The sequence below is a fragment of the Nycticebus coucang genome, chromosome 10, assembly GCF_027406575.1.
Source record: "Nycticebus coucang isolate mNycCou1 chromosome 10, mNycCou1.pri, whole genome shotgun sequence".
Taxonomy (NCBI): Eukaryota; Metazoa; Chordata; class Mammalia; order Primates; family Lorisidae; genus Nycticebus; species Nycticebus coucang.
This window is the reverse complement of record NC_069789.1, coordinates 107,315,530-107,375,831: the sequence shown is the minus strand read 5'-3', so window position 1 is coordinate 107,375,831 and position 60,302 is coordinate 107,315,530. Positions and strand designations below refer to the sequence as shown.

The following is a 60,302-nucleotide window of genomic DNA, read 5'->3' as shown; positions in this document are numbered from 1 at the left end:
CTACTTACCAGGACCACAAGGTTAATTCTGCAGGACTCTCCTCTAGAAGTTTTTGTAATTCTGGAATGTTGGATGTTTTGAATTCTGTCTACTCCTTTTCTCTGTTTTACTCCTAGGTTACTCTGTACTAGGCCTAGCTAGTTGCTCACCTTGAGCATAAGGGAAGATCCTGTGTGCTTGAGAGGGTGGAAATTACTACAGCAATGTTCAATAGGAAATGTCAGGAACATGATGAGTGGGAGCTGGGAAAGGATGTGATGTCGGGTCTTGGTTTAGATCACACTGGGAACCTGTCTAGTTTGACATCTCTACCAGCGGACACACTACACTTCTCCCTTTTCTTTTCTATTGTCATTTCTCCTTTAACTTCTGGCCCCAGGCTCCCCTTAACCTCAGCTCTCTTGCCTCACCTCTCACCTGTTCTCTTCATTGCTCCCTTTACAAGTGTCCTCCAACATGTGACCTATACTTTAGATGTCTAAGGCCTACTTGTGTCCCTCCGAAGTCCTTGAACACAAGCTTCTCTGTCACTGTCAGATTTCTCAAGGTCTGGATACCGCCTTCTTCACACTGCTCACCAGTCAACCAGCAGCCACAGCCATTCTCAGAGGAGAGAGAATGGCTCTCCTCCCCACACCGCACACCTCTCTGATGTCCTCACCCATGGTCAGGGCTTTCCCATCACAGGCGCTTGCCAGGCCCAGTTCTATACAGCTGATCTTCCTCTTACTGGCCTACTTGTCCATGCGTGTCAGCAATCCCATCATTTTATTTGTGGATGTGTCTGATAAACATTTGTGATGGGGCTGCTTCTTCCCTCCAAAGTTACCAGTATTTCTGTTTTTGCAGGTTGTTGTCTTGGAGCTGAGGGTGAGGAGGCACTTTGTGAACAAGATATTTCTGTCTGTGTGTCACAATTCAGGACTCAAAAACAGTGTGAGTCCACCCAGCTGTCTCAGCCCTGTGAGGCGTGTAGTTCACTTCTGAAAGGCATTCTGTATGAGGCTTAGCAGGACAGAGCACACCCTGAACGAGGGCTGTATATGTGTATGGCAGAGCACCCACACAAAAAGTGGCAGCTTCAAGAGAAACTCTCCAAAAGTGATGAGGGGAGTTCTTCATTTGCAAAGAGTTCATGTGCTGGAAAGGAGCTTCACATATATAGAGGGTGGCAAGGATTCTACTGCTGTACAGAACTTTTCCAGCAACTTTTCCCCTTCATGGTGGGTGGAAGCCACACAGGAACACCCAGGGCAAGAAGGCCTTTCAAGGTGGACAGAATGACCATAGCTGCAGTCAGTGTGGAAAAAACTTTTGCCACCAACATATGCTTCTTGAGCACCAAAACATCCATACTGGGGAAAGACTTTATGAGTGCAGTGAATGTGGGAAATTGTTTAGGTACAGCTCTAACCTTATTAAGCATCAGCGAAATCACACTGGAGAAAGGCTTTGTAAGTGTAGTGAATGTGGGAAAGCCTTTAGCCTCAAATATAATGTTCAGCACCAAAAAATTCACGCTGGAGAAAGGCCTTATGAGTGTGCTAAATGTAGGAAGATCTTCATTAGAAAGTCCCATCTAGTTCAGCACCAGAAGGTTTCTTTATAAAAACATCTGAGCTTGTTGAACACCAGAGGATTTACACCAGGCCAAGGCCTTATACGTGCAGCCAAAGTGGGAAGTCTTTCCTTACACAAGCTCACCTTGTTGGTCACCGGAAAATTCATACTGGAGAACGGCCTTACAAATGCAGTGAATGTGGGTAATTTTTTATGTATAGTTCTACACTCAATAGACATCAGAAAGTTCACACTGGAGAAAGGCCTTATGAATGCAGCAAATGCAAATACTGTTCCAAACTCATGAGACATCAGAAAGTTCACACTGGAGAAAGACCTTATGAGTGTAGTGAATATGGAAAATTCTTTTTCTTTTCTTTTTTTTTTTGTAGAGACAGAGTCTCACTTTATGGCCCTCGGTAGAGTGCTGTGGCGTCACACAGCTCACAGCAACCTCCAACTCCTGGGCTTAAGCGATTCTCTTGCCTCAGCCTCCCGAGTAGCTGGGACTACAGGCGCCCGCCACAATGCCCGGCTATTTTTGGTTGCAGTTTGGCCAGGGCAGGGTTTGAACCCACCACCCTCGGTATATGGGGCCGGTGCCTTACCGACTGAGCCACAGGCGCCACCCTCTTTTCTTTTCTTTTTTTTTTTTTTTGCATTTTTTTGGCCGGGGCTGGGTTTGAACCCACCACCTCTAGCATATAGGGCTGGCGCCTTACTCCTTTGAGCCACAGGCACTGCCTGAATGGAAAATTCTTTATGGACAGTTACAGACTCCTTATTCATCAGAGAGTTCACACTGGAGAAAAGCCGTATGAATGCAGTGAATAGGAAATTCTTTAGGTATTGCTTCACACTGAATAGACATCAGAGATTTCACTCTGGAGATAGGCCTTATGAGTGTAGTGAATGTGGAAAATTTTTTATGGACAGTTTCACACATAACAGTCACCAGAATTCACACTGGAGAAAGGCCTTTTGAGTGCAGTGAATGTGGCAGAGTCTTTAGATGCAACTCCAGCCTTGTTAAACATCAGAGAATTCATACTGGAAGGAGGCCTTATGAATGTAGTGAATGTGGGAGAGTCTTTAACCAAAACTCTTACCTTATTCAGCACCACAAAGTTCACACCAAATAAACAACCTACATATAAAGCAAAAGTAGAAAAATTCCATATAGAACTCTAATATAGCAGAGAACAGTTATTTTTTTTAATTGTAAAATATAGCTAACATCCAGCTTCTTAACCATATTTAAGTGTAAATTTCAGTAGTGTTAAGTCACTTCCATTGTTATGCAGTGAATATCCAGTCTTTTCAACTTTAGGGGAAACTAAAACTCCATCCCCTTTAAAGAAGTGCTCATTACCCACTCTAACCAACCCCTAATGGTGACCATTCTGTATGAATTTTACTAGTCCAGGTACCACATATGAGAAAACTTAAGTTTTGGTCTTGTGACTGACTGTGTGACTTATTTCACTTAACGTACTATCTTTAAGGTTCATCATGTTGTAGCATGAATTACAATTCCCATCTTTTTAAAGCCTAAATAAAATTCTGTTATATATTGCTCAACAATGGGGATATGTCATGAGAAATGCAAGGTTGGGTGATTTTGTGGTTGTACAAATGCTTAGGCTACAGAGTTGTATAGCATATTAATGTACTGAATACTGTAGGCAGTTAGAACACATGGCAAGTAATTATATGTAAATACATGTAAACAAGAGAATAGGCACAGTAAAAATGAAGTACAAAAGATAAGGAAAGGTACCCTATATAGAGTACTTGCCACAAATGGAGCTTTCAGGATTGGAAGTTGCTCTGGGTCAGTCAGTGCTTGACTAGTGAGTGAATGTAAATGCCTACAACATCACATTGCTGTAGACTTAGTAAACACTACATTTGGGCAACACTAAATTGCAAAAAAAAAAAAAAACCTTTAATAATATATTAACTTTAGCTTAATGCAACTCTTTATGAACTTTTAGGGGTTTTTTGGAGTATTTTGTAATAACATCTTAAAATATAGAGATACTATACAGCTGTACAAAAATATTTCCTTATTCTGTAAGTTTTTTTCTATTTGATTTTTTCTTTTTTTTCTATATAATTTTTAATTAGGTTTTAAACTTTTTTGTTAAAAACTATGGCACAGGGAGGTAGTGGCTCAAAGGAGTAGGGTGCTGGCCCCATATACTGGAGGTGGCAGTTTCAAACCTAGCCCCAGCCAAAAAACAAACAAAAAACTACGGCACAAACACACACATTAGTCTATGCCTACAGAGGGTTAAAGTAATGAGTATTGCTTGATATCCCTGTCTTCCACCTCCAAATCTTATTCCATTGGAAAGTCTTCAGGGTCAGTAACACATGAAGTTGTTTCCTATGGTAACAACGCCTACTACCTCCTGAGGGACCTGCCTGAGGCTGTTTTACAATTAACTTATACATACATATAAAGAAGAGTCTAAATGATAATAGTAAGTACATAAAAGTGTCACATAGTGGTTTATTATCATTAAGTCCGTACTCTACATTCTTGTATGTGCTATATTTTTGTGTGACTGGTAGCAAAAACAATAGGTTTTGCGACCAGCATCACCATAAACGTGATTAGTGCATTTGTTTTAACCACTGCTATGACATCACTAGGCAGTAAGAATTTTTCAGCTTTATTACAGTTTGTAATCCTAACACTTTGGGAGAGTGAAGCAGGTGGATTGCTTGAGCTCAGGAGTTCAAGACCAGCCTGAGAAAGTGAGATCCCATCTCTACTAAAAATAGAAAAGCTCGCCAGGTATTACGATGGGCACCCGTCATGCCAGCTACTTGGGAGGCTGAGGCAAGAGGACGCATGAGCCCAAGAGTTTGAGGTTCTGTGAGCTAAAATGCCAGGGCACTCTACCCAGGGTGATAGACTGAGACTCTTCTAAAAAAAAAAACAAAAACTCATAATCAAATATTATTGGGCGGCACCTGTGGCTCAGTGAGTAGGGCGCCAGCCCCATATGCCGAGGGTGGCGGGTTCAAACCCAGCCCCGGCCAAACTGCAACAAAAAAATAGCCAGGCATTGTGGCGGGCGCCTGTGGTCCCAGCTGCTTAGGAGGCTGAGGCAAGAGAATCGCGTAAGCCCAAGAGTTACAGGTTGCTGTGAGCCATGTGACGCCACGGCACTCTACCCGAGGGCGGTACAGTAAGACTCTGTCTCTACAAAAAAAAGAATATATATATATATATATATATATATATATTATCCTCAAGAAAGTTGGGTTTTTTTGTTTGTTTGCAATTTTTGGCCAGAGCCGAGTTTGAACCCACTACCTCCGGTATATGGGGCCAGCGCCCTACTCCTTTGAGCCACAGGTGCCACCCATCCTCAAGAAAGTTAACAAGCAAAGTGCTTTGAATATTCCAACAAAAGCTGCTGCCATGACTTTTGCTTTGACTGGACAACTTCCACCTCTTAATAGCCATTGCTTTGATTGTGCTTTGTCTTTAGGCTCATACTGGGAAAGCCATGTTTTATCTCCTGTTATAATTCTTTGAATAAATGGATCAGGATGTTGATCTTTCTTGTTTAAAAGCTTCCTTGAAAGCTCTGCTCTTGTCTACAGCTGATCTGAGCAGAATTATTTTGGCACCTGTTGAGTGGAAAGATTGCTCAACTTTGATTTTTAATTTTTCAGGCAGGATGGGGTGGCTCATACATGTAATCCTAGCACTCTTGTAGGCTGAGGTAGGTGGACTGCTTGAGCTCAGGAGTTCGAGACCAGCCTGAGCAAGAGGCAAGGCCCCATCTCTACTAAAAACAAACAAAAACTAACTGACCATTGTGGTGTGCACCTGTAGACCTAGCTACTTGGGAAGATGAGGCAAAAGGAACTCTTGAGCCCAAGATTTTGAGGTTGCTGTGAGCTATGATGCCACCATATTCTACCCAGGGCAAAAAGAGTGGAACTTTATCTCAATAAATAAATTTTCAGTCAAAAATGTGTAAGGTGAATCACTTGTGATGTCTATGATGTTGGCTATTGTTTCTGTTGTTTTTGTTGTTGTTTGTTGTTGCAGTTGTCATTGTGGCTTTAGCTGGCCTGGACTGGGTTTGAATCCACCCACCTCAGTGTATGTGGGCCGGCACCCTACCCACTGAGCTACGGGTGCCGCCTGTTTCTGCTATTAATTGTCCTCTTCAAGTAAGGTATGAAAATGATATGAGGTTTTTTTGTTTTGTTTTTGAAATTGATATGGATGGTCTACCATTGCTGGCTTCATATTCAACATCATCCCATCTCTTCTTAAACTGTGTACTCCATTTGTAAACTCTGGTTTCTTTGGGGCATTGTTCCCACAAACTTTTTGTAAGACATCAGTGATTTTATCATTCTTCCAACCAAGCTTCACCATGTGTTTGATATTTGTTCTTGTCTCAATTTTTGAAGAATTCCATGTTTCTCTGATAAGAGCTCTATTTCAAACTGATGTTTTATCCTTCTTAGTGCTCAAACTAGAGCCTGTTAAGATGTATCTTAAGAAGTTAGTATGAGTTAATTTTGGTGCAAAAATTATTTGAAATCCATCCATAGTGTTTTCCATAATATACATTTTCATGAACTTTTTGAAGACCCCTTATATTCTGGATATTAACCCATTATCAGATATGTGGTTTTAAAATACTTTCTCCTATTCACTCTGTTTCCTTATTACACTATTCATTATGTTGTTTCTTGCACTTGAGTTTTAATTGCAGTGGAATCTAGTATATATATTGTATGTTTGCTGCCTGTGCTTTTGGTGTTATGTCCAAGAAATTAAGCCTCCAATGATTTCTTCTAAGTATCTTATAGTTTTAGGTTGAACATTTAAGTCTTTGATCCATTTTTGTTAATTTAAGAGATCATTATTATTCTTTTGCAATGGATAGCCAGATTTTTGGACATCATTTGTTCAAAAGACCCCTTTCCCAGCATAAATGGGAGTGCGTATTTCTGGGGTCTTTATTAGTCTATCTGTATGTCTTTATGCTGGTATCAGTGTTTTGTTATAGAGTCCTTTTTCAAAATAATGTTTTGGGAAATAAACCAACCTAAGGATGCTATGAAGACTATTTGGGTGATGGGCACATCTATAGCCAGGACTGAAGCATTACAAAAATGATCTATATAACCTAAAACATTTGTACCCCCTTAATATTTCAAAATGAAAATAAAAGTCTATTGGGGAGAGCTGGTGGCTACTGCTAATATATAGATATATAGATATGGGTGGCACCTGTGGCTCAGTTAGTAGGGCGCCAGCCCCATATACCAAGGGTGGCCTGTTCAAACCCAGCCCCAGCCAAACTGCAACAAAAAATAGCCAGGCATTGTGGCGGGCACCTGTGGTCTCAGCTACTTGGGAAGCTGAGGCAAGAGAATAGCCTAAGCCCAAAAGCTGGAGGTTGCTGTGAGCTGTGATGCCACAGCACTCTACCAAGGGTGAAAAAGTGAGACTCTGTCTCTAAAAAAATATATAGATACAGTTATAATGTTTTGGTCCAGCTTTGAGTCCCTGACAAGAGGCTTGTCAGTTTCACTTGTGGAAGGGCTGTTTAAGTGCACACTCCCAACCACTTCCCTTACCAGGTTTTCAAACTCTGGGGCAGTATATATGAGCCCCAGTCACCTCAGGGCCAAATATCAGATGTCTAGTGGTAGCCTCTGCTCTCTGGAGCTTGTAAAATTACACAGATCAGCCAATCCATAGGGAGTTCAGAAAACCTAGCTAACCTCAATCCATTTGCTCCGTAGAAGTTGCCTTTTGAGGTCCAGTTTGCTATTAGCCTGTTTCTTTTCAACTCCTGTGCAGCCCTGTCCTGTGTCCTCTGGTTTTGAGCTGTAGAAAACAAAGTGCTCTCCCTTTCATCAATACGAGTGTCATTATCTTATGTCTTGACAGCAAAAGAACCAAACGATGCAAGATAATAATAACCCAGAAGGTTATAATGAGAACAGAGAATGTTGAAAAGTCTTCAACCATTAGCCTAAACTTACTGAGCACTAGTAATTTTATCCTAAAGAAACACCTTAGGAACGCAGGCAGTGTTGTTTCTTTTTTCCTTTGTCAACAGATCAGATAACAGAGCCAGTCTCTAGATGTTAAACTTGGTAAGGGCTGTCTCAACCAGGAATTGAATCTTGTATCCAAAAATCCACACAAGAAAGATTTGTTATAATTGTCAGGCACGCAGATAGATTCTTTGAATTACATTGGACTTTCGAAACTGCCTGGGGTCCTTGCCAGAGTTGTCGCTGAAAATGTGTATTGGCAAAAGACTTTCCTCCTCTATTAGCTGGCATGACGCGACGTACCCTTGGTCACCTTAAAATGCTTGGGGCAGATGGCTGTGCTTTCTACCCAGAATATCCACCAGTCATTTGATCCCTCTGGGGAGCCTCATTCTTATTTGCTGATTTGGGTGTGGACATCACCCAGCTTTGGACTGAGAACGTGAGCGGAGTTCAGTTGGCAACTCATAGAGATTTCCGTTCTTCAGGGGTATTATTAGTTGTCATATAAAATTTTTTCAGATTATTATGGGAGTACATGTGAGTTGGTTACACAGTTGCCCTGAGGTCAGAAGCAGCTCTGCGACAAAGTCAGTGACAAGAAGCCACCACACCGGGTGTTGGTAGCACTGGGCCAAAGAAAGCTCAGGAGAGGGGCTTTTCTGCTCCTTAGGAGGCCCTCTGGGCAGGACTTCCATCACGGTCCTTGGAGCCATGTTTGGTATAGTCTGGTGTGTTTACTGCTTAGGAGCTGCGGAACTCTGAGTTGGCTTGAGAATCGTGCGGAAAAACACTGTCCGCCCTGCCCTGAGGCTCTGCAACGGCACCCAGAGTGACCTGTGCCAGGGGTTTGCATCTAGTTGGGCACCTGAGAGCAACTCCCAGGCAGAGAGTAATAGATGGGGCATGTGAAAAAACATGGCACCAGCACCGGCAGCAGCATGGAGGAGTGAAACTTCTTAGGAAGTTTAGGAGGGACATGGACAAGTCCTCCTGGATGAAGAGTTGCAGTGTCTATCAAAGGAACCCTTCACATGGTAGGAGGCCAGGAAAGACTCAAACAGTTTTAGCCTTCTCCAGCACCAGCTCACTCATAGCAGAGGGAAGCCACAGGATGTGGACTATGTGGAGGCTTTTCATAACGCCACTGTAAGTGCAGCAAAAGTGGGAAAGCCTTCTGCTGAAAATATAGACTTGCTGAGCACCGGAGAGTTCACACTGGAGAAAGGCCTTATAAGTGCAGTGAATGTGCAAAAGCCATTAGCAGTAAACCCACACTTCCTTAGAAGCTGGCAATTCATACTGGAGCAGAGCCTTATAAATACAGGGAATGTGGGAATTTTTTTTTTGTAGAGACCAAGTCTCAGTTTATCGCCCTCAGTAGGTGCTGTGGCATCACACTGCTCACAGCAACCTCCAACTCCTGGGCTTAGGCGATTCTCCTGCCTCAGCCTCCCAAGTAGCTGTGACTATAGGCGCAAGCCACAACGTCCGCCTATTTATTTGTTGCAATTTGGCGGGGCTGGATTTGAACCCACCACCCTCGGTATATGGGCCGGCGCCCTAACGGCTGAGCCACAGGCACCGCCCACAATGTGGGAAATTTTTTAACCAAATCCCTAGCCTCATTAAACATCAGCGATTTCACACAGTGAAAAGCCAAATCACCTGTCTGGAAACTACCTGCCTTAGTTTGGTCTGGTTTGTGATAATAAAGATTGTGTTATTTATGCCACATTTTGTCTTGGTATTTCTGTTCCCTGGTTGGGGTGGTTTGAGAACAGCATTGGATTCTGCCAACATGAAGGAGTGAACACAAAGGGGTGTCCCAAACTTTGTGTACGTTAATGGGTTAGTATCATGGCAGAGTATATTTTTAATTCTAGTTTTGTCTTACTTTGCATTGTTCTCCAAGTTTACTGCCCAACTATACTCTACCCATGGCAGAGTATAGTTTTAACTCTAGTTTTGGCTTAATTTGCATTGTTGCCCAAATTCTCCTGGGAAAGACTACAGGGTTTTGTAGGACTAATCTTGTGATCTGTTTTTTTTTGTGGATCCAGAGATCACCAGAGATGGGGACAGTTGGAAGGACCACCAGTGCTTTTTTTTTTTTTTTTTTGGTAGCGACAGTCTCACTTTACCACCCTTGGTAGAGTACCATCATGTCACAGGACTCACAGCAACCTCCAGCTCTTGGGCTTCAGCGATTCTCCTGCTCAGCCTCCTAAGCAGCTGGGACTACAGGCGCCTGCCACAATGTCCAGCTATTTTTTGGCTGCAGTTTGGCCAGGGCTGGGTTATGAACCCGCCACCCTCTATATATGGGGCCGGCACCCCACTCACTGAGCCACAGGCACCACCCCACCAGTGCTTTTAAGAACAGCACAAAATGGGTGTGCTTTTTCACATGGGTGTGATATAATGCCCAGCACTATTAGGAAGCTGTTCTCTAGGTCCTGCAAAGGAGCCATGTGCCATAATGTCCAGAATTTAGTAGGTTGGTGTCACTAATATTCAGGCTGCATCAGATGAGAATCATACTTAGTACAGAAACACTGAATATTATAACTAGCAAACTGTTCTAAAGTTGCATCCACAAATATTTCAGGGACCTAGGATAAAGGTTTTACATAAGTTCCCAGGACCTAGAGAGTTGTCTGTCTCTTGTGGCCAACATCATTGCTAAGCCAAATAATGTCAATGTTTTCAGGATTCCTATAACATCTCTACATTGTTCATCTCAAGGCCATTACTGCACAAAGGGATTGGGCAAATGAGAGAATGAAATCCTATAGTTTAAGCATATGGTTTTTAATGACCCAAGCAGAATTCCTGGTGACTAAATTGGAAACATCCTTTGTTGCTTGCTAGTCTTTGCTGTTATTCATGCAAAAAGTGATTCCCACTTAAGGCAGCCACTGCAGATCCAAGTGGGTCCATGGCCTCATGCAAGAAGGAATTCAGGAGTGAGTCAACAATAGAAAAGCTGGTGCAGTGGCTCATCCCTGTAGTCCCAGCTACTTGGGAGGCTGAGGCAGGAGGATCACTTGATCCCAGGAGTTTGAGGTGGTTGTGAGCTATGATGCCATAGCACTCTACCCAGAGCAAATGAATAAGACTGTCTCAAACACAACAAAAACCAAAGAGTGAAAGTGAGATTTACTTAGAAAGTATAAAAATTCTACTCCATAGACAGGGCAGAAACAAGTGCTCCCTGTAGAAGAGAGTCAGCTCCCTCGTTCCTGTTGTCTCTCTATTTAAGCAATAGGCTAAACAAGGGAAGGACTATTTATGGAAGGGGCAGTGTTCTTCCACTGTCTTTGTTTTAACATGTTAGAACTTGCCTCCATCTTGTTTTGATCAGGGTAATTTGAAACTTTCTTTTAAGACTTCTGACTCAGGTACTGCTGCAGCAATGCCATACCCAAAACAGTACTTGTCATTTTCCTGTCTCACTACTCTCACTATTCTCCCCTTTCATAGAGAAAAGATGGTGTGATTACCATAGGGTGGCAAAAGGGGAGATTTAGATTTTCATGTGGAGGCATTTCTTTTAAAACTTGATTGAATTATAATTGATATTTGAAGTAAACTAAATGTACCTTAAACGTACATCTTGGTAAGTTTTAACGTGTATATAAAACCATGAAACCATCATAATCATGATACCACACATGTTTGTCATTCCCATATTTATCCTTCACTGTTCCTTGGACTGCCAGGCAACCACTGATATACTAACTTTCATATCTGATTAGTTTTCATTTTCTAGAATTTTATACAATTGGAATATTAAGCTGTTTAATGATATTTGGTTTCACAATTCATAATTGTTTTTAGTATCACCCAAGTTGCAGGTGTGTATAGCTCATTCTTTTTATTTCTGAATAATATTCTATTGTATGGATATAGCACTGTCTGTTTATCTATTCATCTGTTAATGCATGAGTGGGGTTTTTGGTTTTCCAGTTTTGTCCTTCCAAATAAGCTTGTTCATATATATGAACATACAAAGGTCTGACAGTTAAGTTTGTGAACTCATCCTAAAAAAAGTGCTACATACCTCATTGCTGAATATACTATGGTCACTTTTGAAGTACTTACCTTGGGAAGCTATGCACAATGTCAGCGCCTAGTCAACCCTTCAAAGCTATTGAAGAAAATCTAGAAATGGAAAAAAATAGAGTGAAAGAATGCACAAAGCATAGGAATCATTACAGGGTGCTGGGAATCTGTGTCATGATTATGTTGGTGGTCACAGGACATATACATTTGTCAATATTAAATGTTGACATTATTAAAATGTACACTATGAGTTAGTGAATTTTATTGCTTAGTAAGTATAATTTATTAATTAGAAATTATACCTTATTAATTTTGGTTAAAGAAACAAAATATCCACAGGTTCACAGAGATACAAATGAATGAATCAGTAAATCAATCATTGTGGGCGAAGGAGAATTCTATGTAACTGTAGAATGCCAAGTAAAATATAAACAAACTGATTGTTAGATAACCATCAATTGCTGGTCAACCAAGTAGAATGAAAAATTGCTGAGGAAATGAAATTTTATGTATTTTGTAAAAACTCCTCACTAATAACTTAGAGTTAAACAGGAAAAATGGCAACTTTTTTGTAGGGAGACCTGAGAGTTGTCACTGCATCAAAGCAACCGAAGTTGACAAAACCAAAAGTGTGCACGCAGACATAGAGTGCTTCCTGATCCATGGAGAGGGACACGGCATCATTTCTGCCAAATATATACATAAACTTTCCAATCACAAGGGCGCCTCACTACACACCATCTGAGGGAATTTTACAGAATAAGCAGACTGCAACTAAAAAATAAGCAAGAAAGAGGCAGTCTAAAAAGGTGAGAAACAATTTCATAGCATTAGAGACTAAAGTCACTTGAGAAGTAAATGCACTTCAGTGTATTTAGCACTGGACTGAAAAAGTGCTATAATCCATGTTAATGAGATAATTGATGAAATTTGAATATAGTCTGTGAATTACACAATACCATTGTGTCAATATTAAACTTCTACCCTGTTTTCCCGAAAATAAGACAGTGTCTTATTTTAAGGTGTGCTCCCAAAGATGTGCTAGGTCTTATTTTCAGGGGACGTCTTATCTTTCCTGTAAGTAGGTCTTATTTTCGGAGGATGTCTTATTTTCGAGAAAACAGGGTAGCTTTTTTTTTTTTGTAGAGACAAAGTCTTACTGTACTGCCCTCGGGTAGAGTGCCATGACATCACACGGCTCACAGCAACCTCTAACTCTTGTGCTTACGTGATTCTCTTGCCTCAGCCTCCCGAGCAGCTGGGACTACAGGCACCCGCCACCACGCCCGGCTATTTTTTTGTTGCAGTTTGGCCGAGGCTGGGTTTGAACCCGCCACTCTCAGCATATGGGGCTGGCACCCTTCTCCCTGAGCCACAGGTGCCACCTAAACTTATAGCTTTTGAGCACTGTGCTCTTATGTTAGGATAATATCCATTTATTTAAGAAATACATGCTACGGTGGGTGGCGCCTGTGGGTCAGTGGTTAGGGTGCTGGCCCCTTATACTGAGGGGGTTGGGTTCGAACCCAGCCATGGCCAAACTGCAACAAAAAAATAACTGGGTGTTATGGCAGACGCCTGTAGTCCCAGCTACTCAGGAGACTGAGGCAAGAGAATTGCATAAGCCCAGGAGTTGGAGGTTGCTGTGAGCTGTGATGTCACAGCACTCTACTGAGGACAATAAAGTGAGACTCTGTCTCTAAAAAAAAGAAAGAAAAGAAATACATGCTATGGGTTCAAACCCAGCCTGGGCCTGCTTAAAAAAAACATGCTAAAGTATTCATTAGTTGATGGGTACAGTGTTCCACACTCATGCTTCATGTATTCAAAAATTGATAGATGATAGATGGATAAATACAGATTTGTGAAAATGAGGCTACACTGGATCTTTATTAAGCTTACAAATAACAACTTCAAAAATCTATAGCAGGGCGGTGCCCATAGCTCAGTGGGTAGGGCACCAGCCTCATACACCGAGGCTGGTGGATTGGAACCTGGCCCAGGCCAGCTAAAACAACAATGTCAACTGCAACAACAACAACAACAAAAAAAAATAGCCGAACATTGTGGTAGGTGCTCATAGTCCTAGCTACTTGGGAGGCTGAGGCAAGAGAATCGCTTAAATCCAAGAGTTTGAGGTTGCTGTGAGCTGTGATGCTACAGCACTCTACCCAAGGTGACAGTTTGAGACTCTGTCTCAAAAAAAAAAAAAAAAAGAAAATCTATAGCAAATAGTACGTCTCACAGTCCCTTATTAAAATATTCTCATGAAGTTATGACAAAAAGAGGGTGGCTGACTTTGCATTCTTATTCAATATATACTGGAAGCCCTACTAATTGCAAGAAGGCAAGATAATGAATATGCAGTGTTAGAAAGTAAGAAATAAAAATGCACTTCCTCAGCAGTTTAAAATATTTCTTCAAATATCACCTTCACTGTGAATCCATACTTGAAGATCCAATTTCCTATTGCACCCAATCCATCATGGCTTCCCTACCTCATCACATGCAGAATCTGCTAATTACAAAACAGATGAGTTGCTCATTGGCTGTTTCCATCAACTACAATGTAAGTTTCATGAAGACAAATTACCTTTTATGTTTTGTACACTGATACATCTGTCCCATATACTTTGAAACATGCCTGAAACATGTAAGGCATACAAAAAAAATTGTTGAAATACCCAACAAATACAAGAACACAGATTTAATGTTCTTTTGCACCATCCTGAAAACTCTTTGCTACTCTATTGACTGTCTCCTCCTTCAATTTTGGCTATCCTTTGTGCTCACAGGAATAGAAAGGAATCAAATTTTGGAGATAAATTATTTAAATTCATTAAAAATTTTAGGTAGACATGTACTTAGTTTTCCTCTCTCACTTATTGTAATAGATCTCTGTGTTCTGTGCTTATCTTCCATCGGGATTTTGTTTATTTCAGAAGTTGGTTTTCTTACCTCTTTCTGCCACTCCTGTTTGTCTTTACTACTCACTTTTAATAGCTGTCAGAAGCTGACACCACCCAGACCTATTCTCAGAGGTAATCTCAACTCCCCATGCAGACACTGTTACTGCAATTACTGGTGAAAAGATAACTGCCTCCCACCGAGATGAGATCACAGAATCCCAAACTTTTATCTCAGACTGAGATGATCCTGACACACAGGCACAAATGATGTCCTGGTATCCACTGTCCACTAAGCAAGTCTACATTTGGTAAGTAGCTTTTCTCTTCAAATAGATATCCAATATTTAGAAAAAAAGTTATCTCAAGAAATTCAGAAGTAACCTTTTTTAAAAAATCGGACATCTGAGGTTGTTATTGAAAACAATTAAAACAATAATTAGGTGATAGCTAGCCAGATAGGTAGATAAGCAGACAGATTCTCAAATAGATGCAAACAAACACATATTAATGATGAAGGGGCTTCTGGAGTGTTCCACAGCCACATCACTGCTGTTGTCTATGTGCTGTACCTGTCTGGCATCTTTCTCCTCTTCCTCCAATTAAATTCTCTCTGAAACATCTAATTTATTTTTTTTTGACAATAAAAGGAGGTTTTTTTTTTTATTCAAAGGCCTAACTGTATAAGTAGATTTGTTTACAACCATTCTTGTGAAATACTTTTAAAAAAATACGAGCAACTTCTTTGCAAATAGCATACACATACCTCAACTATGATGACTTAATTTTTGGCAGTTAATGTACATGATTAGGCAGAAATAGGCAAGCTCACACTGGTAGATTAACTATCCAATACTCAATCAAACCTCCATTTGTGGCCCCTGCTTCTTGATGGATTTCTATTCCCACTTTGTCTTCTACCATCTTGTCGGCTTCTTGAGTGACTCCTCTGTCGACTCTGCATATCAGACCCCCACCAGATCGACCACCTGACTGACCTGACCTGCCCGACCAGCCACCTGACCAGCCACTCCTCTGTCTGGAATTAGAAGATGTGTTTCCATCATAATATTCTTCAATTTCAGGCAGTTTGGCTGGCACTGAGAGTATCCAGTCTGAATCATGCCACTCTGCCTGTAACCCTTCTGATTAGGCCGTGGGAACATCTAAGCAAACACCCATATTTCCTTTTAGAAGGCACATTCTGGTAATCTGGAACACAGCATTACTACTCAGCTTTCTGTTAAGTTCTTGCCAAGCACAGCTGACATCCTGTATTTCCTCTAGGCTTTCCAAAGTCATAATCACAAACCCCTTATCAGAGGTGACTAAAGATCATGGTTCAAAGTTTGATGCACCAGAAATGTGGGCTAATGCTGCATGCAGCCAATGCATCCACTGCCCCCTTCTATCAGTCTCGGAGTTGATGGTTGGAAAAAATCAACAGCAGCATAAGAAACTGAAGGCAGACACCTGATGGCATCCATGCTTTTAGATTTAACTAAATCCATTGTAGAAGGAACACCTACACATTTAAAAGTAATTCTTGTTTTTGTTCCACATATCTTATTTGACCCCTTTCTCTTAGTTGATAAAAACATATACAAATCTGTGTCCAGCCATCTCTACCTGCACATCCAGAGTGGTGATATAGGACTCAACATCCTGAGGAGGAGAACTTTGAATCACCAGGTCAACCTCAGGAATGTCCAAACCATGGGCAGCCACATTGGTTGCCACCAAAATTTTAAAACTACCTTCTTGGGGTTTGGCTCCTGTAACTCAAGCAGCTAAGGTGCCAGCCACATACACCAGAGCTGGTGGGTTCGAATCCAGCCCAGGCCTGCCAAACAACAAAAACAACTACAACCAAAAAATAGCAGGCGTTGTGGCAGACACCTATAGTTCCAGCTACTTGGGAGGCTGAGGCAAGAGAATTGCTTAAGCCCAAGAGTTGGAGGGTGCTGTTAGCTATGATGCCACGGCACTCTACCCAGGGTGACAGCTTGAGGCTCTGTCTCAAAACAAAAACAAAAACGAACAAAAAAAAAAACCTACCTTCGGGCGGCGCCTGTGGCTCAGCGGGTAGGGCGCCGGTCCCATATGCTGGAGGTGGCGGGTTCAAACCCAGCCCCAGCCAAAAAAAAAACAAAACCTACCTTCTCTGAAGCCTTTCAGCATAATTTCTCTTTGTGATTGCGCAGTGTCTTAAACACTGGGCATTCTGTTTTATATGTGGATTCATGGCCATTTCAGTTACATTCTTCTTGGTCTCACAGAAAATAATAGCCCTCCCTTCAGACCTACTGTAGACTTGAAGGGCATCTCCAATAACTGCTGGCCTCTGAGGCCAATGACACCGGATGGCCAAATGTTCCACAGCAGTTGCAGCCTTTTGAGTCATTTTTCCAACAAGGTCAACCTGTTCATATCTGGATTTCATGTACTTTTTTGCAAATTTGTATACCCACTGTGGGCAAGTTGCAGAAAAATGTAAAGTCTAAGGATTGTCTTCCAAATCAGTTTAGGATTCATGAATAATATCTTCACCTTGCTCAGCAAAATTTAAGTCTAACATCTGATCCACACTGTCAAGCACAACATGGCTCAGTTTAAAGATCCAATTGTCCACTCTGCAAATGGTCTTTGATACACCAGGGGTCCCAACCAAGATGTCAATACCATTTCAAATATGATTAATTTGGCTTTGACATGACGTTTCACGATGAAAACATGCCACACTGAGCTTCCTAGTTCTATCTTTGAAGTTTTTGGCTACTTGGTTTGCCAGTTCCCAGTTCCCTTGTTGGAGCCAAAACAAGTACCTTTGGTGAGTGGCTTTTTAAAATTGTTTCTTGATTTCTTTGGAGTCTTTCAATCAAGGGGATGGTAAAAAGAGAATGTCTTTCCTGTTCCTGTCTGTGCTTGAGCTATTAAATCTTTTTCCTTCATATACAGGACCAAAGGTCTTAACCTGAATAGGAAAGAGATATGTTACCCCTCGACCTTTCAGAAGCTTTATACTTTCTTCAGAAATAGGAAAATTTGAGAAGGTTCCTTCTTTCTGTTCACGTGTTATTGTCTCCTCCAGTTTATTGTCACTTGATTTATGAGTAGAACTATCTACGGATGATACTCGTTTTGATTTTTTTTCATATTCATCTATATCTCCATTTGGTATATCTTTTCATCTTGACTTACGAGATTTAGAGAATCCATCTGTAGGTCTATTAAATCCTTCAGCGTCTCCATTTTTAAGCTTCTCTTTCATTTTAGCTTTTTGGGGTTTAGGAGCATCCAAGTCATTCACAACACCATTTTCTCTTGTTTCTGATTTCTCATCTGAGTCATAATGGTGCCTTGACTTCCTAATATCACTCAGCATTGTGTAACGTGTTTTCATTTTATCTTGTTTAAATCTTCATAACAACCCTATAAGGGAAGTACAGGTCCATAATCCCTTATCTGAAATTCCGATATCCAAAAAGCTCTTTTGCCTCTCCTTCCTCTGGCTCTCGGGACTCCTCCTAAGGTGCTTCCTGCTCCATAATGTCCCCTCAGAGGAGTTTCCCAGGCATTCCTGGCCACCGCCGCCACCTCCGCCTCCCTCCAGGCACCTACCGGCAACGACTGTGAAAAGAAGCAGGGGCGGGGCGGCCTTGCGTCACTTCCAGGACAACATCTAATTTATTTTTAAACAGACAGATACAATTGTATGTACGTGTTTTTGTCATGTATAACATGATGTTTTGAAGTATACAGACATTAAGTGCCCCTTACTAAACATAGTGGTCCTTGGCAGGTAGAGGAGTCATAAGATAAATATGAGCTCCACTGTTGCAGGAAGGCGAATTGAAACCAAGGCACTCTCACACCAAGAGTACAGAGGAAGGAACTTCGTTAGTCGGTGGAGACTCAAGAGGCTATAAGCCTTAAAGCACTGAGCCTCCACGAGTTGTTTTCACAAAACTCATTTATACTATTCTAACAAGACATATATGTGCTTGGTTACAGTTACAGTTACAGGTATTAGGTCATGGGAAATTTTTTTAGCTAACATGCAAACAAATCATAAAAAGTTAATAGTTATATTTCTTAAGAAACTAAAATGATATTATTTTTTTTAAGTTATTGCTGTTTAGTATTCTCTTAAATTTATTTCTTATCTTTGGAGGCTGAGTTCCTCTGCAGCTGTTCTGCTGCATTCTCAGGACAACCAAGAAGTGTAAGATTTATTTCTCCTTCCTCACCACCACTGAGAAAACACTTAGTATGTGTGCGATAATCTCTGCTGCGTGTGGGCATGTTGTTGTTTTGTTCTGGAAAGGGCATGTGGTGTTACATGCAGCTTTTAATAGTATGTCTATGAATTTCTATCATCAAAGACTGTTAATTAACATCTCTGTCAGACAAGTGAGCGGTTCCTTTATCTCTCATTTACAGAAATGAAAATTTTTTGTAAAGATGCATATGGCAACATGATTGCAAGAGGGACTTTACCTAACAATTGCAATCAGTGTAACCTGGCTTATTGTACCCTCAATGAACCCCCAACAATAAAAAAAAAAAAAAAGAATATTTTGTATTTGAAAAAAAATAATTAAATAAATTAAAAAAAAAGATGCATATGGCAAACAAGATTATGAAGTGTGGAGAAATTAGGGCCTTTAGGGCAGCGCCTCTGCCTCGGTGTGTAGGGCACCGGCTCCATATACTGAGGGTGGCGGGTTCAAACCCAGCCCCGGCCAAACTGCAACAAAAAAATAGCCAGGCGTTGTAGCTGGCACCTGTGGTCCCAGCTATTTGGGAGGCTGAGGCAAAAGAATCGCCTAAGTCCAAAAGCTGGAGGTTTCTGTGAACTGTGATGCTACAGCACTCTACTGAGGGCAACAAAGTGAGACTGTCTCTAAAAATAAAATTAGGGCCTTTAATAGTCTAAACATAAAAGTGTTATGCTGAAATATAGCAGGATTTTAAAAAACCTTTATAGTCCTATTCTCACACTATTCTGATAATCTCTACCCCACAAAGGGCTAAGGCAGCAGCTCTGGAGTTATCCAGATAATATTAAATAATTATATCTATGATCAAATATCTATTAATATCTATTTCCTCTTTATCTGCCATAGTCCCTTGGCATTCATGGCTTCCTGGCTCCAGGATTTTGTGGATATTCAAATCAATCTGAGATGTGCAAGTCCCTTATATAAAATGGCATAGTGGCTCAGCGCTTGTAGCTCAGTGGCTAGGGCGCCAGCCATATACACCAGAGCTGGCGGGTTCCAATCCAGACCTGGCCTGCCAAACAATAATGACAACTACAACCAAAAAAAAAATAGCCGGGCGTTGTGGTCAGTGCCTGTAGTCCCAGCTACTTGGGAGGCAGAGGCAGGAGAGTCACTTGAGCCCAGGAGTTGGAGGTTGCTGTGAGCTGTGATGCAGCAGCACTCTACCTAGGGTAACAACTTGAGGCTCTGTCTCAAAAAAAAAGTAATAAAATAAATAAAATCAATGGCATAGTATTAGCATATAACTTATGTAGCTCCTTTTATATATTTTATTTATTTGCTTATTTAATATATGTTTAAGACATGGCATCAGCCTAGCTGTCAAACTCCTGGGCTCAAAAAGTCAAACTCCTGGGCTCAAAAAATCCTCTTGCCTCAGCCTCCTGAGTAGCTGGGATGACAGGCCTCGCTACCACACCTGGCTAATTTTTCTATGTTTTGTAAAGAACGGTTCTTGATTTTGCTAAGGTTGGTCTGGAATTTTGACCTCAAAGCAATCCTCCAGTCTCAGATGTGTATTTGGTATACCTGCATGTTCTTTCAACTTGGTCCAACCGGGTGCAGTTTTCTGTATTCAGCTAGTTCTTGTAAACAATATTACGCACAAACAAACAAAATTCTTCATGCTCCATGTGCATACTGATATGTTGATCACATTGGAACAAATTCACATCTTCAAAATTAGCATCATTGTAAAATTTACAGGATTTGAACAGGAGATCTCTATCTTTAATACACACAGCTGTGGGGGCCATTGTACAGTTGCGCCTTCATTCATTCACCCAGTTCCCTGCAGATGGACGCACAGGCAGATTCCCATGCAGGTTTCTGTAAATTGCCTTTGTACAAATAAGAAAAAACTTCCATTAGTTTCTATATAAAGTGAGAAAATATGGTTGGAATGAAAATTGAAAACTATTATGTTTGGTCATGATAAGACATTTCTTGGTGTTTCCTTTTCTACTGATTTATCTGGCATCACTTTTCATTTACATCCTCTACATATTGATAGAGTGAGTTCTGAAAAATTGGAAAATGCGATTACCTTTCTCACTCAAACTGGATTTGGGATACTGGGGAATTCCTTTCTCCTTTGTTTTTACAGCTTTACTTTGTTCACCAGATACAAGTTGAAACCCACAAACCTGATTTTCAACCAACTATCCTTAGCCAAAGGCATGCCACAGACGGTGGCAACATTTGGGTTGAAATATTTCCTGGGTAATACTGGATGTAAAGTTATTTTTTATACTTACTGAGTGGTCACAGGGGTTTCCTTTAGTACTATCTGTCTCCTCAGTGGATTCCAAGCCATTAAGCTCAACCCCAGTATGTATAGGTGGATGGAGCTCAAGATAAGATCCCTCAAGTTCATTGGGTTCTGCTGTTTTCTCTGCTGGATCCTGCATCTCTTGATAAATACAAGTGTTCTTTTAGTATTGAATGGTCTACTGCATAGCAGAAAACTTGGTGTGAAAACCACTTATGGAGACTGTTCCTGGAAAATGCCAGAACATTTTGTCATGTTATATACAGTCATATATTTTTCTTTTTTGGGGGGGGGCGGCAGTTTCTGGCTGGGGCTGGGTTTGAACCCGCCACCTCCAGCATATGGGGCCGGCGCCCTACTCCTTGAGCCACAGGCACCACCCAAGTCGTATATTTTTCTCTGACTTTGAGTTTGGGCTTCATGATTTGGACCAGGGGCTCCATGATCTTTGTCCTGCTCAGACATAGGCAGAGAGTCCAACACATTCATTATAATAAACTCTCCTCAAAAATTTCCTGTAAGGCAAGAGCCACACACACCATCTTGATCCTTGTGAGCTTCTTTTTCAGTTAATTTATTCTGATAGTTGCAAACCCAGGTCAGTGGATGGTGCTCAACACTGTGCTTTTGGCTTCATGTTTTCCAGCTGTCAGCCCCTTTGTGCTCATCTTCAATGACACATGTGTCTCTCAGTTCTGCTTTGCCTGCAGGACAAGGAGAACACTTTCTCCTAATCTTGTTGCTAAGCCATAAGCATGTTTCCTTCATGAAATTCATTGATGCATTTAAACATTTGCTGACATTTAGGCACTGGTAAGTGGGAGTGATTTGCAGTGGCAGCATGTACATGTCCTTGTCCAGGTGGGTCTTATAACAGAGCTAAAATAGGATATTGTGAATACTAACTTCCTTAGTTTTTTTCAGAGAATTCCAAAATAGGTTAATGGAGAAAAATCTTTGGGTGTAGAGATTTAGACAAATCTCTTATTTTGCACTCTGAAGAATCATGGAAGGTTAAAAACAATTTTTTTTTTTTTTTGAGACAGAGTCTCACTATGTCGCCCTAGGTAGAGTGCTATGGCGTCACAGATCACAGCAACCTCAAACTCCAGGGCTTAAGTGATTCTCTTGCCTCAGCCTCCTAAGTAGCTGGGACTACAGGCCACCTGCCACAACTCCCGGCTAATTATTGGTTGTAGTCATCATTGTTGTTTGGCAGGCCCAGGCTGGGTTCGAACCCGCCAGCTCCAGTGTATGTGGCTGACGCCCTAGCCGCTGAGCTATAGGCACCAAACCTAAAAAATATATTTTTGAGGATAGTTTAATTCAGGGGCTTCTTGCACTTAGCAAATCATCTGGAAAGTCCTCTTGTAAGAGAGACATGAAGCTTTATGAAACGTAGGGAAATCTCAAGTGTTGGTTGTGCAAAGAGGTAGAGGACATAAAGCTAAAAAGGAATCTGATGTGAATTTTGGGTGATCACTGAAATCAGAACTATCAACTGAAATCAGAAACCCCAACTTGTTTTTAATACAAATTAGAGGTAAATGAAATAGATGAATGAAAATGTTAATGTTCAATATGAAAATTAATCATAAAATATTTGACTAAAAGAAGCATGTATTTAAATCAATAAGGCTTAAATCTGTATTATTATAAAGTAAAAGTAGTTAATATTAGTATTCAAAGAAAATATATTGTTAATTACTAAATGGCCAGCATACCAGTATGTTAGTTATTTTCGAAATATTTTTGTCTGCTAATTTTATCTGTAAATGAAAATTTTGAAAGTACTTTAACTACCAGATCACCAAAGTTGTTTTTAGAAGTATAGTCTTTAGAAAATTGAACATAGGGCGGCACCTGTGGCTCAGTTGGTGAGGTGCGGGCCCCATATACCGAGGGTGACGTGGTTCAAACCCGGCCCCTGCCAAACTGCAACCAAAAAATAGCCAGGCGTTGTGGCGGGCGCCTGTAGTCCCAGCTACTTGGGAGGCTGAGGCAAGAGAATCGCTTAAGCCCAGGAGTTGGAGGTTGCTGTGAGCTGTGTGAGGCCACGGCACTCTACTGAGGGCCATAAAGTGAGACTCTGTCTCTACAAAAAAAAAAAAAAAAAATCTCATTTTGAAAAAAAGAAAAAAATCTTCATTTAAGGGCAGCACCGTTAGCTCAGTGGGTAGGGCACTAGCCACATGCACTGAGGCTGGCAGGTTTGAACTGGGCCGGGCCAGCTAAACAACAATGGCAAGAAAAAAATAGCCGGGTGTTTTGCCGGGTGCCTGTAGTCCCAGCTACTTGGGAGGCTAAGGCAAGAGAATCACTGAGCCCAAGAATTTGAGGTTGCTGTGAGCTCTGACGCCATAGCACTTTACTGAGGGTGCCATAGTGAGAGTCTGTCTCAAAAAAAAAAAAAAAATCTTCATTTGAGGCTTGGCGCCCATAGCTCAGTGGTGAGGGCGCCAGCCACATACATCAGGGCTGATGGGTTTGAACCCAGACCCATGCCTGGTAAACAACAATGACAACTGCAACAAAAACGTAGCTGGGCATTGTGGTGGGAGCCTGTAGTCCCAGCTAGTTGGGAAGCCAAGGCAAGAGAATCTCTTAAGCCCAAGAGTTTGAGGTTGCTGTAAGCTATGACACCATAGCACTCTACCAAGGATGACTAAATGAGACTCTATCTCAAATAAAAAAAAATCCTCATTTGATCTTTTATCTTCTGTTATCCCAGGTACTTATGCAAGTTATTTTTACTTATTTATATAAGCTCTCTAATCATAAACTGTGTCTTGAAATGTCAGTAGTGTCTATTTATTTTTCTACTCAAAATGAAGGTTTAAATGTTTCTGCATTCCACAGCTCCCATATTTACTTCTATTTCCTCTGTTTTTTTTTCTATGAAAAAATACATATTTGGCATGTACTTACTATTAAGACCATGTTTTCATCTTCATGTCATAATTGCAAGTATATATAGAAATATACATTAAATATTAATATGAGCTGGCCATGGTGGCTCGCGCCTGTAATCCTAACACTCTGGGAGGCTGAGGCGGTGGATTGCTTGAACTCAGGAGTTTGAGACCAAGCTGAGCAAGAACGAGACCCCCTCTCTACTAAGAACAGAAAAAAAACTAGCATTGTAGCAGGTGGCTATAGCCCCAGCTACTTGAGAGGCTGAGGCAAGGGGATCTCTTGAGCCCGAGTCTGAGGTTGCTACGACGCCATTGCACTCTACCCAAGGCAACAGAGTGAGACACTGTCTCTAATAATAATAATAATAGTAATAAATTAATATTAATATAGTAAGAAATCAATATTGAGTGGTCTTATAATTTTTTTCATTTGTAATGCAACTTTGAAGACCAGTTTAACAGAGAGAATCGCTTGAGCCCAAGAGTTGGAGGTTGCTCTGAGCTGTGGTGCCACAGCACTCTACCCAGGGTGACAGCTTGAGGCTCTGTCTCAAAAAAAAGAATTATCTCATGACATTCATATTATGGTTATCATTTTTTGCTTTTGTGTATGCAGTCATCAGAAAGTTTGAAAATTTCATACCCAACTTTACCCATGTAAAAGTATTTATACTGAGCCCTGAAACATTTTAAATAGTCCTCACCAATTCCCTTCATTTGGTCCTTACATGGATAGAACTAAAAGTAATTGTGTTAAGGGAAATAAGCCAGGCACAGAAAGACAAATATCACATATTCTCACCTATGTGTGGAAGCTAAAGAACTTGATGTCATGAACCTAGAGACTAGAACAATAATATCAGAGACGGGATGGTGGAGGTGGGGAGGAAAGGGTGTATGTAGAGATGTTGATTGTGGTTACAAACTTATAGGTTGATAGATGAAATAACTTCTGACACTATATAGCAGAGTAGAATGACTTTACACAGCAACAATATTTTGTATATTAGGATGGCCCCTGTGGCTCAAAGGAGTAGGGCACCGGCCCCATATACCAGAGGTGGTGGGTTCAAACCCGGCCCTGACCAAAAACTGCAAAAAAAAAAAATTTGTATATCTCAAAATAATGAGAGGAGAGGACTTGAATGGTACCAGAACATAGAAACAATGAACAACCAAGACAATGCATATCTCAGGGATGGAACTTGATCATCACACATTCTTTGCTTGTATAAAATGTTTACACATACCCCAAAAATATGTTTTGTTATGTATCCATCACAATTAAAACTTTTTAAAAAACAATTTAAAAATAGTAAATGTCACTGATGTTGTGCAACGAACACAGTGTTTCACCTGATTTGATGCACTGAGAAGAGCACAGCACCACTCCTGTGACACCCTTGATAAAATATACACACCGCTCATGTGATCATGGAGAAACCACAGCAGATATCATTGCAGGGAATTTTATACAGTAAGTGACTGTTATTTCATTTTATTATTTTATTATTTATTTATTTTTGAGACAGAGTCTTGCTTTGTTGCCCTTGGTAGAGTGCAGTGGCTTCATAAATATGCAACATCAAATTCTTGGGCTCAAGCGATTCTCTTGCCTCCGCCTCCCAAGTAGCTGGGACTACAACGCCTGGCTAATTTTAGGGACAAGGTCTTTCTCTGGCTCAGGCTGGTCTCAAACCTGTGTTCTGTACTCATCCTCAAACAGCAAGAAAAATATTGTTAAAGAAGAGATAGAAACTATTTCACCTTCCAAGATACATGAGAAATAAATGTACCTCATGATATTTAGGAGAAAAAGCTATATTGTATGTTCTCAGGAATAGGAAACAGTTGAATATGGTCTGTTAAATGTACAGAGTGACCATATCCATATAAAACTTCCTGATATTGATCATTGTGTTTAGATTATAAAGTAATCCCATGACATGAGGAGGAAAAGCAGAATGGCTGCTATTTACAAAATTATACAATCAACACAAGAGTTCCTTATAGTGCAAAAGGACAAGAGAAAGAATATGTAATTTTTATGCCCATCAACCCAGGAATGGAATAATAAACTGTGGTATATGTGTACCATGAAATACTATTCAACCATAAAAAGATAGAAACCTGGCTCGGTGCCTGTGGCTCAAGTGGCTAAGGCACCAGCCACATACACCTGAGGTTCAAATCCAACCCTGGCCCGCCAAACAACAATGATGGCTGCAACCAAAAAATAGCTGGGTGTTGTGGTAAGTGCCTGTAGTCCCAGCTACTTGGGAGGCTGAGGCAAGAGAATTGCTTAAGCCCAGGAGTTGGAGGTTGCTGTGAGCTGTGATGCCACGTCACTCTACCCAGGGAGACAGCTTGAGGCTCTGTCTCAAAAAAAAAAGACAGAGACCTTACATCTTTTATATAATCCTGGATGGAGTTAAAACACTTTCTTCTTAGTAAACTATCAGAAGAATGGATAAGTCTCCAATATATTCAATACTAATATGAAGCCAGTAGATGAACTAAAACATGCCCACACAAGAAAAAACTCAATTCAATTTAAGTTGGAGATGGGGGGAGGAGGGAGAGAGAAAAACAGAGGAAGGAGAGAGCATTGGTGTGCTACCACCTAATGGCATGATGTAAGGGTACATGGCACACCTCATGGGGGTGGGACATACCTATAAGAGGGACTCCACCTAACAAATGCAAACATTGTAACCTAAGCATTGGTACTCTCCTATTAATCTAAAATTAAAAACATAAAATAAAATACACAAAGAATATGTAACTTTTGGAAAACAGGCACAAAAGGTATCCTTCCTCATCAATTTCAAATTTCTCTTCGATCATCATTGTCACTATGAATGCAACCATGGATATCTAATTTACTATTTCAGCCTATCCAGCTCCATCCTCTTGTCATACACTGTGCTGTGGGACTCATGGAGATGAATCTCTTTGTCTGTTTCCATCACATACAGAGTAATTTCTATGTGGTCAACTTTCTTTCCTATGTGTTGACCATATACCTTGAAACAAGCTTACGAGACAGATAGTATCAAATAAATATTTCCTGAAATAACAAATGTGACAACTCCGTGTTAATGCTCCTTTGTACCACTCTGCCTATGCTTTCTCACTCTGCTGACATATTTTATCCTTCTGGAATTTCATTACCCTTAGTGCTCTCAGAAATGGAAAGGTATGTTTTGCTGACAAACTTTAAATTCATAAACATTCTGGCTAGATGTGTGCTTAGTTTTCATTATCAGTTGTTGGGTCTATGTTCTGTACTCATCCTCCATTGGAATTTTGTCTGTTTATGTCAAAAGTTGATTTCCCATTTCTTTCTACGACTCCTGTTGGATACATTATTACACACTTTTAATAGCTGTCAGGAACTTGCATCATTCATAAATATTCTCAGAGATAATGTCAACTCCCCAGGCAGAGACTGTCACTGAATTACAGGTGAAATGATAATCATGCCCAGGGAGAGATGAGATCATGGGATCACCAACCTTTATCTCAGGATGCCCCTGTACACATGGGCACACATGCTGGCCTGGCATACACTGTCCACTAAACACATCCAAATTTGGTAAGTAGCTTTTATTTTCATATGAGACTCAGATTAGGAAGATTTCACTGAGGAATTCAGAAATAATCTTTTCTTTCTTTCTTTCTCTCTCTCTTTCCTCCTTCTTGTTTTTTTTTTTTTGTTTTTTTTTTGAGACAGAGTCATACTCTATCACCCTGGGTAGACAACCATGGTGTCATAGCTCACCTTAAACTCCTGGGCTCACGTGGTCCTCTTGCTGGAGCCTCCCAAGTAGCTCAACTATAGGTGCCCACCACAAGCAATGCCTGGCTAATTTTTTTATTTTTAGTAGAGATGGGGTCTCACTATTGCTCAGGCTGGTATTGAACTCCTGAGTTCAAGCAATCCACCTGCATCCACCACCCAGAGTGCTGGGATTATAAGTGTGAGCCACCCCATCCACTACAAAAGCAATATATTTTTTCATCAGCCTTTTCGGGTAGGATTTGTTTTAAACTAGTAGATGACATAGATAGATAGACGTAAAAGTAAAAATAGATGATTAATAGATTGAAACAACACATTCCATCAAAATCCTGTTTGTGGGCGGCGCCTGTGGCTCAGAGGTTAGAGCACCAGCCCCATATACTGAGGGTGGTGGGTTCGAACCCAGCCCTGGCCAAATGGCAACAAAAAATAGCCAGGCGTTGTGGCGGGCACCTGTAGTCCCAGCTACTCAGGAGGCTGAGGCAAGAGAATCACCTAAGCCCAGGAGTTGGAGGTTGCTGTGAGCTGTGACACCAAAGCACTCTACCAAGGGCAATAAAGTGAGACTCTGTCTCTACAAAAAAAAAAAAAAAAATCCTGTATCCTGTTTGTGATCTTCAGCTACAACACCTTCACTGTCATTGTACTGCACCACTGCCTGACACCTCCCCTCTCTCACCCAGTTTTATTTTCTCTGAAACTTCTTAATTTCTCTGAAACTTAAATTCTCTAAAAATTTTTATTGACACAATGTGCAACACGAATTCCATGCTAACATCTTCAGGATACAGGCCTGTAGGGAGTCATAGATAATGAAAGTAGATTCTCCCCAGTGAGTAGACACTTCATACCTGTGTGCTTATCTCTGCTGCCTGCTATCATTCTGTCATTCTGTTTTGAGCAGGGGCATCTGGTGTTACAGACAGACTTTGATAAATGTCTCAAAATTGGTATCATCAGTGCAAACTATGTCTCATTTATAGAAATGAAAATCTATAACAATAAATACAGCAAATCACTTTGAGGGTTATGAACAAATCAGAGTCTTAAAATAGAATTGTTGTTTCGACACCTGTAGCATAGTAGTTACAACGCCAGCCACATACACCAAGGCTGGTGGGTTCGAACCTGACCCAGGCCAGCTAAACCACGACAACTGCAACAAAAAAGATAGCTGGGTGTTGTGGCGGGCGCCTGTAGTTCCAGCTACTTGGGAGGCTGAGGCAAGAGAATCGCTTAAGCCCAAGAGTTTGAGGTTGCTGTGAGCTTTGACACCACAGCACTCTACCAAGGGTGACACAGTGAGACTCTGTCTCAAAAAAAAAAAAAATACAATTGTCATGCTAGATTGTAGTGCGATCTTAAAATATCTCTTTATACTTGCATTATAACACTAATAGGATGCTCCATGTACTCTCCAACAGACAAAGCTGGGCCTCTGGATTGTCATATAATCAGATTTATAATCAAATATTCTATCTCTGTGCCTGTCTATCATCTATCTATGTTCCATCTTGTAACTACAGCGTGGTTTCACCTCATCCATTATTTTACAACAGTTGTTTTTCAAAGAAAAAAAATCACTGGGTAAACACCATGTGTCAGGCATTAGTACCTTTCATCTCTGGTGTCAGGAGACACCTAACTTACATCTTTTCTGTGTCTCCACAGAACTTCTACCTTCAGGGAAAATTAAGAGTCATTTTCACTGGTGAATGATAAATTTTAGAGCTAGACTTATCAATAATGCAGCAGCATCAAGATTTACAGACTAATGCTTTAGATTGCCACAAACACTTTCACAAATGTCTTTCTTTCTTTCTTTTTTTTTTTTTTGTAGAAACAGAGCCTCACTTTATCACCCTTGGTAGAGTGCCGTGGCGTCATACAGTTCACAGCAACCTCCAACTCCTGGGTTTAGGCAATGTTCTTACTTCAGCCTCCCAAGTAGCTGGGACTACAGGCGCCCGCCACAACGCCCGGCTATTTTTTTGGTTGCAGTTTGGCCGGGGCCGGGTTTGAACCCACCACCCTCGGTATATGACATTGGCGCCCTACCGACTGAGCCACAGGCTACTGTCCTGACAAATGTATTACATATTTAAATTCATCTGATTCAGTGGGCCTGGTAGCTCATGCCCATAATCCCAGCACTCTGGGATGCTGCGGCAGAAGGATCCCTTGAGCTCGGGAGTTCAAGACCAGCCCGAGCAAGGCGGAGACCCCCATCTCTACTACAAATAAAAAATGACCCTGGCATTGTGGGTGCCTGCAGTCCCAGCTACTCAGGAGGCTGAGGCAGGAGGATTGCTTCAACCCAGGAATTTAAGATTGCTGTGACCTATGATAATGCCAAGGAACTCTACCCAGGGTGACAAAGTGAGATTCTGTCTCAAAAAAAAAAAAAAAAGGTCAGGGGTGGTGCCTGTGGCTCAGTGGGTAGGGTGCTGGTCCCATATACCAAGGGTGGTGGATTCGAACCCAGTCCCGGCCAAACTGAAACAAGAAAATAGCTAGGCATTGTGGCGGGCACTTTTAATCCCAACTATTTGGGAGGCTGAGACAAGAGAATCGCCTAAGCCCAGGAGCTGGAGGTTGCTGTGAGCTGTGTGATGCCACAGCACTCTACCAAGGGTGATAAAATGAGACTCTGTCTCTACAAAATAAAAATAAAAATCATGTGAGTCATCTTCGAGATGATTTCTAGTTGAACTGATTTCTCAGTTCTCTTATTTTGCTTTATTGCCCCTGTTCTCTCATACATTACTCAGGTCAGAATACATTCATATTTTCAAACTAGCATAATTGTGGAATTATGATATTTATGCACAAGATCTGTCACTCTTTTCTACAGTCGTGAAGATATGTTGTTCAGTTGTGCCTCACCAATTCACCTGCTTCCTTGCATATGGACACATAGGTTGGATTTGTGAATTGCCTTTGCACAAATAAAACAAAACTTTAGGGCAGCACCTGTGGCTCAGTCGGTAAGGTGCTGGCCCCATATACTGAGGGTGGCGGGTTCAAACCCGGCCCTGGCCAAACTGCAACCAAAAAATGGCTAGGCATTGTGGCGGGCGCCTGTAGTCCCAGCTACTCGGGAGGCTGAGGCAAGTGAATCGCTTAAGCCCAGGAGTTGGCGGTTGCTGTGAGCTGTATGAGTCCACGGCACTCTACTGAGGGCCATAAAGTGAGACTCTGTCTCTACAAAAAAAAAAAAAAAACTTTAATTCCTATTTAAAGTGAGAAAATGATGTTTGGATAAGCACCGAAAACTCTTGTCTCCAGTGATAGTGAGACATTTGTTTCTCTTTTTTTTCCCTTACTGATTCCTCTGACTTTAATCAAAATCAAATTATGGTTTCCAGATATTTATGGAATGTCTTCTGGAATACTGAAAACCCAAACTATCTTCTTCACTCAAACTGTACTTGGTATTCTGGGAAATTCCTTTCTCCTATATTTTTACAACTTCACTTTGCTCTCCAGACACCAGTTGAGACCCACAGACTTGATTCTCAACCAACTGACACTGGCCAATTCCATGGTCCTTTTCTTTAAAGGGATACTTCAGACAATGACAGCTTTTGGACTGAAATATTTCCTGGGTAATACTGGATTTAAAGTTATTTTTTATATTTACAGAGTGGCCACATGAGTTTCCTTTAGCACCATCTGTCTCCTTAATGGATTCCAAGCCATTAAGCACAACCCCAGTATGTATAGGTGGATGGAGCTCAAGATTAGATCCCTCAAGTTCATTGGCTTCTGCTGTTTTCTCTGCTGGTTCCTGCATCTCTTTATAAATGCATACATTGCTATCGTAGTGAATGGCCCATTGAATAGCAGAAACTTTAGTGTGAAAGACACTTATGGAGAGTCTTCCTGGAAAATGCCAGAACATTTTGCCACATTATATGCACTCATACAATTTTCCCCTGACTTTATGAGTTTGGGCTTTATGGTTTGGGCCAGCAGCTCTGTGATCTTTGTCTTGCACAGACATAGGCAACGAGTCCGACACATTCATAGTAACAAACTCTCCTCATAATCTTCCCATGAGGCCAGAGCCACATGCACCATCTTGACCCTTGTAAGCTCCTTTTTCACTTTCTATTCAGTTTATGCTATTCTGACAGTTTGGATGACTCTAGTTGCAAACCCAGGTCAGTGGATGGTGAGCGACACTGTGTTTGTGGCCTCGTGTTTTCCAACTTTCAGCACCTTCATACTCATCTTCAGTGACAAGTGTATCTTTCAGTTCTGCTTTGCCTGTAGGACAAGGAGAACTCTTTCTTCTGCTCTGATTGTAACAGTGAGTATATTCCCTTCATGGAAGTCAGTGATGCATTTCCACATTCGCTGGTCTTTAGGAACTATTAAGAGCTGCTAATATGTGATGTCAGGAAAGAAGAGGGCAGCAATGTGCCCATTCAAAGGGATTTTAAATTAGGGCTCAAAATAAATACCTTATCTATAACTGGTGTAATCTTAGAGCCAGTTTAAATTGGTTCGATTTTGTCAGTAAAATATGATGAGTTGTTTTTCAGTTACTATGATCCCCAAGTCGCAAGTCAAGTTGCCAAAATGTGCAGGTGACACAGGTATGCCTAACTAGTTAACCCAGAGCCAGCCAGAATGGGAAAAGCCATCTGCATACACAACCAAGAACTAGGATCTAGCAATCTTTACCAAATTAAGAAACAAGCTGCGCCTCGTTTTCCTGCACTAGGAACATAAGAACCAAAAGCCCAACATCAGCTCTCTGCATAGACCAATTGGATCATGCCTCATTGCATCTTACTGGCTCCCTCATTGTAACTTTCTTCATAGAAAACCTGTCTCAACACCCCCGTTTGGAGACACAGCTTTGAGTGTTTGTTTTTGCATCCTAGCTAATTAACCTTGCGATGAAGACTTTTCTTTCCTTGAAAGGCAGTGCCAATAGCATTGGCTTCTGTGTGTGGACAGGCTGTGAGCTGGCATCTCAGTGGTAATTTTAGCTAACACAATGTGAAGAACCCGGCCCGCCTCACTGTGGCTCACAGGTATGTGCAGAGCCCAGTCACAGACCCTAAGTGGCACCACTCACACTGACTGTGTGGAGGCTCAGCTATGGTACCCTGCTTCATAAGGCTCTTTAACTCCACCTGCTTTTGTGAGGGAAGAAACTGCTTCCTGATCCCACATCTTTAGGGTGAGCGCTACACTAATAGGAAGAGCTCTTTACACTCCTTGTTCTTATCATAAGGATTCTGGATTAGAATCCCACCCTTGCCTAAGATTGTGGGTTCCAGCTCCACACTAGAAGGATCCTGAGTAGGAAGGTTAACATCCCAGATCAGAATTGAGTTAGTCCCAAGGAATAAGGACAATACTAAAAAGTTCTAACCAGTGGGGTACTCGGTTTGGTTTAGTCCTGGTTTGTGTTTGTCTGCACGTTTGTGTCTTTTACCTATGAAACAGTATTTGATGTAAGTGCAGGTTAAGCTTTGATGTTTGCAACAAGAAACTTATTAAGTGGGCAGCACCTGTGGCTCAGTGAGTAGGGGGCCGGTCCCATATACCAAGGGTGGTGGGTTCAAACCTGGCCCTGGCCAAGCTGCAACAAAAATAGCCAGGTGTTGTGGTGGGCACCTATAGTCCCAGCTACTCGGGAGGCTGAGGCAAGAGAATCAATCGCCTAAGCCTAAGAGCTGGAGGTTCCTGTGAGCTGTGATGCCACAGCACTCTACTGAAAGTGACAAAGTGAGACTCTAAAAAAAGAAAATCTTAGTATTTATTTTTATTTTATCACTATTACTTTTTTTGGAGACAGAGTCTCACTTTGTTGCCCTCAGTAGAGTGCTGTGGCCTCATAGCTCACAGCAACCTCAAACTCTTGGGTTCAAGCAATCTTCTTGCCTCAGCCTTCCAAGTAGCTGAGACTACAGGACCCTGCCATATGCTCAGCTAGTTTTTAGAGAAGGGGATCTCTCTCTTGCTCAGGCTGGTCTTAAACTCATGAGCTCAAGTGATCTGCCTGTCTTAGCCTCCCAGAGTGTTAGGATTACAAGGTAATAATTTTTTTCTTTTTTTTTGAGACAGTTTTACTTTGTCACCCTAGGTAGAGTGCTGTGGTGTCATAGCTCACAGCAACCTTAAACTCCTGGGCTCAAGAGATTCACTTGCCTCAGCCTCCCAAGTAGCTGGGACTACAGGTACCCCCAACAATGCCCAGCTATTTTTAGAGACGGGGTCTCACTCTGGCTCAGGCTTGTTCTCGAACTTGTGAGCTCAGGCAATCCACCCACCTGGGCCTCCCAGAGTGCTAGGATTACAAGTGTGAGCCACTGCACCCAGCCTGTAACAATTTATTCAAATGAGGGTCCTCTGACTCCAAAGATAAGAACACCCTTCTTACCCCTTGGGGTATTTCTAGGTGACTGGGAGCCCAGTGGATGTGTTGCACTTTCATTACCTGTGATGTGAAGTGTCATGGGAAAAGGGAATGTCAACAGCTCATCCAGGAGATGCATATCAGGGGCCATGGCACCCCGTGCTTTGAGCAACCAACCACTGGCCAGTGTTTTGAACTCTGTAAGATATGTAAGAGGGGATATTCCTTCTACTGGTGCATCTCCGGGAAGGAATCTCTGTGAGCACCATGCCACCACACCACAGACCCAAAACACCTCCCTGGTGCAGGATCTCCCTCCAGCCCTTCCAACTGAGCCTCCATACAAAATAGGGAGTGTTGACAGCATTCATCACTACAGTCCTCTAGGTTGCATTCTTTGGAATTGGGGGACGTTTAGATACAAGTCAATGAAAAAGAAGAAAATTATTTTCTTTTGGAATACTGCATTGACCCAGTATTCCTTAGGATCAATGGGAAAGTGGTCCAAGAAAGGGTCTGTAAATTATAACATTATTTTGCAGTTAGACCTGTTGTGTAAGGGAGAGGAAAAATGGGATGAGATACCATACGTATAATCTTGTATGTCTCTATATCAAAATAAAAATTTACAAAGGAGGTATCAGATTATGCTCAAAGGGAGGATTCACAGCGGGGAAAGCTGTTCTTCCATAATCGAACTCAGGTGATGATCTTGTCCTCCCTCATTTGCAGCCACCTACAGCACTTGCGCCCTATCCCATGGGTGTTACTGAATGTGACCAGGAAGGGCACAAGAATTCACCCAAAGAATAGACACTTGGCTCTGTAACTCCTTTACTCACCAGTCAGGAAGGAAAGGTCGCCCCTCCCTACATCCCTCAGTTTACCCGAGTTCAACTAGAGCCTCTCCCCAAAGTCATAGCAATTCTGAGACAAGTTCCTGGGGGTCTTGACGAACAAGACCAGCACAGAGTATTTTTATATGTGCATTCCCCCTTTTGTACTTCAGACTTATACAATTAGAAAAATACCATGCCTGCTTTCCAAGAGTACTCGGCAAAATAAAGTTTATTTGTATGCTGGGCTCTGTGGCTCATTCCTGTAATCCCAGCACTCTGGAAAGCTGAGGTGAGCAGATCCCTTGAGCTCAGGATTTTGAGACCAGCCTGGGAAAGAGCAAAACCCTGTCTCTACTAAAAATAGAGAAACCTGCGTGGTGGAAGGCGCTTGTAGTCCCAGCTCAAGTAAGCAATCACCTGAGCCCAGGAGTTTGAGGTTGCTGTGAGCTATGATCCCATCACACTCTACCCAGGGCGACAGAGTGAGACTATGTTTCAAAAAAAAAAGTTTATGGGCAGTGCCCGTAGCTCAGTGGGTAGGGCACCGGCCACATACACCGAGGCTGGCAGGTTTGAACCCAGCCAGGCCTGCTAAAACAATGACAACCGCAACAAAAAATAGCTGGGTGTTGTGGCGGGCATCTGTAGTCCCAGCTACTTGGGAGGCTGAGGCAAGAGAAACACTTAAGCCCAAGCGTTTGAGGTTGCTGCGAGCTGTGGCACTCTACCCAGAGCAAGTTTGAGACTCTGTCTCAAAAAAAAAAAAAAGGGGAGGGCAGCACCTGTGGTTCAAAGGAGTAGGGCGCCGACCCCCATATACTGAGGTGGTGGTTCAAACCCGGCCCCGGCCAAAAAAAAAAGTTTATTTGTATCCTTCTTTACTACAACATAACACCAAATCAGCAGACTATTAGGCAATTATGACACCTTCCTTACTCAGGGGAAATATAGGATGGTGGTGGAAGAGGCTCATCTGAAAACCAAGGTTCTACATGAGTTACAACCTAACACTAAAGTCAGATCTCCCTGGGCAAAGGCTGTCCCACAGGCTGGGCCAGGCTTGGAGCCTATGGACCTTTATACTGGGCAAAGTTAAACAATACCAAGAATGTTAAATAACTGGAGTGCAGAACAGTGTCTCAAAGCCAGAAAGCCTAAATAAACTCAAGAGGTACAATGAGGGAGGCGCCTCTGGCTCAGTGAGTAGGGCGCTGGCCCCATATACCGAGGGTGGCGGGTTCAAACCCAGCTCCGGCCAAACTGCAACAAAAAATAGCCGGGCGGGAGGCTGAGGCAAGAGAATCGCCTAAGCTCAAGAGCTGGAGGTTGCTGTGAGCTGTGACGCCACAACACTCTACCAAGGGCAACAAAATGAGACTGTCTCAAAAAAGAAAAAGAAAAAGAAGCTATCCATCGATGCCAGCGCCTAGTCCATCCTTCAAAGCAATTTTGAAACTGTCTGTAATGACAATCCGCTGTTGTCTATGAGGTCTGACAATTAAGTGTATGAACTTGGCCACCATACCCTTACATTGACAGCACTATACAAATAGTTTAATAAGGCTTCATAACCTTGATATTATCAGTGTCTCATAGCTGTGTTCATATCAATACGTAGCAGTGTCTTGCTGAATGGCACTCATTGTTATTGTGCATTTTTGTGTGCTTTACCACAGCTGCAATGGTCATTCCAGAAAGAATTTCAAAATGCTTTGAAGGGTGGACTTGGCAGTGGCATGGGTCTATAGCTTCCTAAGGGGAATATCAATACTTTGAAGGTGACCTCAGTGATATTCAGCAATAAGGTATATAGCACTTTTTCTAGGATGAATTCATGAACGTAACTGTCCAATCTCATATAAAAATACAGACACAAATACATATTTTTAAAAAAAAGACATTCCTCTCAAGAATTTCAAAATTTTTCACACTGTGTGACAGGAGCTTAGGAAAAAAGATCCAGATATATTCTTTATTATACTATGCCTTCTACTTAACAGAATAGATTTTCATTTGTTGAACCAACCTTATGTCCTTAATCTCACTAGGATATAACTTCTCTCTCTATATGTATGTCAGATTTAATTTGCTAAAATTTTATTAAAGTTTTCTTTGTATCTATGTTCACGAATATTGATCTATTGTTTTCTTTTAGCATCACTACCTGGTTTTGTTAGCAGGGCAATAATGGCTTTACAAAATTAGCTGAGAAGTGTTCATTACTATTTTGGAAGAATATTAATTATCTCTTCATTATGTATTCAGTAGAAATCATCAGTGAATCCATCCTGGTCTAAAGTTTTCAGTATAAAGGGTGTTACCTTTATACAGATTTGAACTATGAGAAGTCTGGTAATATGAATTAAGTATCCTTGAATACTTAGGATACTTACTTTGGATACTAAAATATCAGAGGATTTTTCAGACTGTCTATTTTGAGTAAGCCTCATTGGTTGGTATCTTCCAGGAAATGTTTGCTCTCTAAATTTCAATTTATTGAGAAAGAGCTATTTAAAATAATCACACATTATCCATTATGTTTCAGAGGTTATCTAGTACTAAACCATCTTTCCTTGCTCATGTTTAATATGTGGTTTGTCTTTTTCTTTGCTACGGCTGGAGGTATATCAATTTTACTAATTTATTCAAGATATCTGCTTTGGAGGTTCATAAATTTTCTTGAGAATAAAACTAAATGAAATAACAAAGTATATGAGATTAATTGTTAATACTCTGATCATCGGAGAAATAGTGAACTATAAAAATAAACAAATGATATGACAAATGAAAGGACCTGGCTTTCATATTTAAAAGTAGGGTGGTGCCTGTGGCTCAGTCAGTTAGTTAGGTGCCGGCCCCATATACTGAGGGTGGCAGGTTCAAACCTGGCTGTGCACTAATCCAACCAAAAGTACAAATGAAAATAAATGAACCGGAACACAGAACAAGATCAATCATAAAATAATTATACAGAGTTAAAAAATCAAATACATTAGGTACATATTAAATTACTCTATATATAAAACTCTAGGAAATGTAAACAAATCTAGTGACAGAAGATGATCAGTAGCTGTCTGGGGATGGGTGAGAGGGAGGGAGAGATTATAAAGGAAATCAGGAAATTTTTGGTTTTACATATACAAATGTCTCTCAAAACTTATCAAACTATATACTACAAATATGTACAGCTTATTGCAGAAAATATTAACTGCTCTGACAGTGATCCTAGCTGTAAGAGACACAGGTATAGGAGTCCTAAGAATTTACGTAAATCCTTATAACCATAGTAATGGCAAGGTGCAGATGTACCTTTAGAAGAGTCAGTTCCCCAGAGTTTGCTGTAGTTTCCCAACTTCCTATAAATCAGTGTCTCTATAACAATTATAATTCCTTTCTGGACCTTTGGAGGACAACAGGCAGTATCTCCCTATTTTATAATAAACTTCAGGGATCTTGGCAGGTCCCAAGGAAATCAAAGTCTCCTCAAGAGCCTGGGGAATATGAAATACCCTCTGGGAACAAGGGACCCAATTTATATTGCTCCCAGATACACTAGAGATTGTCACAACACACACCCATTGCTTAAGGTGACTTCAGTCACTCAAATAACCTTGGTGTATAGACCACAAGATTGGGCGCATGAAGATTGGTATTCTTCTTCTTCTTAAACTCCTCAAGAGTTTAAGCAGCAGTGCAAGTTATGCTGACACCAGAACAAGAGCTGTTCTCTGCCATCCTCCTCTCACCCCTGAAACACAAATTGTTGCAGCTTTCACAAAAGCTGGTCATCCTTTCCTACTGGTTTAGTTTAATTCTGTTTTCAATCCAAACCATAAAGTGAACCCCAAGATTAAAGGTCTAAAAATTAAGGCATTTGTTGCAAAACCAGAACAGTAAGAGGCAGGTAATTTCAGATTAAATATCCTAGAGGCTGGATAAATTTATCACAAGTGCCATGTGAGACCAACAATGACCATGAAGAAGGGGAACTTTTTCTACAAGTGGCCAGCAGAACAAAGATCCCATCCTCCTAGCCAAAACCAAGTCATGTTCATCGTATTTATGCTTAAAACAGGGGAAGGAGGGAGTGAGAATTTTCAATGGGCTCAGACTACTGATGATCCCTCTAGGGCAGTTCTCAACCTGTGGGTCACAAACCACAGGAACTGTATTAAAGGGCTGTGACATTAGGAAGATTGACTGCTCTAAGGTGAGGAGGAGGAGTACAAAGGTCTGCCTTGTGAAGCACGTTGGTGTGAATTTGCACTGGCAGAGTCCGTCCAAAGATAGATGACTACTGTCAGAGGCACTGGCAGTGATGCGTAAATTTCAGCAAGCGTCCTATCCAGGTCAGAAAATGCAACATAGCTCCAGAATACTTCCCACATAGCTGACATTCTGAAGAATCTTGCCCAAGTTCATATTCCAAAGTCAGAAGTTTAACTTCTGGCTGATGGCTACACACAAAGGCTACTCTGGATGCTTCTCTGTGGGGTCAGTCATGCTGAACAAGAGATGGCATATTTCCTGTACTAAGGCCTTTCTCCAGTGTGAATTTTCCAATGGCGGATGAGGGAAGCCCTTTGCCTAAAGGCCTTCCCACATTCACTGCACTTATACGGCCTTTCTCCAGTGTGAATTCTATGATGCTGAATAAGTACATGTTTGTGGCTAAAGGCTTTTCCACATTCACTGCACACATAAGGCTTTTCACCATTATGCACCCTTTGGTGTGCAATAAGGTCAGAGCTTTGACTAAAGAACTTTCCACATGCAATGCACTCATAAGGCCTTGCTCCAGTGTGAACACTCCAGTGTTTAATGAGTCTGTATTTGTGACCAAAGTATTTCCCACATTCACTGCACTCATATGGTCTCTCTCCAGTGTGAATACTCTCGTGCTGAACAAGTGTAGATTTGTGGCTATAGGCTTTCCCACATTCATTGCACTTGTAAGGTCTTGCTCCAGTATGTACTCTCTGGTGTACAATAAGGTTAGAGCTGTGATTAAAAACTTTCCCACATATGCCACACTCATAAGGCATTTCTCCAGTGTGGATTCTCTGATGCTGAGCAAGTATTGGTTTGCGGCTAAAGGTTTTCCCACACTCGCCACATTCATAAGGCCTTTCTCCAGTGTGAACTCTCCTGTGCTGAACAAGTGAGTCTTTGCGGTTGAAGGCTTTCCCACATTCACTGCACCTGTAATGCCTCTGTCCACTGTGAAAGGCCTCCTCGCCCTTGGTATTACTGTGTGGTTTCCATTCACTGTGAGGGGCATGGTGCTGGAAAATGCTCGAGCTGGTCGACAAATCCTGACAGCTATCCCTGGCCATAAAAGGTATCTCTGATGGTTGGACAGGGCAGCTGCTCACAACAAAGGCCCCACCCTCACCTCTTCTGAAGGGTCTCTCTCCACTGTGCTGTTTCTGGTGCTGGTAAAGGTTTGCACTGAACCAGAATTGTTTCCCACATGCCACACACATGTATGGTTTCTGTCCAGGATATGTTTCCTGATGCTTAGATAAGTGCAAAATGTCTTTTAAGAACAGACCACATGTTTCGCAGGAGTGAACCTTCCCAGAAGGGTCTTCCTTGGGAGTCCTCATCTGTGACAATCCTTCTATAGAAACACTCTGCTCAAAAGGTATCTCCTCATGCTCCATTCCTTGATAACCTGAAAGCAGACAAATCCTGTGAAAAGTTGACACAGGTGGGAGGCAGGAAGCCTCATTGCAAATGTGTGTATAATACAACTAAGATCAAGGCCATAGCACTACTGTCAGGACAAGGAGCCCCAGCTCAAGTGGAGTACAGGTCTGCTGTGCAACAGCTGGTTTCTGAAGGTCATAGACTGGAGGAGGCCTTGACTGGGAGAGGATACAAATGTGGGATACAGAACAGGAAAAAGAGGCAGGGTCTTCAATAAAATCATTCACAATTGGATTTCCTTGCTGCTGGGAACAGGTAAAAGTTGTACAGAAGGTATATCCATGCCCCAAAACATTAAATTGCTGCTGAGTAGCTGGTGTTTAAGAGCTACTTGGGTTATGTGCACATCACATGATAAAGTAAAGTATAGACCCATGTTGAAGAGCACCACAGAGGGAGCAGTGGAGAGCAATGGGTGAGATATGGAGGCAGAGGTATAGAGTAGCCAGAGGCCAAAGGTCGGAGTATAAAGGCAAGTACGTAAATGGAAAATGGACAAAAAATGTGGCCAGTAGCCTTGGCACTAAAACTGTGTGCACAGAGGGGTTATGGAATGATTTGAATACAACCCCAACAGTACTCCTTTTCCCAGTTCTCACTCACCAGGGCCACTCCAACCTAAAGTCTCTCTGGGAATGGCTGGAGTCACATCCACCCAGTCTGGTACCCAGGGCTCACTGCCCAGCTCCAGTGAGGCAATTACATGAGACATGGAAGATGCATGTCCTAAGGGAAAGACAAGATGTGAATGGCCAGTACTGATATGGGTGACCCACTCCACAGAGAAGAAAACAAAATATTATAAAAATAATCTCAAAGTACAGTCTTGCAAAAATGACCCAGTGGTCTCAGCAAGCAGTAACCATGATGGTTCTTACACAATTCCTGGCACAGGAAGGCCACAGGAAATGTCAGCTAAAGGAAGGGCAAAACTAAGTCACAAAAGTGCCATGAATGTAGACAGAGGCATCCAGTCAGGGAAAAGACAAAATGACTAGGATCTACTATGCCAACTGTAGGACACTTAACTCCTGGATCCATCTGTGTAAGCCCTTGGGACAGCAGGTGTTCAGAGTGCTCAGGAATAGAAGAGAGCAGTGCACACAGCTCAGGGATCTAGGTCCCATATCCAGAGCACCTACTCCAGGAACGGGGAAAGGAGGTAATGCCCACAGTTCTTAAGTCAGAAAGACAAGTCTACCCTGGGAAAAGGGGGAAGGGCAGAGCCCAGTTCAGGACACTGGGGTGGTGTGATGGCCTTACCCAATGAGGCCATAAGTGCAAAGTTCTCCAGCATCACATCACGGTACAGGAGCCTCTGGGTATCATCAAGGAGCACCCACTCGTCCTCGGAGAAGTACACGAACACATCCTCAAAGTTCACCTGCCCCTGCTACAATGGGGAGAACCCAGTCCATGAGCAGCGTCTCTCCCAAGGACCCCCATACATATCCCCACACATCTCCCCATACACCCTCCTTCTTACATCTTCACCTTGGAGGAAATACCAGGACCAGGTGCCAATTGTGTCTTCTCTCTCCTCATGGTCCCATTGATCACTGTGTCTACCCCCAGAAACTATAGGCAGAAGGGCAGGAAGGTACCATGTAAGCTCTGGGCCTAGTAGAATACATGGCCCCACCCGTGAGATGCTAATTTTTTTTTTTTTTTTTGAGACAGAGCCTCAAGCTATCGCCCTGGGTACAGTGCTGTGGCATCACAGCTCACAGCAACCTCCAACTCCTGGGCTCAAGCGATTCTCCTGCCTCCACCTCCCAAGTAGCTGGGACTACAGGCTCCCACCACACACCCAGCTATTTTTTTGGTTACAGCCATCATTGGTGTTTGGCGGACTGGGGCTGGATTCAAACCTGCCAGCTCAGGTGTATGTGGCTGGCGCCTTAGTCGCGTGAGCCACAGGCACCGAGTCAAGTTGCTATATTCTTGATATCCACACTGACAGTTACTTCTAACACCTTTCTGCCAGTTAATTCCCCTTGGGTTGCTAAGATCATGCTTGCCAGACAACTCCAGTTGGGCTCACTTTTCTCCCTTAAGCCCAGTGGCCATCATCCTCTTTTTTCCACATGTACATCACTCTGGGATCACACCTGTCTCACAACTCTGGCCCTCTATCCAGTCGGTGGCCTCCACAATAATCTTTCAGGCTAACTGCACTACCACTGTGATGTGAATATTTTGTTCCCTGAACTCCAATCTATACAATCATCTTTATGCTGAACCCCTCTACAGAACTCCAGTTCCATGTGTCCTGTAGCCCACTTGACAATTCCACTCAGTATTCTCTGGGATGTCTGACTCTTAACATCACCACAAATAATCTCTTGATACCCACACTGAAACAATCAAAGTTATTTCTACCATTGACTTGCCTATCTTTGCTGAGAGAAATGGACAGGACAGCAGTAGCTCATAAAGCCAAAAACCATGGGGTTACCTTTTTTTCTCTCACATCCATAAATCTGATCCAGTCATTTCTATTTACACAGCCACTCCTCTAGCCTATCCATTATCTCCGTTCGTCTGGAATTTTGTAGTAGCCTCCTCCCCAGTCTCCCTGCCTCCATGATAACACACACATCACGGTGTTCTCCACTTGGCATTGAGAGGAGGCCATTAAGATTTGGGTCAGAACACTTCCCTCCTCTGCTCCACACTTCATATGGTTAGACCGCCCTCAGAATAGAGGTCTATCTCCTCAGCCAGTCATTTCAGGTCAGACTCTTGCCTCCCTGTGCATGGTTCCTACCAGACATGGTAGAGCCCTGAAGTTTCTTGAAAATTCCTAATCTCAGTCTCACCTCCAAATATTTGCACAGACTGGTTCCTGTGCCTAAATCAACCTTCCAACATTATTCCAATGGCTGCTGGAAATGGGAAACCCTTCTATATAACCAATGGCCTGGGCTTGGGACCCTTGGGCTTAAGAGTTTTTCCAGGGTTCTTAGAATGGATCAGAGAGCAGCACGAAAGCATTCTATATGACAGAACAATCCTAGAGAATGTGCAGGGGTGAGGGTGGAGGAGTGGGACCAATGAGGGAATGGACATTCTCCCCTCACCTGTATACGGCCCATGATTACTTCTGAGATCATGGGAAGCTGTGGGAAGAGGGAGACTGTGAGAAGCAAGCAACCATGAAGGAGCCCCAAAGGTTCAGGCCTATCCCATATTCCTGCCCTGTTACAAAATGACCTGCTGACTGTCTACACTCAGCAGCCTTCAGAGACATCTCTTAACTGGGTTACCTCAGACTAGTTCTCAATCTTATTATGCCTCACCTTCCTCATCATCTCCCCATGACCAACCCAAGTCAGTTTTCCCCTGAGCAGTCTATGGAATACTTTTGAAGCCCTCAGATCGAGTCTCTCTTCTGTTCAGAACTTTCCATGGCTCTTAGTACCCTTTGAATACAAGCCCAGCTGCTCAGGCTGGCATACCAGGTGTCGACTTCTTGCACACTCTGACCTTTTCAGGCCCCAAGACCTTGCTTTACCGAATGCTCCGGCTGTGTCGCGCCCCTAAGCCTTTATTCAAGGACAGTTTGGTCCCTCTGCCCGTAACGTCCTTCCACAGCTCATCTCCTGGCTGCCAGAAATGGGACCCAACAACGAGTGCCGCCACTGTCTGGTATACGCGGGCCCGAGGGTGCAGTAACCCAAGGAGCACTTTAGGATTCAGAGATCAGGGAGAGCCCCCGGGGACACACCCACCTGCGCCGGGCCCATCAGCTCGGCTGCCGCCATCCGGCCGTGGACTAGGGAGGGGGGGCGACAAGTACAAACAGGGGATCAGCCGTCCAGGGCCCGGCCTAGCAGCCAGGTCACTCAGCAGTGACACTGAGCCTCAGGCCTGCCTCTCTTCAGGGAAGACAACGCCTTCTCTCTCTTTTTCCCTTTCCTCTCACTGTGCGTCTGACACTGCGTTCAGACGGACCTGGAGGATTAATCCAAAAGCAAACAAAATGTCCTCTCAAATGGGGACAGGAAGTCCCCCTCCGTCCTCTTCCGCAAGAACGGAAACGCCCTTTCCTGTGTTTTTTTTTTTAATTGGCCCAGCACCGTGAAGGCTGCTGGGAAATGTAGTTCTCACTGCACCAACACCCCAAAGAGAAGTCCTGCGATATCTCCGGGGCAAAGGCTCGGCCATGCCTCTAGGGATGCTCCGAAAAAGCGTCCAGAGTCTCTAAGCACTTGGCAGAGCTGCTTCTTAAACGAGCCACACCTACATTGCTGGTGAATATAGTCTGTAACATAGAACAGAAATGTTAGAAACATATTTCCAGCTTCCTTATGCAGAGAATGCTCACCAAAATAATCAGATGGATCTATTATACGTTAATGTCACTCAAACTTCTATAGCTAGAAGTTGATAAATATTACGTTGTTTCTAACTCATGTAGCCTAAAGCTCTAGAATTACTTTTGTGAGCCTCTGCATTTTAGGTCAGGTAAAGAGAAAAAAAGACTCCAAACAAGACCACAATGTAGAACATGGAGTAGAGATGTTAGGAGGTGTCAAAAGAAAAGAACACAAACTCTGTAAAATAATTTAAAGAGGTTTATTCTGAGGAAAATATGTGTAACCATGCCCAGGAGAGCCAGACCCAAGAAGCCACGAGCAAGTGTTCTTTCCCTGGCTGGGTTACCATTTGGTTTTATATGTTTACACAGAAAATAAATTTCTTAATACTCAAAGCCAAAGAAGGTTGATCCCAGGTGAGAAGTTAAGGACCCAAAATGAAAGATTATTCCGAGACGCCAAATGAAAGGAAAACGGAGTCTCTGTTCTGAGTGGGCGAGGTGGTCTTTATTCCACCTGAGTGCAGATGGGGTGAAATCATAAAGGAATTCCACACATGGGCTATAGCAGATGGGGATTTATAGGGGCAGGAGGGCAGGGATTGGTGCATTCATTATTTCCTGGGTGGCACATGCACCGGATCCTTCCTGGGCTGGTCAGTTCTACCTGGACAGGTCAGTACATTGATTCTATCACCAGGTGAAATGTTTGCAATGAAAGAAGGAGTGAAGATGAAGAGAGTTGCATCTTTTGATTAAAATAATTGCTCACCGGGCGGCGCCTGTGGCTCAGTCAGTAGGGCGCCGGCCCCATATACCGAGGGTGGCGGCTTCAAACCCAGCCCCGGCTGAACTGCAACCAAAAAATAGCCGGCCGTTGCGGCGGGCGCCTGTAGTCCCTCTGCCCGTAACGTCCTTCCACAGCTCATCTCCTGGCTGCCAGAAATGGGACTAGTTCAGGAGGCTGAGGCAGGAGAATCGCGGAAGCCCAAGAGCTGGAGGTTGCTGTGAGTCCAGTGACATCATGGCACTCTACCGAAGGAAGTAAAGTGAGACTCTGTCTCTACAAAAAAAAAAAAAAAAAAAAAAATTGCTCACCACTGTGTAAAACTTGAATCTATTTCCTTATGGGGTTAGACTAATGAAATTCTCATGCATAACTTTAGTAACGTATAAATTGAAAGAAGACATTGCTCAATGTTTTAAATCTTTTATATTTCTAAGTGGAAGGTAAGTGTATTTACAACACTAGGTTAATTTACGGAGGTGTTTGTGTAATGCGAGGTCATGGAACTGCTTATTTGTTGTGGAGCAGAACTACCCCTCTGAAATATCAGGTCCCTTTCCCCCTAAGGAAACAGTTCTACTTCCCCATTCTATAGTCTCACCTCCCTGTCCATTTTTCCTTCTCAGGATAGTTTAGATGGAAAGTTAGTTCCGGCTAGCTAGCTGAGGGAAATTGACTTGAAGGGTCTAAGGACTAGATAGCCATATCCAGTAGAAGTCCAGGATTTCCAGACCTTCTGGGTGATGGATCATTCTTTTGAGCTCTAATCTTGGGGGATCCAGGAGATTTTATTTAATTTATTATTATTTTATTTTTTATTTTTTGCAGTTTTTGGCCAGGGCTGGGCTCAAACCTGCCACCCTCAGCATATGGGGCCAGCGCCCTACTCCTTGAGACACAGGCCCCGACCCAAAATCACTTTATTTTGACCATTAGAGTTTTTTTATTATTATTTTTATTTTTTGAGACAGAGCCTCAAGCTGTCACCCTGGGTAGAGTGCCATGGCGTCAGAGCTCATAGCAACCTCTAACTTCTGGGCTTAAGCGATTCTCTTGCCTCAGCCTCCTAAATAGCTGGGACTACAGGCACCCACTACAACACCCGGCTATTTTGTTGTTGTTGTTGCAGTTTGGCTGGGGCTGGGCTTGAACCCCCCACTCTCAGTATATGGGGCCGGCTATTTTTTGGTTGTAATTGTCATTGTCGTTTGGCAGGCCTGGGCTGGATTCCGACCCGCCAGCTCTAGAGTATGTGGCTGGTGCCTTAGCTGCTTGAGCTACAGGTGCCAAGCCAATCCAGGAGATTTTGAACAAAATCTGTTTGGTCAGTTGTAGTTCTCAGTCTTTCTTCATTCCCTGAAGCAGCTCACGTGTTGAAGCTGGACCTGTAACTAAACCCTGAGGAGCATCTTCCTCTTGTGTTCTCTTGGATAAGTTAGGCTGCCAAAACACTGAAGGGTGTGGTCTCCAGACATTCAGGAGATCTGACCAAACGCAGGGCCCGGGCTTCAAACTTCCATGTTTCCACTCTTTATAGACATGGAAATATTCCATAAGGCTCCAAATAAAAATGGATTCCAGAGTTTACAGAGAAAGCATAAGACCCAGAATACACTGTTGTTTTCTTTTGAAAATATCCGCATGGAAGTTATTCTGTGAATTCAGTGAGATATAAGTGAATTTTACCTAAACTACACAATTAAATAGTCTGTTCTTTCCTCACTGATGTTATCCACGTTCCACATATATATGAATCTGTTTTATTCTGTTGGCTATTCCTGTGACAAAATTAAACTGTCGACATAGGCTTTTTGTTATTTATTTAAAAACTGTAACACGGGTGGCGCCTGTGGCTCAGTGAGTAGGGCGCCGGCCCCATGTGCCAAGGGTGGCGGGTTCAAACCAGCCCCGGCTGAACTGCAACCAAAAAATAGCCGGGCGTTGTCGCGGGCGCCTGTAGTCCCAGCTGCTCCGGAGGCTGAGGCAGGAGAATCACGGAAGCCCAAGAGCTAGAGGTTGCTGTGAGTCCTGTGACATCATGGCACTCTACCCAAGGCAGTAAAGTGAGACTCTGTCTCTACAAAAAAAAAAACTGTAACACATTCAGTATAATGTTCATTGGCGGCACTGTAGTTTCTTTTCTTTTTTTTTTTAGACAGAGTCTAAATACCAAGGTTATGAAACCTTACTGAACTATTTGTATAGTGCTGCCAATGTAAGGGTAGTATGGTGGCCAAGTTCACATACTTAATTGTCAGACCTCATAGCCAACAGCGGATTGTCATTACAGACAGAGTTCCATGGAATAGGCACTGGCATGGATGGATAGCTTCTTTTTCTTTCTTTTTTTTCTTTTTTTTTTTTTTGAGACAGAGTTTCACTTTGTTGCCCTTGGTAGAGTGTTGTGGCGTCACAGCTCACAGCAACCTCTAGCTCTTGGTCTAGGGCAATTCTCTTGCCTCAGCCTCCCAAATAGCTGGGACTACAGGAACCTGCCACAATGCCTGGCTATTTTTTTTTTGTTGTTGTTGTTGCAGTTTGGCGGGAGCTGGGTTTGAACCCTCCATCATTGGTATATGGGGCCGGCGCCCTACCCATTGAGCCACAGGTGCCACCAAAGGCACTGTTGTTTCTTAGGGCATCCTGTCTCCTCACATCTCTTGCCTGCCTGATAACTCCCCTAGAGCTAACTAACACTTGCATGACATTTTTGTTAATTATTTTGATAATGATTACCCTGATGTCTTTATATTTTTGCCACCTATGTACATTTTCCTAAATGATATACTGTTTCTTATCCCAAGATTCTGAGTTTTCTATAGATTGTATCATACCATATGCAGGATAAAATTCTGTAGTATGTTTGTTAGATTTATCCACAGAGGTTCATGTCATTGTGATCAGCTCATTTTTATGACTTACCCATAATCTATCAGGTGAATAATTCATAGTCTACTTTTCTAAGGGTTGTTCTCAAGGAAGCAAGGCATCTTTTCCTGTCCTTAGCACAACAGAGGGAAGTTTATCTACACATTGTCCCAATCCTATCAGTGGGTCCAACTCTCCTCACTCTTCTCCTCCTCTTCCTTCCATGTGCCACACCATGGCCAGACTAAAATAATGAATGCTGAATAAAAAAGAATATGGCCACTGTAGAAGTGACAATAAACTTGGGTCTTTCTCTATTCTATCAGGTCCTCAACCCCAACATTGACTTCCCGCCTCCTTTTCAGACTCAGCTAGTATTGAAACCCAGTTCCAGAAAGTTCCATGAAGGAGGAGATACTTTATCATTTTTTTGTCCCAAGGCTGTGATGAAGTTGGTCATTGCTCAGCCCATAGATGGAAAGGATAGGAGAAGAGCTGGGCACGGTGGCTCATGCCTGTAATCCTAGCACTCTGAGAGGCCAAGGTGGGTGGATTGCCTGAGCTCATGGGTTTGAGACCAGCCTGAGCAAGAGTGAGACCCTGTCTGTAAAAATAGCCAGGCATTGTTGCAGGCACCTGTAGTCCCAGCTACTCCAGAGGCTCAGGCAAGAGAATCACTTGAGCCCAGGAGTTTGAGCTTGCTGTGAGCTATGATGCCATGACACTACCAAGTGTGACAAAATGACTCTTCTCAAGGAATAAAAAAAGGATAGGAGAAGAATCAGGGAATGGTGACTGACAGGAAAATAATGGCGTCAATGGTAGGGGCAGTAGTGGGACAATACATAGTAAAGGGTTGGCATCTCTTATCAACAGCTGCTTGTTGTTAGCAACAGTCCATCATTATATCTACCTGTGGGAAATTGGCTTTGTATTTGTAGGTGGAAGAGCAGTGAGAACATGGAGAAGAAACAGATGAAGGAAAGGAATATTGGCTTGTAAGTGGGAGGACCATTGTCCTGAACACTGACGTTGGGGCTTAGAAAGGAAAAGGGAGAAAATTAGCACTGGATGATGGAAAAAAGTGAATACTTGAGATCCCCGGTTCTCACCACCTACACCCTAATTCAGAATCTTGTCTTATTCTTGCACACTAGACATTGTTTCATCATTTTAAAATTAGGCATATCCTTGGCAAGGGAAATTTGAGATACATATAGTTCGGCCCAAAGAAACCACTTTATCCTTTAAGTTCTTTAAGAGAAGGAAAGAGTGGAATAGTTGCTCAGGGAAAACTGAAATCCAGGCTTTCTACAAGGAGAGTCTCTGCACAAGCCCAACGAAGTTCTTGACCTGGCCTCTCTCTTTTTTACATTTTTTTTTTAGAGACACAGTCTCACTTTATCGCCCTAGGTAGAATGCAGTGCCATCACAGCTCACAGCAACCTCCAGCTCTTGGGCTTAGGTGATTCTCTTGCCTCAGCCTCCCTAGTAGCTGGGACTACAGACGCCCACCACAACGTTCGGCTATTTTTTTGTTGGCCGGGGCAGGTTTGAACCTGCTACCTTTGGTATATGGGGCCGCCGCCCTACCCACTGAGCCACAGGCGCCGCCCCCAACCCTCTGTGTCACGTCCTTTTCCCATCTGTGCCCGCTTCCTCCAAGTGTGGCGCTGTGGGATTACATTACCCAGAAAGTGCTGCGCCGAGCGGTGGGGTCTACCAGCCAATGGAAACGATCGTTTCCTGGGGCGAAACGCGCTGGGCGGGACTTCCGTTGCCGTGTTATTGGCGCGAGGTGTTTTTGGCGATCCCTGTTGTTTCTCCTTTGGAGAGTTATCTAACCTAGGCCCTCGAAAGGGGATTCTGAGCTGAGGCGGCGAGAGCAGGAAGGCTCAGGAGGAGGAAGACATTGTCCTCGCCGCGCTGAGGCAGGTCTGAGGGTCGGTGGCGGCGCCCAAGCGAGCCGGGTCCCTACCTGGTCTTCCTCTTGTCCCCGCTCCTCCGGCTAAGTCCGATGGCTGCGGCAGCGCTCGGAGACCCCGCTCTGGTAAGGGCCGCGACCTCCAGGCCTCGCCCGCCCCGACCCTCACCTAAATCCTAAAGCTCTCTGAAGGTCGCCTGCCCAGGTCGCTGGGTCCAGAATTGTGGGTGCTGGTGGGCAGGGTCATGTTTCCTACACCCAGCGTGACAGGAGGCGGGATCGACAGGTGCAGAGGCTTGGGCGTTCCTGAACCAGGAGGCCCAAACCTGAGGTTTGGGTGGTGTCTAACGGACAGCTTGTGAGGAGACGAGGTGCTCGTGGAATAATAGGCCGAGCAGCTGGGCCTGCTGGGCCACGAGAGTTGGGGACAGAGAAGGGACTCGATCTGTTTCTCAAAGTTTTCCAAAGGCTTCTCAGTGGGAAACAGCCTAGGGTGGGATGATGGAGGTGAAGACAAGGAGACCTGTGAGTAGATAAATCCAAGAGATGGATGGAGAGTTGTGCTAGGATTGACTATAGGCGGGAGGAGTGATCGGATCGGGAGGAGTGTGCAGGTACAGCCGGGCGCGGTGGCTCATGCCTGTAATCCTAGCACTCTGAGAGGTCGAGGAGGGTGGATTGCTTGAGCTCACGAGTTCGAGACCAGCCTAAGCAAAAGCGAGACCCCGCCCCCATCCCTACTAAAAATCGAAAAAAACTGAGGCAAAAGGATATCTTGAGCCCGAGTTGAAGGTTGCTGTGAGCTATGACGCGACGGCACTCTACCCAGGGCGACAGCTTGAGACAGTCTCAAAAAAAAAAAAAAAAGAGAGACAGAAAGAAACTGCTGTACCGGTAAAAGCGGCCGTGGCGACTCACGTGTGTAATCCCAGCTACTCAGAAGACTGAGATGGAGGATCGCTTGACTTCGGGAGTTAGAGGCTGCAGTGAGCTATGATCACACCAGTACATTCAGCCTGAGCGACATACAAACGTACATATATACATACATAAAAATATATGTATAAACTCAACAGACAAGATTTGTGCCACATCAGATGTGACTGTGAAAGAAAGTGGGGAATGAAGGACCATCCTGGTTTTTTGTTTGTGTTGGTTTTCCTGAACAGTTGGAAGGCTGGAGATAGGGAAATCTGTTCAGGGGGTCAGTTTTCAAAAAGATTAGGAGTTGAAGATTAGGGTAGGGGTGTCAAGTGGGCACCTTACATCTTGGAATTCTGGCTAGACATCTGGGCTGGAGATATCCAAGAAGTGGTGGGTAGAGGGCTGGACCAGGGCAAGGCCTGGGGCTCCTATTTAAGAGGGAGAATCTTCAGGGTTTTTATTTCAGATGGGCCATGAGGTGAATGAAGGAAGTGAGGAGCCTAGCTGGTGGGGCCCTCTCCAAAGAGTGGAGTCCTATAGTCCAAGATAGTGTCTGTAGGAATGATGGATTATAAAGAATGAGGACCCAGGATGGAGACTGAAATGTTGGGTAGTATTGATTTGCCATGCCAGTTCAGCAGGCCATCTTGTCTAATCCCTGTGGGAAAGATCAGCTAGGATGGTGGAGCAGCCCCTTTGGTATCTATGTTTCCCCATAATTCACTGGAGGAGGAATGACCACCTATTCCAGCAGGAAGTACTTACCAATATCGCTTTTTTTTTTTTTTTATTTTGGCCGGGGCTAGGTTTGAACCCGCCACCTCCGGCATATGGGACCTGCGCCCTACTCCTTGAGCCACAGGCGCCGCCCAACCAATATCGCTTTAAGAGGAATAGACAGCAGGCAGTTCCAGGTTGCCAAAAGGACCGGTTCTACTCAGGTTCCTTAGGCCCAGGGCCCCAGTTTATGAATTTGTGAATTAAATACTTATCTAAGCGCTAATTGATCCAAGTTCATACAGACAGAGATAATTATAACAACATAGATTTAACAAGTTAAATTGATATAAGCATTTAATCATTAGTTGAAAACCTAATATGCTGCGAAATATTTGATTAATATCAAATGTCTTAAATATCACATTCTTAGTTTAAAAGTGTGTTCGAAAAAACTTACATTTTCCAAGCCTACCAGCTTATTTGTACTGAAAATGTTGATAGAAGCATTAATTATGTGCACCGTAGGAGTTGATACTTAGTCTTAGACACGCAGGTGTGAGTTTGATCCAAATAGTAGTTCTATAGAGTAAATACCATTAGTAGCCCCATGTTACAGATGGCAACACTGAGGCACAAAGAGATCAAATACTTGTCCAAAGGCACATAGCTGGTGAGAGACATCATTGAGGACTGAAGCCCAGATGGTAGACAGTCATGCACACATGACTCCAGGTTAGAGGGGCTTGGATGAGCCTGTACCAGTATCATTGCCTGCCTCTCAGAGCCTCGTTTTTCCATAGGTTCCTATGGCTGCAAAATTACTTAACAGACCATGCAGAAGTAAGTGGAGGATGTCCTCCTCTTAGCTCTCACCTACTTAATCTCTAGGATTATGGTGTCCTAGGGCTCCTTGCTTGCTATTCTTTCTTCCTGCCCTTCTATTTGAGTTTCCTGGAAGGTGGTCATATAAAGTCAGGGCCCTGAGTCGAGACCAGATATTAAATGGAAAGAATAGAGGCCTAACTCCTCAGTCTACCATTCCATTAGAAAATGCTCTGACGGGCGGCACCTGTGGCTCAGTGGGTAGGGCACCAGTCCCATATACCAAGGGTGGGTTTGAACCCAGTCCCAGCTAAATTGCAACAAAAAATAGCCAGGCGCTGTGGCAAGTGCCTGTAGTCTCAGCTACTTGGGAGGCTGAGGCAAGAGAACCACCTAAGCCCAGGAGTTGGAAGTTGCTGTGAGCTGTGATGCCATGGGCACTCTACCAGGGGCGATAAAGTGAGACTTTGTCTCTAAAAAAAAAAAAAAAGGAAAAGAAAATGCTCTGAGGTGAGGTTGAGCTGGAAATGCTTAAGCAACCTGAGGTCTCCATTATGTCTGGTGGAAACAGCAGGATGTCGGCCTGGAATGGTAGACTGAGGAGTTAGGCCTCTATTCTTAGGGTGGTGGGAAACACAGAAGGTTTGGAGCATAAAAGGGAAGTGACCTGACCCAGTCTTCACAAACTCTTTGTGCTTCAAAGTAGAGAACAACAATTGTGGGCTTGAGAGTAGAGGGAGGGAGACCAGCAAAGAGGCTGCTACAGTTAGTAGTCCAGGTAAATGCTGGTGGGTGCTGGTGGGTGCTGGTGGGTAGTGGCTTTGGAGGTAGGAGATGTGGTTGGAGTCCAGTCTGTTTTCTAAGTAAGTCTGAGCAAATTTTTTAAAGTGCAAGGTGCAAGAGAGGGTTGGGAGAGTCAGCGGTGACTCTGAGATATCTTCTCAGCTGCAAGAAGCAGGGAAGAGTGACCATGTGGTAACTGGTGGTAAGAGTAGTTTTCAGTGGGGATGTTAGTTAGGTTTGGTCATGTAGAAATGAGAAGTTCCAGAGAGCATTGAGTGGGCATCTTGACACACAAGACTGGAGTTCAGGTGAAAGGTTCAGTTGGAGAGACCCACTTAATGGCTAATACATGAACCGGGATAGTGTGGAGTAGATTTAGGAGGAAGCACCTTTGGGTCCTGTTGAAATGCTATTAGGTAAAAAGGGAGGACAATGTGGGGGCCAAGGATTGGGTCTATTACTCAGACACCTGGATGGGAGTGGTGGGCTTCATAAGGGCATGAAGGAGAATAGTGGCCCTAGGGAAGGGGATGTAGGGCTTGAGGATGTTCTGGCTGATGGCCAATGTTTTTGTGAGGGGTGGACATGAGAAAGAGAATAAGCAGTAAGTAAGACAAGATGACAGGCTGGTGCCACTGCTTAGTCATCAAAATGTAAGATCACCAGACTTTTGTTCTGACCTTTCTTGGGTCCTGGGGAGTTTAACTCAGGCTGCTAGATTTGTTCAAGATCAAATAGGGTCATCTGGGAGAACCTATTGGCCTAGTTTGAGAGAAAAATGAGCCTGGGTTTCAAATGAGAATCAAGAGGAAGACTGAGACTGGGAAGGGACAGCTCTGCAACATAGGAATGGAAGAGTGCTGGGGTGTCCAAAACTTGCATGGCTGAAGATGAAGGAGGGAAAAGGGCCAAGTAGGGAGCCCTTCAAATCAGGGCATGAGAGAGGATCATCGTTGGCAATCAGGGCCACTGGAGCTCTGGGATGGAATAGGGTTCAGATGCCTTTGCCAAGCACCCTCAGGATGCTGTGTGTAGACTGGCATGTAAGGCTGAGGGTGGAAGAAATACAATGTGATGTAGGGGTGAGGGTGGCAGTAGGAGGTTGGAGATGTAAAGGGAGGTATGGCACAGACTATGTGCATGTTGGGAGGGTGTGTAAATGGATGGCTCCAGAGCCCTGGCATTGAGGACATAGGTTGAAGCATAAGCCCTTGGTTTGATTGTATCTGAGAGGAAAGATCTGGGGGACTCTAGGGGTACTGCCTGAAAAGAGAGGGTGTGGCCCTACATGCCATGCTCAGAGCTTAGATATCTGCCCACTTGCCTGTTGTTGCTGTGGGAGGACACAGTGATCAGTGTCCCCAGGGCCTCAAGGGGCCTCAGTGGCCCCAGGGCTTATTGTAATATCTGAGGTGGAGACATGGGGAGGAAGGTGAGAAGATGTGTGTGTTTGAGGGAATGCCTGGAATCCCAGGGAAGGAGGCTGCATATAAACTCAACTCTTCCCACCTTGGTAGGGCCATGTGACCTTTGAGGATGTGGCTGTCTGCTTCTCCCAGGAGGAGTGGAAACTGCTTGACGAAGCTCAGAGGCTCCTATACCGCAGTGTGATGCTGGAGAACTTTGCAGTTATGGCCTCTCTGGGTAAGGCCTTCATACATCACACCAGCATCCTGGGCTGGTCTCTGGTCTTCCTCCTTTTCCTAGGGACAGGTCTGTCCTTCCCAGAGATGGACACTGCTTCCATCCCCAGTGTCCTTTAGGAAACCTTTTACATGCAGTGAATGTGGAAAAGCTTTCAGGCATAATTCTTGTAAAGGATAACCCTATGCTGTAACACTATTGCCTTCTCTCTGAGGTGTCCCAAAGCCATGCAGGAAAAGGTTTGGGGGCCAGAGTATTGCAGTCAGGCTAGTGGATCTCACCCTAATTGTCTCTCCCTGGCCTGTGACCCCTCTGTTCTGCCTTCTTCCTCTAGCTGACATACCTCAGGATCGCCCTTGCCAGGATTGGGGCATTGACATGATCAGTTTTACTGAGTTGTTACTGCAGAACCCTCCAAGTTCTTTTGTACTGTTTAATTTTCTTTCCTTGGTCTGTTGTGGGGTGGGTCACTCTGGCCCAGTGCTGGCCACTTACCTCTCCTGTCTCCCTTAGGACTTGCATCTTCTAGGACCTGTGAAATAATCCAACTGGAGTTATGGGGAGAGCTCTTCATGCCTGCCTGGGGACTCAAGGCTCCAGCCATACCAAAAGGTACTTGGAAGGTGGAACGTTAGAAGATATAAACTCAGGGATGGGTTCAAGTCATATTGGGAGTCTATCCATAGGCCCTGGTGTTTTGAACATAACAAGAGGCCACCACTAATTTCTACCTTTTCTTCAGTTGTCTATTTATTTCTATTTTGATTTCTGACCCAGGGCTATCCCCATCTCTCTGCCTCCATGTTTCAGCCCTTCCTCTGCAGCACCCTCCAGCAGTGGCTTTTACTGAATGTGTTGTAAGGTGTGCACTTATCCTTGGATAGTCCTCAAACACCATTTATTCAGTTGCAGTTGTTTTTTCTGGGCTTTGACATTCCCTTCTGCACTGTGTTCCTATGTACCCAGCAGCTAAGGCCCTGCAAAAAGCCTTTTGCAGCGGTGTATATTGGGGACCCTGACTCCTCCTCTCTGTGCTGCACCCCATCCTTGCACCCTTGGTGCTCATGAGGCCCCCTCCAATCTGTGAGCTTACCAGGGTCAATACCACACAGCAAGTCCTTCCCCACCATGACCTAGCCTCTCGTTCTGCCAGCTGTCCCAGGGATTCTTTACTAGGTGTGAGGCACACATTAATGAGGGGGCTGTCTTTTCACACCAGCATTTCTCTGCTTTCAGGTTACCGTCATGGAGTAGAGGCTGAGGAGGGTCTTCCTAAGCAGACTGCTTCTGTAGAAGGAGTGCTTGGTTCACACATTCACCAATACCAGAAGCTGAACTATATAAAGAAACCCTTAAAAAGAGAAGAGGGGAGGGTTCCAGTTTTGAGAAGCTGCAGAGTCCACCTGTCAGAGAAGCCCTTCCACAGCATAGAAGGTGGGAAAGATTTCTCAACTACCACATGTCTTCAAAAGTACCAGGTATCTCACAGTGGAGGGGAGTCACACAGGAGCACCAAAAGTGGGGAGCCCTTTCACACTGGAAAAAGGCATTACAAATGCAGTGAATGTGGGAAAGCCTTTAGTCAGAAATATTTACTTGTTCAGCACCAGAGACTACACACTGGAGAAAAGCCTTATGAATGCAGTGAATGTGGAAAATTATTTAGCCATAAATCCAATCTTTTTATACACCAAATAGTTCACACTGGAGAAAGGCCTTATGGGTGTAGTGAATGTGGAAAATCCTTTAGCCGCAATGCTGACCTCATTCAACACCAGAGAGTTCACACTGGAGAAAAACCTTTTACATGCAGTGAATGTGGAAAAGCTTTCAGGCATAATTCTACACTTGTTCAGCATCACAGAATCCACACTGGAGTAAGGCCTTATGAGTGCAGTGAATGTGGGAAATTCTTTAGCTTCAACTCTAGCCTTATCAAACATCAGAGAGTTCACACTGGAGAAAGACCTTATAAATGCAGTGAATGTGGGAAATTCTACAGCCACAAATCCAGCCTTATTAATCATTGGCGAGTTCACACTGGAGAAAGGCCATATGAGTGCAGTGAATGTGGGAAATTTTTCAGCCAAAGCTCTAGCCTTATGCAACACCGAAAAGTTCACACTGGAGAAAAGCCTTTTAAATGCAATGAATGTGGGAGATTCTTTAGTGAAAATTCCAGCCTCGTTAAACACCAGAGGGTTCACACTGGAGCAAGGCCTTATGAGTGCAGAGAATGTGGAAAGTATTTTCGCCACAGCTCCAGTCTTGTTAAACATCGGAGAATTCACACTGGAGAAATGCCTTATGAGTGCAGCAATTGTAGGAGATCTTTTAGCCAGCGTTTCAACCTCATTCAACACCAGAAAGTTCATGCTGGAGAAAAGTCTTGAATGCAACAAATGTGGGAAAGCCTCTAGCCATACCTCCAACCTCATTCAACACTGGAGAGTTCAGAGGGCTGACAGGTTTTATGAATATGAAGAATATGGGAAAGCCTTTAACTGAATATCTGTTCTGCTTCTGTGACATGAACTTCACAACCCAGACAGGCCTTATGAATGCAGTGAATGTGGAGAAAGGTCTTAGGAATGCAGGGTATACGCTGTCTCCTCACCTATATAACTTAACTTAAAATGGAGAAACAGAAGTAGCCTTTGTGAGGGAGCCAGCAATTAAACGTCATTTGTCTAAGTATACACACGGGGCAAAATGAGAATTCCTGACAGATTGCCCCTCACAAGAAGATAGTGCTCTGTCTGGGAGCTCCAGGGAGAGGAAGCCCTGTCTTCTTGGCTGCAGCAGTCTAGAGTACAGTTTCCATCTTGTTGAATTTAAAGGGAAGAAAGGAAAACATGGTCTTCCTTCAAAGGTGACTGGTTAACATCAGAGAATGCATACTGGTGAGAAGAAAAAAGATTTTAAAAAAAGATAAAGGCGATCTACTATTGTTACTAAATGTTAGATGTTATTAAATAAATATTTTTTAATTTGCTATATACTCATGGTACCATTTCCATAGAGTTTGAATTGTGTTTTTATAATTTTCACCAGTTTAGCTGAGTCCATGAAGCTTTTCATGTTGTCGTGCTGGAATTTGATCCAAATGTTAAAAATTTTAATAATGTGACAAATCGTGTTCTAAGTGGTTGTGCAGATTACCAATTTCTGCACATCCTTATCAATGATTTGTATGTCTATGAATCATGGACAGTTCATTTTAGCAGATGTGTAGTAGTATTTCATTATGTTTCTGTACTTTATTTTGAGACGGTCTCACAATGTCACCCTAGGTAGAGCGCCCCTGGCATCATAGCTCACAGCTCACAACAACCTCAGACTCTTGGGCTTAAGCAATTCTATTCCCTCCCAAATAGCTGGACTACAGGTGCCTGTCACAGTGCCTGGCTATTTTTTTTTTTTTTTGTTTGTAGTTGTCGTTGTTTGGCAGGTCCAGGCCAAGTTTGAACCCGCCAACCCTGGTTTATGTGGCTGGTGCCTTAGCTGCTGAGCTACAGGTGCTGAGCCTTCACTGTGGTTTTTATTTGCATTTTCCTAATCATACAGTGTTGAGCATTTTTCATGTGGGTATTTGCCATATGTGAAATGCCTGTTAATATTGTTTGCCTATTTTTTTAAAACTTTGGGTTGGTTTCTTATTGTTTTGCTATTTCTTTTTTTTTTGAGACAGAGCCTCAAGCTTTCACCCTGGGTAGAATGAGGTGGCATCACAGCTTACAGCAACCTCCAAGTCCTGGGCTCAAGTGATTCTCCTGGGCTTAAGCGATTCTCCTGCCTCCGCCTCCCAAGTAGCTGGGACTACAGGTGCCCATCATAATGCCCAGCTATTTTTTGGTTGCAACTGTCATTGTTGTTTGGCGGCCCGGGCTGGATTCGAACCTGCCAGCTCAGGTGTATGTGGCTTGCGCCTTAGCTGCTTGAGCCACAGGTACCGAGCCTGTTTCCTTATTTCTTAATAATTCCGTATACAAATTCCTTATTTGACATAAGCTTTGACAATATTTTTTCACAGTTTATGGCTTTTTTTTTTTTTTGTAGAGACAGAGTCTCACTTTACCGCCTTCGGTAGAGTGCCATGATGTCACAGGACTCACAGCAACCTCTAGGTCTTGGGCTTCTACGATTCTCCTGCCTCAGCCTCCCGAGCAGCCAGGACTACAGGCGCCCGTCACAACACCCAACTATTTTTTGGTTGCAGTTCAGCCGGGGCTGGGTTTGAACCCACCACCCTCAGTATATGGGGCTGGCGCCCTACTCACTGAGCCACAGGCACTACCCTATGGCTTTTTTTTTTTTTCTTTGAGATAGAGTCTCAAGCTTTCACCCTGGGTAGAGTGCCATGACATCACAGCTCACAGCAACCTCGAACTCCTAGGCTCAAGTAATTCTCCTGCCTCCACCTCCCAAGTAGCTGGGACTACAGGCACCTGCCACAATACCTTGCTATTTTTTTTTTATTATTATTAAATCATAGCTGTGTACATTAATGTGATCATGGGGCACCATACACTGGTTTTATAGACCATTTGACATATTTTCATCACACTAGTTAACATAGCCTTCCTGGCATTTTCTTAGTACCTGGCTATTTTTTGATTGCAGCCATCACTGTTGTTTGGCAGGCTTGGGCTGGATTCGAACCCACCAGCTCAGGTGTATGTGGCTGGCGCCTTAGCCGCTTGAGCCACAGGG

At 43.2% G+C, this 60,302-nt stretch overlaps 3 protein-coding genes and 1 pseudogene across 8 annotated transcripts; 2 read left to right on the top strand and 2 right to left on the bottom strand.

The window, feature by feature from the left end:
* Positions 1-15,444: 15,444 nt before the first annotated feature.
* On the bottom strand, positions 15,445-18,166 carry LOC128597344 (ATP-dependent RNA helicase DDX50-like; annotated as a pseudogene).
* Positions 18,167-24,931: 6,765 nt separating this feature from the next.
* LOC128596500 (vomeronasal type-1 receptor 1) lies at positions 24,932-35,058 on the top strand. The gene is given in 5 exon segments (XM_053606106.1): positions 24,932-24,940; positions 31,133-31,189; positions 31,191-31,232; positions 31,234-32,181; positions 34,978-35,058. Coding segments are annotated over 5 exon segments (1,137 nt in total).
* A 1,854-nt stretch (positions 35,059-36,912) lies between these two features.
* On the bottom strand, positions 36,913-44,781 carry ZNF772 (zinc finger protein 772). Of its 6 annotated transcripts, none has more exons than XM_053607847.1 (5): positions 44,531-44,781; positions 42,291-42,374; positions 42,060-42,189; positions 41,400-41,522; positions 36,913-40,761 (listed from the first exon to the last, which is right to left on the bottom strand). In XM_053607847.1, exons 1-5 carry the CDS (start codon positions 44,561-44,563, stop codon positions 39,617-39,619), a joined length of 1,515 nt encoding a protein of 504 aa, XP_053463822.1. In that variant the 5' UTR covers positions 44,564-44,781; the 3' UTR covers positions 36,913-39,616. The 6 variants fall into 6 exon arrangements, with proteins under 6 accessions (XP_053463822.1, XP_053463827.1, XP_053463824.1 ...); XM_053607852.1 differs by having other exon boundaries at positions 42,283-42,374; positions 44,531-44,660; XM_053607849.1 differs by lacking the exon at positions 41,400-41,522.
* Positions 44,782-50,570: 5,789 nt separating this feature from the next.
* On the top strand, positions 50,571-59,626 carry LOC128597576 (zinc finger protein 773-like). The gene is made up of 4 exons (XM_053608048.1): positions 50,571-50,822; positions 55,463-55,589; positions 56,103-56,201; positions 56,826-59,626. The coding sequence occupies exons 1-4, from the start codon at positions 50,790-50,792 to the stop codon at positions 57,980-57,982; spliced, it is 1,416 nt and encodes a 471-aa protein (XP_053464023.1). The 5' UTR covers positions 50,571-50,789; the 3' UTR covers positions 57,983-59,626.
* The last annotated feature ends 676 nt before the right edge of the window (positions 59,627-60,302 follow it).

Bases quoted from the DNA above. Each gene is read 5' to 3' on its own strand.
- ZNF772 (XM_053607847.1), bottom strand. From the start codon at position 44,563: ATGGCGGCAGCCGAGCTGATGGGCCCGGCGCAG. The intron at 42,375-44,530 runs GTGGGTGTGTCC...TTCTGCCTATAG, and splicing joins AGCTGATGGGCCCGGCGCAG to TTTCTGGGGGTAGACACAGT. The intron at 41,523-42,059 runs GTAAGGCCATCA...TCTTTCCCTTAG, and splicing joins TGCACTTATGGCCTCATTGG to GACATGCATCTTCCATGTCT.
- LOC128597576 (XM_053608048.1), top strand. From the start codon at position 50,790: ATGGCTGCGGCAGCGCTCGGAGACCCCGCTCTG. The intron at 50,823-55,462 runs GTAAGGGCCGCG...CCACCTTGGTAG, and splicing joins CGCTCGGAGACCCCGCTCTG to GGCCATGTGACCTTTGAGGA. The intron at 56,202-56,825 runs GTACTTGGAAGG...CTCTGCTTTCAG, and splicing joins GGCTCCAGCCATACCAAAAG to GTTACCGTCATGGAGTAGAG.